The following is a 70,099-nucleotide window of genomic DNA, read 5'->3' on the forward strand; positions in this document are numbered from 1 at the left end:
GGAGGCCAGATTCCAAGTAAGCTCGCCTCTCTGCTCATCCGAATCGTAGTCCATAATTGACCGTGATTCCTGAGACCGAATTTTCCTTTCAGTGTGTCTGCGCCTGCGGGTCGGGAACCTCGTGCGGGGGCAACGGCGCTGAGCCCATGAAGCCTGGCTTGGACTCCGAAGAGCAAAGATGGAACCACTACAACGAGTTCGTGTTCGTGAGAAATTGAGCCCGGCTTCAAGGATTGTGGATTCCGATGTCTGCCTCGACGTCTCAGCATCGGGAAAATCATCAGGAGCGGAGAGAGGGAGATAGACATCGAAACCTTGTAGAAAACTAAGGCAATGGATTATTATGATCTGGTAATGAGTCCCCAGGTGTTCTGTTGGCTTCGGGATGAGTTCTGTTGGCTCTGAAACTTTTCGCGCAACACATATCCAGCCGGTGTCTTCGTTCCCTTCTGCTCCGAAGAACTACATCGGATTTACTAATGCGGCTGAACTTCCTGTGGTGCTAAGTTGCGTTCCTACTCCACCCATAAGTTCGAAGGCGGGTATTCAGAAAATATCAATGAGAACGGGGTCTTCGTTTTCCAAATAGTTAGCTCTTTATGAAATGAGGACGAGAGAGGAATACGAAACGATGAAACCAGATAGACAGGACCTCGGAAGATTTCATCAACTTACCTGAATTATACCAGCTATACCTGAATAGCAGAGAATACTAACAATAATAGATAATACGCTCTTATTGGAATTCTACGGGAGACCAAGATCACGAGTTTCGAGTGCTATGAGTCCTGAGCTATAGCTCGACGGACGCGAACTTCCACTACGACAAAGGAGCTTAGGCGTTCATCCCTTTGAGGTACGGAGAAAAGTGTGTCACGTCAGCGCCAAACTCTCCATTGTAAGAGTTCTTCCACCGATCATGAATCATGATTGACAACCAATAGCAAATTGGGCCCTCGGTTTCGGGCATCTATGGCGCAGTACCGTCCGAGAGAGGTTTAGCGTCAAGTTCTCGCCGTGAAAGGACCGACTCGAGGACAGCCAAACGGACACACTCGACTGCGGATGTGCGATTCGCGCTCCGATGTGGACGACAGGGTGGATTCGATACTTTTCGGACGTCGCTAATCAAAAAAGTTTTGCGGACCATCGAGGTCAGAGAAAATCCCAATGCTTTTATCTAGGTCGTATCCACTCGATCATTCTATCTGCGTAGTATTCTTCTGACACTCATTTGCGCATTCGAGCCAGGAATTCGAGTAGACTGACGAGCACATATTTCAAGACCACATATGTAAATGATGCTCGATGTCTGTGGGAAGTCGGAATCGATGATTTCAAGCGAGCCATTATCCCGTCGTGTCGGCTCGAGCAACGCGTCCCGCCATCCTGACAGGGTGTCTTCCGATTATTACGCAAGTTCGTTGATGAGCCTCGACGTGAGAGTACCCACAGTCCCTTGGATTTCTGCTAGGCGGAGTCGGGATCGCAAATGATCCCACGTATCGGGAAGACAGAAGAAATTAGAAAGAATGAAATATTTAGTTCTGATCTCGAGCCTGTACTTGGCTCCTCGCGAATACAGATGTCTATCCATTGACCCACATGAACAGCTCTGGAACATCGTTGCGGCTATCGCTGATCTCTAGACTAATCGACTTTCACTAGACGACGTATTGGAATTCGATCGGTCGGTCCACTCGGAGAAACTATCGTTCTGAAATATTCCCTCGTTGGACTCGAACTCAGATTCTGCCGGCTACCGAGGTCCTGCACATATGAGATCGCCGCCCGGATCGTTCATTCACACTGAAGAATCGACAAGCCAAAGACGCTCACGTCACTATCCAGAGCAGGCTCGTCCGATGTGGTGTATTTCCCCGAGTCTAAGCTTATGAATTAGGTACCTACTGATACAATGTCGTACAGATGTTCGAGATCAATCCTTCGATTATCACGACGAACTCGGTGGGATCGTAGGTAATTGGGCGTTAAGCATATACCTTCTAAGTAATCTAATACTGCTAACTCAATACTGAGCGATTACTAGTGGTGCGGATCTCGATAACATCAGAATGCGATGCCAGAGAGAAGGCGGAGTCCGGCCCTTGCGTAGCCGGCAGTGCAGAATCATCTGGACCAGGAATGAGCATGGTAGGGGCAGTTTCCGCGTCGACACCGAACATCTGTGTCGTCCCGGGACATCCGTGTTTATTCCTGGCCTGGGTCCGGATTGGCAGTTTTTTTTGATTTTTCGCTCGATAATGTCTGAGTGGACGGGACCTTTCCGGGACGAAGAGACCGTCCGTCAATTAATGGAGTACCCCTAAGGAAATCACTCTTATTTTCTCCGCAATAAACGTGTGACTAAGGCAACAAGACGGTTGAATTCGCTTTTGGCATGCACGTTGCATCGCAGAAGTTTGCAAAAAAAAATTCCTATCTGGCTGACCTCGCTGCGTCATAGCAGCGATCAATTCCACCTAACCTACTCAGAAAGCTCGATTTCCTGGACTTTGCTCTCTCTTTATCCAGCTACCTAACGTTTCTGAATAAACGCGGTGGACACCCGTTGAGACCGATTTTTCCCGCGATTCCCGCGGTGGTGTTCGGTATTGCCTCGCGCGCAGGTTCTAGCGACTTTTCAGACTTTTCAACCGTTCCGAACGGACGACAAGCTGGCAGTGAAAACTCCCTTGTGATGACCGGACAACGCGAACTCCCCTTCGGGTTTTCCGCGTAAGATTCTACCGGAGTTCGCCGATCCCGTACTCTCCAAAATCCAATATGGAACGCGGATAGCGGTGCTCCATCTCGCTCGCGGCACGGCGATTTCAGCTCAACAGGATTCCATGGTTTACGGAGCAGCGAGCCTTGGGAGCATAAGCTTCGGTCGAAACGTCATCCTCCTACAAACCCACAATATGGATATTTTTGAAACCTTGAAGTCTCTTCGAGGTTCGCAACGGAGGGCCAGTCCCCTTTCCCACGTTGTTTCCCGCTCCTGACTATTCATGACCCTCTCGATATTTGCGGAGTCCTCGATGCATTCTTTCGAAGTTCTAGGTTCTAGCGGACCTCCCGGGCCGAACCCGTGATGTCCTTGAACGCGGTCGCGGATCCCGGAGGGATTGCGTTTCAGCTCCGGAGTGGATCGGCTTTTGAAATGGAATGCTCGCTAGATTCGATTCGGAAGAAGACCCACGATTTCGGAACCGGGATCGGCGTGAAGCTAATTGGAACGGAACGACAGCTTCACGGCGCGATGAAAGTTCGGATTCCGGACGCTCACGGCGCCGCGCCGCATTCATTGGGTGCTCGGTATACCCATTGGTAGGGAGCAAGGAGGGGAACTCGAATTGAAGCTTCTCACTGAGCTACCGAAAGTTGACCGCGCCATGAGCCGGAAACCATTCGGAACTTTTTGATGGAGCCCACGGCCGAGCGGAAGATCCATCTCTCGGGGTCCAGTATCGGCTCCGATGTTCCCGAGATGGAGCTCTCGCCGCTCTCCGCCGCGCGGACGTGTTTAATCGAAACCTCAACCTCTTCATTCGTACGCCGGAGTCGTCTGCACGGCTTTGCGACCATAATCATATCCTTGATCTGAGGAGCCCTGTGGCCCTGATCATGGAGAACTCGGGATAAATAGGCCTCACAACTGCCATTGGGCCGCGTAACCGTCTTTCGACCCACGCAATGATGACGGGTATGATAGCCATCAATTTGATCACCTCGTAGCTGACGCTGCATGTCGTCCGCAAAACTTCGGATGTATCAAGGTCGCTTCATAGAGTAAGTCCACCCACGCCTTTACTCCATCTCGCATTGCTCCTTCCGACGTCCATTTGTCCTCAGCCCGTGTGGTATCCGGAGCCGCGCGTTCGCAGCCTTGCACCGCCCCACGAGCCGACGGGACTCGTGTCGACTCATGTTCGAACTCTGTCGTGGTACGAGCCGAGCGTTCAAGTCTGAGGACCTCAGCTTCACTTCGTGTATGCGGAAGGAGAATCATCGAATTCGATAGAGGCTCGTCCCTCTTCCCCATCGGAAAGGGTTGGAGTCAAGCGAGGCAGATGGCTCGAATGTGGCGCAGGATCGCGGATTCCATACCGACAGGAAGAGAAATTCAGCTTGTCGAGTCCTCTTACGATTAGCATGACAGAGGCGCCGATAATCGCAAAACTTTGACGATGACCAGGTTAGAGCGAAGAGCTCAAGATGACAGACAGCCCCTTCTATGACTTCCAGCATTCTGATCAGATGGATGCTCAGAAATGCTCTGCAGCGCTTCCTTGAGGAGGAAACCACCTAATGCGGACAACCAGGGATATCCATTAAGGTGCTCCCCGCTCAATCGCATTAGCAAACCCTGGGCTCAGTGAGTTCAACGAGAAACTGCAGCCGGTTCGCCCTGAGTGGGTCGGATGTCCCTTCTCGGATCTGCGTTGATATCTTCCGGGAGCATGTGCCGAGCTCCCTGCCACGGCGTGCGATGTGGGGCGTCGCAGTGTATCGCTTGTTTGTTGAAGCGAGACGATCGTGTCAGAGACAGGAGGGGCTCCGTTCTTCGATGTTCTGTCGTTCTTCCTCTCACGCAGTCCCCCGTTTCTCGTGGAAATCGAAGCAGAAGCCTTGTCTCAGCGCTGGGATCAGGTTACGTCCGAGTGCCCCCGTCAATACCTTGGACCATTGGATGATTAGCTCCGAGCGAATCATACTGCGCTCAGGAAACATCACCTTCAGAATGGAGGAGGACGGTCCATAGCATTGTTCCGCCCGAGCGAAGTTCAATAGAGTCGAGCGCCCCTCGCGAGTCCGCTTGTTCAAAAGGAGGGGAAATCCCTAGCTACCGTATGAACTCGCGAGGGAGCTTCTGCTCTCGGACGAAGACTTTCATTACTCGTGCAGGTAGCCGACGATGGAAAAGCTCCACGGCCCCAGACCACATATGAGAACACTTGCGAGAGCTTTCCGGAATCGGGCAACGTGCACGATCCGAATCAGCGACTGGACTCCCCCAGCAGCCCGTCTCCAGCACCGGGCCCCCATCGAAGTCGGAGGATCCCCCCAAAATTAACTCCGAGGAGAAGTTACTGACATATGAGTAGCTCGCACATTGCATCTGGCCGGTGGTCTCATCTCAACAAAGGGCCCGGGAGCCGCGAATCGCCGGGAGAGCTTCCTAGGAAATTCCGACGAGACAGAGGACGTGGAGGCGACTCGAACAGGCTTGACAACTAGATGAGCTCCACTCCCGTGTCAGGTGCGAATCCAGATTCAGAAAAAATATTTCATCCGATTTGGGAGAAATTACACCTTGACGAGCTTGAGACTGCACGCACTTTTGTCACACCAGCATCGATTTTTTTCGGATAAGGATCATTGCGCTCCGATCTAGAACTCGAAAAACCCAAACTATTCTCTACCTCGATTTCGGCCGTTGCTCTCGCCTTCGGGAGAAGGAACTGGTCATTCAAGTATGGGAGTCTTGGAAGTCTTGGCTCCGCGAGAATATGGCTTGCAATAAGCCACAGAAAGTGCGCCTGGCACAGCTCGGGGAGAGTTCTGCTACCCGAGGAGAGCTGCTGACTTTCTCGAAAGCGATGTCGTCGGATTTCAGCATCCACACAAGGCAAACGCAGAAGGCTTTCTGCGCGGCTTTTGTCCAGCCGTCCATGAATTCCGAAGTAAAGCCGGATCCGCGAACGGATTGTAGCATCCGCTTGTTTGGATGCGATACGTTATTCCCATGACGTCATCTGTGTAAGTGGATGAATCGCGAGGACGATCGTAAGCCGATAGAGTGAAAAGGTTTCCAGGCAGTTTCCAAACCGAAAGATATCCTCAGCCGGAGGACGCCACTTGTGGCTTCTTGAATCGATCGCGTTTCTGAAATCTTCGCCGAACGTCTCCAGCGACGGTCGCTGTTCCCGGGGACGACGATGACTTCTCTCGAGAGGAGAAAAACTTGAAGCATGAGCGAAGGATCTGGGTGCGCTCAGAGAAATTGGAAGCAGGGAGTCCAAAACATTCTACGTTGAAGCGATAAAAGGACTTCACCCGAACTACCACTGAGGAAAAGATCACGCAATGAGAGTTCGAACACGGAAGCCGACCGCAGCTCTCCTCTGGAGCCAGATCTTGAATGGAACAAGACCTAGCTGAGTCGCCGCGCACTCTCTGAACCCTTCCCACGATGCAGCCCGGAGGTAAGGGCTTGCATACTTGTTGAAAATCACCGCCGCAAGCGCTCTGGACTCGAACAATCAGTGCCGTTGTGACGTCTCAGGTTTCTGTTTTCTCCCTAACCGATTCTCGGAGCCTCGCAGGGAGCACGAATGCATTGAGCAATTCAACACTTCCTGCGGCGGCAGAAAATCGCTCCTTTCCTCCTCTTGCCCTCACGCAGAGCGAGTTGAGAATAGGAATTGGACCGCAGGGGGGAACTTCCCCAAAAGTCAGGATTACGCACCGAGCAAGGAGAGCGAGATCCCGAAACGGAGAACTCGAACTCGATGGAATTCGCGACAGGATTGCCTCGGATCGTAATGGTTTGGATCGCCAGGTTCCGGTCGCTCGGTCGGTGAGACCGGTGCGACGTTCGATCGATGGTTCAGACTTTAGACCGTCTGTTTGCGAGCGGCAGTCGCTCCAGGCGTTTCGTTCATGCCGAGCCCACATAATAAATCACATTGTGTCAACCCTAGTCCTCCCATCGACAACAAAGGACAAAAAGGAGCGAGAATCTCCCGTCCTAGAGATTTTCCCGGACTACCGCAGACCCGGTCAGATTCAGACAGCTAACAAGAGAGTTTTCGAGATTACTGAGTCGTGATGAGATGTCGTGGACAATCAGAGTCGGACGCAGCCAGGCGAGGGATCTGGAATTAGCTCTCTCAGAAGCTCTAGAGTCGGAGGAAAATAATTCAACCTACTTTCGAATTTGATAACGAACCGCGCCGGGAGCTGATGCAGCGTAGATAACTATTGCGGGAAATCAGCGTACCTGTTAATATGTCATTGAATGAGTTCATTCCGTTAGGAGCCATGGAAAGGTCTTGAAACGTATCGCGGAATATCGATTTCAGGACCTTGCTGCAGGAACTCCCCCTTGGATGAAAGCTTCGTTTCAGATAGAGATTAGGTAGATCCAATTCATCTTCCCCAGACGTAGAATAGGCACGATTCTATCGACTGGGAAGCTTGATCTCACCGATTGATTGCGTGGATTTCTGAAACGCACGACTGCTCGGCGAAATCCCTTTCGAGTTATTGTTCCGTGCTCAACCAGCTCGAGAGCGGCAGCTCTTCGGACCATCACTGACAAGTTTCCCTCGAGAACAGCGCATCTCGGAGAGAATTCCGGGGCGCAATCGGACGATGTGGGCTACCCATCGGTCTATAAGGACGGGCAACCGCTCCGAATCCTCTAGCGGCGGTATCTACCTACCGGAGCTTCGCTAGCACGGGATGCCCATCTGCGGATCTTCTCAGCGACAGCTTCATAGGCGACGTCTGGTCAGAATATTTGCGGATTCGAGCTATCAACTTACCTCATCCTCAAGTGTGCCGTCAAGCTTCATCTCTCGGTGTAAACGCAAAAGCCGACGCGAGTCGCTCATTGAATACAAACCACATGAAGGTGTTCTGATTCTCGAATCTCTCAGTCCTAAAAGAGAACTGAATCCCCGGTAGATTATCATAAGTCAATTATCAGTGATGGCGCAAGGCCGTTCGTGACGCAGCGGAATCTCGCTGTCCAGGTGTTCCGGGGCGCGATACAGATTAATTTGAAAGTTGCTGGAGCGAAGTGAATCTTCCTGAGAAGGAAAGCCAGACGGGATCTCGGGAGAAGTTCATGGAGTCGAGGATAGCTCAGGTCGGTGCTTATTAGAAACGAAAACTCTCCCTCCTGTCGGCTTTGCGAGTTTTCGCTCGGAGTCTCTCTGTCCATTTGAATTCAAATTTCAGCCCCTCCCGCAAGCTGCAAGGGGACTTCCGTGTGGGACCATTCGTGCTCGACACGACGCTCTCCGAGCCATCATAGCATACGGTTGCTTGAGCTTGCCCTACCGGCGGAAGGAAAAATCACCAAACCACAAAATATTCCAGCATCCACCTCGCATGATGGGCTCACCACGTCAATTCAAGAGGGAAGCATTGGGAGACTGTAAAGTTTCTCGTCGTTTCCAGAAGCCCTCGCTCTTTCTCTATTTCGGGGAGGGGGACGAGAACGAGGCCCCTCAATCGGCGCTCAGCACTGATGGCGATGAATCCATCTTTGACCATCGAAGTTTCAAATGGTCAGACCGACTCTGGCGGCCAAGTCTGTTCTGGCCTGTGTCAAACAGTGTCACTGCCTCAAAGCGACCGCAGCAGCTTACCCGCGTCGGTATTTCGATTCCCGAGGTCTCCGGGCGGAGCGCGGACGCTATGGGGACCTGCATTCGGAAATGGGTCGAATTTCGAAGCTCTTCCCCCAGAGTCCTGACTCCGACTCATTGAAACCAATCTTGGAAGATCCGGCAGACATATCAATTTGTGCACAGGATCATAACGAACTCGCGACGCGAGCCCAGACCCGTAGAACCTCCCCTGTAAGCCGTTCCCGGAGGTGGGGGACCCTCGGATATGACTGACCGTCCTCGCGGACCCCTGCCATTCGCAACATTATGGATCTGTTGTTGCATATGCTGCAAATCGAAGCATATCTCCCAGAAAGTTCACAGGAGAAGTCCATCTAACACAGCTCTCACCATACGTGAAGAGATACGGGAACCTAGACACGTGCGTCTTGCCGCGATGAAAGCTCATTGCGGAGCTCATGGGGTCCAGCCTATAGCCGAGGGTCCTTTTATCCGCGTCGCAAGCGTGGCCCCATCAGTGTCGACCAGGGTGAGCCTCGGACTCCCCGGGGAAATCAGTTTCTGGGAATTTCCCGACTGGTCGAATATCTTCAGTCCGACTCCTCGGAGTCGTCGAATCTCGAACGAATCCTCTTCCATCCGGACTGGCCGCTGACACGTCCCAGGCTAGTCAGAAATGTTGTAGAGCATCTACACCGATGGTTCCGACGCAGGCAAGAATTCTCTGAACATCTCTAGGTATCGGCAACAAGGTTAATACTGAGGCTACTTTCTCTCGTAGGTGACCATATTTGTACGCGAAGAAGCCCAAAGGAACGCCAGACGGCCCTCCAGATTGACCAGACACTATGCCTTCGACAGTCTTCCTCGTTGACGATTTCGTCCCACGTCCGTCGAGGGGAGCATGCCTCAATCGAGGATGTGAGATACCCGAAAGACTCTCGAGCGGAATCCCATCGGATGACCTTCGTGGAATATCTCAATCAGGCATGGCACTTGATTTTTTTTTCACGTTGAGATCTGATCCTGTTTGCCGTCGCGTCATCTTGCTCCGTATCCATGCCCCGCGTGATAGCTTCCTCAGCGATGATCACATGGGTCGCTCCTCGCTCTTTGCTCTGGTGGTCCATTCCAGTTCCCGGAGCATTATTCCGCCGGGGAGCACGCTCAACGTCGTCGCAATCAATTCTCTGTCGGAGGCTCGTCTCGGCTGAGCTCGGACAGCGACCGCATCTCCTCGGAACAGCTGTGCGTTGAGAGTTAATCGTTGTCCTCTCGGGTGTAAGATCGCAGATATCGATCCGAAAAGTTCCTTGTCGGGAAAACGACGTCGCGTTGCGTGTATTCTTTCTTCGCGCCAGCGACAGAGAATGTTCCATCGGGGAGGAGGCTGATGCTACTGAAGCTCTCTCACAGACATGATCAGGTCCTTTATTCCACTCCTCAATTCCCATGACCCGCGAGATAACGATGGGCGTCGCGCGTCGCCGCCGACTACGGTCTCGAGCGCCAGATCTCATCGGATAAGCTCGAAGCCTGAGTCGATGACCGCTCACCGAATTCGCGACCATGTACGCCTCGAATTTATCAGAGCCAAACATGTGACGGTATATGTTCCCAGATAAGGTTGTCCGGAAGGTGGATACGTATTGTGGGGAGTCCACCTTGCGCGGCACCACGGAAAATCTTCGTAGAATGTCACATGCCGGAGTGTCGATTCGACGTTCATCGACGCGGTTATGTGAATGCTCCCATTCGAAGCGACAGTGAGAGCCTTCTCCGCCGCTCAAGATTCTTCGCTCGAGACAATAGAACCATTCTTTCACGGAGAAGTCAGCCGCAAGTTATCAGCTGAGTTGAGCGAACGAATCATTATGGCCTATTTGGGTACTTAGGCTTCGGCGCCCATTTTTGAGCGAAGATAACAAAAAGAGCCCTGCATTCAGGAGTCGAGCCGATGGAGGAGAAATGAATTACCTACCTGGGGATCCAGGAGATCCCATTCGATTTCCTAGCGACTCGACCGTGGATGCAGGCGAGGAAATCGATTTCGAGCAAAATGATACGCAAAGAATTGAAAAATATGCCCCGGTGCTAAATCGTTCGAGGGGAAAACAAACATCATTATTTGAGATGATACTCACGGCAGGCGATCTGAAGACAGCATGGCGTATAGCCGTATGCATATCGGAATTCCCGCTCGGGTTATTTGAGGTTCTTTTTCGGGTAAGACGAGACGCAACTCGCCAATATTCCTATGAGAAGCCGTACAAGCTCTCGAATACGAAATGATAATACGTCGAAGAAGAGCTGGGAAAACGTGAAGAAGAGCAGCATTATTCCGGAATAACTGTCCCCGACTCTCGGGAGCTCGATTCTAATATTTTCGAAGAGGAACGGTTGCACCGATATGAGGTAGGAAAAAGAGAACGGAACATTCCACCCAAGTGGTTGATACTAGCCTGACATCGATGAAAATATTGCCAAGACAGGCTGTTGCTGAATTCTTCCAACGGAAGACGTGCCTCTGAAACAACCGCGACGGCACAGACAAAGGATTTTCTAGCATGCATGGCTCCGTTCGACATCTTCGAAAACAAGGAGGATCCCTAGGGATGGATGAACAAAATGTAAAGTCTCCAGAGAACCCGGTATGCATGGAGCTCTCCGAGTCCGACCTTTCAGCCTTGCAGGATTCCGTATGGAGCTCCAGAGAGATTCTTTCGCTGCCTCTGCTCGGGAGCGCTGCGGAACTCCTTTCTAGATCACCGCCCCGTCGAAATTCCGGATGTTGCGCGAGAGGTCGCCGCTTATATCCACGGTATTCCAGAATCGAGTTAGAGTAACGGAGACCGAAGGGCACTCGGTGCTGTCATCGAATCCTGAAAACTTCCGGGCGCACGTCACTGACTCAATGGCGTCAATCCGTGGAGATTGCGCGAATGACGGCACTTAAGAGGAATCAATTTATTGGGCCGAACCTCGAAAGACCACTAAATCTTGGCCGACGGATGATCTGCGCATGAGCAGAAAAGTGGAGCGGAAGTTCAGTGCTTCAGCGAAATTCGAATGCTATTCTATTCCACCTCCGCATCCTCCTTCTGACCGCTCGGTGAGCTGATCCACTGCGTCCAGATCGATCCGGAGTCACAGGAATTTCATTAACTACGCGAGGCTTTACAGATCGCTCGAGATCACGAGCACAGGAGTCGCGCTCGTCGATCAGAGAGCGCGAACATCAGGTTTTCACTCAGGAATCCGTCCGAATTGAAGCACTACTTCGCCGACAGTATTCTGAGCGCAGGGTGGAATCTCATGATCGATGATTATGTTCATCGTTCTGGTGTCATAACTAACCTCGAAACTCGAAAACATGAGCATCATTGCGGCGGGAAAAGTTATAAATTTTTTTTTGAATTAATTTTAGTTTTTAGAATTATTAATAACTAGCGCGACCCGCGCGCTGTGCCGCGCCCCTGTGCACCACTTGATAAAAATTCACCAAGAAGGAACAATTTATAAGAACAGACTACATAAGTCAAAGAATCCCGTACAAATGACAACGATCAGAAAAAAGCGACGGAACAGGGACCTAGTCTTCATATGACGTATTCTAAACGATTAAATACGTAGAGCTTTTTTACGTATGACTACAGCGCTCAAACGTTGTTTTACTTCTCTGACTGAGAAAGAATTCGGTCCTCGAACGTTGACCAACAACAGGCGAAGAAAGAAACATTCTTGATTATTCGGATGTACAGTATAAAGACGACCTAAAGCATCGCATGAAAACAAATCCAAATACCCCTCGACCGGTTTACCCTGCTTACGTCGTTTGAAACTCTTCGTCACCGTATTCCATGTGTAGTATCTCGGGACTTCCACATATAACAGAGAACTCGCGAATTCATCATTCGCACATAGCGCGAAGAAGGCAGTCAGGGTTGCTCGCGGCAGAGATAAAACTTTGGAATGAATGTTAGTTGCTGTGAAATACACGCGCTGTCCATTCTCCAGATGCACTGCCAAGTGAACCACGGTTGGATATCTCTCATGAATGGGAAAAGAAAAAATGCGCCATATGGCTTCATTGCTGCTTATGTATCGTCCAATTTGGTAATGTTTGATCTCGTCAATCGGAGCTGAAGGATCTTTCATACCAAAAGCTGCCATATCGCTTCCTTTGTTGATATACTTGCAAATATATTTCATCGATTTCACGGAGTTGCAATATTCGACATTTATATGAGCTTTGAATATTTTTGAAAGTATAGGGGAATGCGGTACGATCCATCTGTTGTCGACTTCGATATCGCTGCTACGCACCTTCAATGTGAAAGTTTTCCCGCCGTCCTCCGCTGAGCGTCGACGATACAAGGGATAGCCATCATTTCCAGTCATAGTCTCTGCGAGTAGTTCCCTCGGATACCGTTTGGTGCAGAACCCATCCTCCATGCAAGGAGACTTGGTGTTGAAAACACCGCAAGGACCATGAACCATATTTTTGATGACTACTTCGAATAATTCAGGGTCTGTGTGTTTATCGGGAATCTCAGCTGAAATAACTTGATCAATTTTATCAGGTGTTATTTTGCTGATCAACCATATCAATATATGCGCGTGTGGCAATCCTCTTTTCTGCCATTCGATTGAATACATCCAACAGCGAGTTTCCCCGAAAACCCGCATCTTTACAATCAAATCCATGAAAGCTCTCAGTTTTTGTTTGAAGACTCGCGCGATCAAATCGTGCCGATCTGAGGCTGATTGTCCAGATGAGAGATGAACTTTGATTTCCTCCCAAGCTGGATTGCATGTTATCGTGATGAATAAATCGGGGCGACCGTAATTGCGAACATACGTCATTGCGTCCTGCGAATACTCATGCATATGGCGAGGACTCCCCATGAAAGTTGCCGGCAGTATCACCACCTTCCCAAGATGATTGGGATCAACATCAGAGGCAATCGGATCTCGTAAATGAACATATCCCTCTGACCGTAACTTGGTTTGATTCAATCGAATGAACAGGAGTCTTTCGGTTTCGATTTTCGCATACATATCAACAATATACTGATGAAATAATTGTCGGCAAAACAGGATATGATTCTCTGCGTTATCGCGTATCATTATCCGGTATGAGTAGTAATTCATGGCACTGACCTTCTTACTGGTCTCTTCATCCGTTCCTGGATTTCTCATTCTCAGATTGAAATGATAACCATCTTCGCCTTGCCAGAATAAAAGCGGATACTGCAAAGCATCAAAGGAGCGATGGGTTTCCGAAACTCTCTTAAGACAGCCGTCTCTGCGACGAAGGACTATGTTTCGTGTGTTGAATTCTTCACCAACAATTACGATAGCCACTTCATCCGATGTTGGCGCATTGAATCGCCCGTCGTGTTCTCCGACTGGCGTCTTATCAGCTTTGATAACAACCACATAGTCATCTGTCGGCATGAGCTCAAGAGAAGATCTGAACACTCGTACTAATTCGTTGTGCCGATGCAGCATGTCCTGTAAATCTGCAACAATCTCACGGATTGTTCCACTAAGGAAACGACGCCTCTGATCGATTTGCTCGTTTGTGTCGCCCATGAAATAAATCTGGAGGAATTGGTGATCAGCCCCCGGTAGCGGCAAAAGAGACCCAGCGCGATGATATACCTGACCTTGTACTTTGAAGGTGGGCATATAACTGTCTCGGATGATTTCCGTCGCTCCGAATGATGTCATTTGGAAACATGAGTTATACTTTCCAATGTTTTTCAAAAAATGTCTGGACTGATCCGTGCTCCCAGATATCAATGTCGCTAAGTGCTCAGGCGTCGGACACACTTCGGGCAACTTGACTTTTCCTCCCGCACAGCACATGCCTGGGGTCTCTTTAGCAAAGAGTGCTCGGCAGGAATTACATACCTGATCCATTCTTCCTATATTCACACCACGGTGCTTGCTGTAATCTATACCAGGGTCATACTAAAAAGCCGCAAGGTTCAAATCATTATGTATGCTACGCCTGACCTGAACATGCCGGGCTCCATCAGCCAACAATCTTTCCACCCGTTCGTCCTCCGTTTCCTCGGAATGCATTTGGAGAGTATGAGATTGGACCCCATCCAAGCGCGGAAGTCTTCGCTCATTCGTTTCATTAACTCGTGTCCTCGAATGCCGCAAACGGTCTACTTCCAGTCTCGCATTTCGACGATCCTCATCCTCTGTCAAACGCGCTCGCGAGTGCCATATTCTGTCAAGCTGCAACCTCGTTGCTCGTTGAGAATCAGTGTCAAGAGCTATCGAGGCCTTCCTTTTAGTCGCACGGCGCGAATATCGACCCAGCCAGCTCCGTCTGCGCTTAGGCGGCATATGTAATGTCTTCGCAAAGGAGCGAGATCAGAGATTATTCCGAAGTCCGATTCCGATCGAATTCATGGAATGTCATCAAAAAATAACGATGTTAAACGAAAGAGCGCGAAACGAAAAAAAGAAACGAAAAATAACGAAGCTCCCCCAAGAGGCAATTTGGAACACGAAATGACTGAATGACGGAAAAGGGGTCCGTTCTTCTCGGATCTGATAGGCTTAAAACCTTCCCAGGTACTACGTGCCTCGTCACGACAAGTTCCAAGACTAAGTTACCTTTAGTTTCCAAGAATAGGCGACCATGACAGACAAGTGGACATTCAATTTTATATATATAGATGGATTATTTTTATTTTTTAAGTGATCGCAAAGTCTCTAATGTCAATATGAGGAGCTCAAATCCAGGGAACCATTGAACGAATGTCCACATTCGCGCCCGGCCGCCCCCATCCCGCGTGATTTCAGATTCGGACAATTCAAGTTTACCGCGAGAGCTTTCCCGCCGAAACTGAACTATTACGACTTGGGAGCATCGATTGGTGCAAGAGAAGGGGGAGTGATTCTCCGACCCGGAGCTGTCAACTGTCAACCAATATTTCTTCCAGACGCGTACGTGTACCATAAGATGTCGACGTTGATCATCAGCGGTAGACACTTGGGGTAATAATTCCACGGATAAGTATGGTGCGCAGCAATTGGGGCGACTGTCCGCGCTCCTTCTGGGTCCGATTCTCGAGATATTTCTGGCCGTATTCCCTGTCAGATGCTTTCCGCTGAGCTCGTCAATTATGAATTGGCATTGCGAACACCTCGCACATCGCACGACGTGCTCTTAGAGACTCTCCGTGGGGAATGAGAATAAATTCTCGGAAACCTTCGTCGGGCACACCTCCCCGTGAGCTCCGCTCGCACAGACGAAATCTGTCTCGGGAGCAAAATCGCTTGAAAGCCTCTATGTTTGTTCTCTTTCGGCACTCTTGCAGGCGCCTCTCCGAGCCACCTTTGCTCCCTGCCTATGGTAAGCGCCGCAGCGATTCCAGATGCTTCGCAGGAGAACTGTACAATGCTTTCTTCGCAAGCCATTCCGCTGTGAAGGAATTCCATGTCCTCGGATCTCCGTCCCGAGGGATCACTTTGAATACCGCTAGAGTTGGCCTCCTTTGTTGGCCGCTTGCTTGCCTGCTTCCTCGCGGGTAATATGAGGTCGACAAACAAAGCGGAATGTCAAGCGAAACCAAGGACAGCGCGTCTCAACTCGGGGGTCGGCTGAGATCACGATGCATGACCCGCTGTGATTGTGCGCTGGAGCAGCGATATCAGCCGGACCGTTTCGACACGAGATAAGACTCTCAATCCGAGGAGCGCAGTTGATTCGACCACGCATAGTATTGCAGGTATTCGTTCCGCTGATTCTTCTCCCTGCTTCAAACATTTATATTCGGACCAATAAATGTCAGTAAATGACCAATAAATGACCAATGAACCTCTGCGTAGTATCTGCTAAGTATGTATCATGAGTCGAGCCTTCTCTCTATCCGACAAGACCGGCTGAGTCTAATGACACTACTATACATAAGACCGTCCCAGCTCACTCGAGTTATTCTCATTGGGTTCGGGGAGATGGCTTGTCGGGGTCTCGACTCCAGATGCACTGAGGGAAGACCGTCACGGACATGGTATCCTTCATGACTCGATTCAATGAGAATCTTCAGGTGAGAAATCATCCCCATCATGCTGGACTCGCTCTCTCGATGGTGGAATGCCATAGATTATTCGCGCTTCTAACAAGTTGCACTCTCTCTAATAGTTCGTGGGGCTGGTTCCCGGAAAAGTCTTCCGTGAGTGTCGCTTCCCTGTATGACGCATATCGAAGTGAAGGTTCTCTATATGCTACAAGAAAGAGAAACCGAAACTCGTCGTGGAAGGTGAGCCCGCCGATGTGCGGGGGCAGCGGCGAAGGAACTTAGTTGAGAACCGACCGTCCATCTAGACGCATTGAGTCGACCACGACGGCTCCGGTGGAAAAACCGAAATTCAGTTCCGTCATTCCGAGATCCAACACGCCAGCGCCCCGAGGACAAGGGAAGGCTGCATGCATTTTCCATGGTATCGATTAGTGCCTCATAATGTGATTTTCAAGCTAGGCCTGCCGTGTTCGCGCTCTGATTCAATATCATCCGACCCGACGAGACCGAACATGTCACATGCTCGACGGGAAGAGTAGTCTGATGGTGCTCCCAGAGTATCTTATCTGAGTTATCTGAGGAGATTCACCATACGCATGTCCGCGGAGAGTGATCCCGATCGAGCAAGGCCGTGCGCATGTGTATAAATGAATTGATCGCGAGCGGAGAGACCTCGGAGCTTCACGACTATCACGGAAGACTCTTAATTAAGCGAGGGTCGATCGCCCGACTTCCCTTGGCTTCGAGCCTTTCTGTCGCCGCAGAGCGGATGCGCCAAGCAGTTGAGTTTCTGACGAATCCCAGCTGGGCGATCCCCAACGACAGAACCGTGCAACGAAGTAAGATCCGGGTCATGGCCAAGCCCATCCTCATACATTCAAGCGAAAAATCCATAGGGATTTCGGGAGGAGGCAGAGGGACAACGAGAGGGAAGCCTCCGATTCGAGGACGCTCGTGCAAAGAGGAGTGGCTTTGCGGTTATCCTTCTCTCATCGTGGTTTTTCAACCTCAGTTGTTTTTGAAATGAAGATTCTTCCCCTAAAGAATAGCCCACAAGGCCGCGCCGGCTCGCGGCGTCGGAGCATTCCGTGCGCGTAGAGTCCGTCCTCTGACGGAATATTCGATGCGGACACTGGAATCGGAATACTGAGGTCAGAAGGGAGGCATTGCAGGCACCAGGGCTGGTCAAGACATCGATCTTTCGAGCAATAACAATAAAACCCTGCAAGGTCGCATCCCGCGTTCTGAACTCCATTCATTGTGCTACTGCAGAGTTGCGCATCACTCCAGCGCCTCGAGGCTGAATGTCGAGGCAGACATTGATCGAGCGCCCTTTTGTAAAGCCACAAACCTCGTGGAGATGCTCCTTAAAAGACCGCCGGATACTTAGGACAGCACACCCTCCCGGAAAGATGAGAGCTTTCATACCTCTTTTCCTCGTTCTCGGTGCTGCCTCTGCCAGCGATGTTCTCCACGCCAAGTGGAGTAGCTTCAAGGCGAGTCACGGCAAGGAATACGCCAGTCCGGCTGCCGAGGCTGCGCGCCTCGAGGCTTTCAACTCGAAGCTCCAACAAATCGAAGCTCACAACGCCAGGTTCGAGAGAGGAGAGGTCAGCTATTTCCTCGGTCTGAATGCTCTGTCAGATCTGACCGATGCCGAGATACGCGCTACGAAGCTCGGAGCTGTGGTCGACGAGGAAATCAGAGCCGGTCTCAACGCTTCCATCTCCGAGGTTACGATGCCCAACGCCCCGGAATCCGTAGACTGGAGGGGTACGGCCGTGACGTCGGTCAAGAACCAGGCCAGCTGTGGATCATGCTACACTTTCTCCGCCGCAGGAGCCATCGAATCCACCCTCTTGAAGAACTCTAGGAAGAATTATGATCTCTCCGAGCAGCAGCTCGTTGATTGCACTCTGAACCGCTATATCCACAACATGAACTTCGGATGCGGAGGTGGAGATCCCGCGACCACCATCCAGCACGCCCTCCGCCATGGAATCTCCCAAGAGCACGAATATCCGTACAGATCGGGCAACACTCAAACTCATGGTAGATGCTCCTCGACCAGCGGCTCCGTCAGTCTTAATAATCTCCGTCTGATGCAAGTCAAAGCTGGAGATGAGAACGCTTTGGCCAATGCGGTCGCGACCCACGGCCCGATCGCCGTCACTCTCAATGGAGAGAACTCTGATTTCTACAGCTACTCCGGAGGCATCTACAACAATCGCTCTTGCCCCACTCAGATCAACCACGCTGTTCTGCTCGTCGGCTACGGTTCCAGCAACGGCCAACCCTACTGGATTATCAAGAACTCTTGGGGAAGCACCTGGGGCGAGAATGGCTTCATGAAGCTCGCGAGAGGATCCAACCGTTGCGGAATAGTTTCTGCTGCCTCGTACTACGTCGCCTGAGAGAATCCGATTCGATTCAGCGCGGAATAAATCTCGATTTTTCCTTCGTTGGCAAGGACAAGTGCGACCGCTTTTCCGTTCCAGGGAGACTAGCGATATGGCGATCTGCCGCAGAGCGCTCATACTAAATCTATGCGGGGAATGAGAGAAAATGCAATGATACTCTGAGCGAACCAAACCCGGTTCCGATCGGCTCCGATATTCTTCGTCTCATCTTGAACAGGCTCAGAGCGAAGCCTGATTGTTTTACCTCATAATTATACCGTTATTGGGTAGAGTGGGGGTTTTCCTAATCCGTCTCTTTTGTTTCTCGAGTCTATCGTAGCTCCAGCCTCTTCCGAATTGAGTTGAGATCTTTCGGGCCCCATTCCTCCGCGGGACCTGTTCGAGCTCTCCTCATGAGTCATGACTAGTGCTGTGCGCCGTATACAGGACGAGGCGCACGGCGCCATGGCGCGCCGCGGCGCTTAAGCATTGAGTATAGGACTTGCAATGCTCGGCGCGGCGCACAGCTCTGGTCATGACTCATGACCATCACCTCCCTGGTCGCCGGAACTCAAGTCGCCGAGGAATTCCGCAAAAAACGACCGCGGTGACTCATCTCTTCTTCCGAGTAACGGTCGGGTTATCCTACTGCGATGGAGGTCTGCTTGTACCAAGGTTTGAACCTTTCCAAGGTTTGGGCATATTACGTCAGAGTGTGCGGTCGCGTAGAGGGGCACTCCCGAGGATTGAAGCATTTCTTGCCCACCATCGTCATCTTTGATCGTTTGCGATTCGCCAGAGTCTAGAGCTGCAGAGTGCAGAGCCGCAACGACGCCGCTCGCGCGGGAGGCGGTGTGGGTTCGATCCCTGCTGCCGGAAAAATATGCAGGTACTCGGCCTTGATCCTCCTGGGTACATTTGCTCTATGGATCCGTCCTCGGAAGCAATGTGAATAACAGTACCCGGGACGTTAAACCTTGGCTGTGTGGATCAGCCCGAAAAAGTTTAGAGTCTAGAGCTCACCCCACTATAGTAATTGTTCTTAGGACTTCCCAGCCATTAAAGTATGTATAATACAATTGTGGATCCCCGTCACAGCTACTATTCTCTCCGGGAGTTTCTGCAAACGATGACTCGTCCCTAATTTACGCGAGAAACGGACCCGCGAATCCGAAGATTCATCCTGCTTATCTAAAAAAGTCTGCTCCCACCCGGTATATCTTGGAACCATCTGGGGCTCGAGATTCGCAACGATCAGATTATCTTGACTCCGGCTGCCCGTGTTAGTATAGTCTGGATCTTCCCCGAATTAGTTTCTGGGTGTCGAGTATCTTCGCCACATGGGACGCCGACGGCTTCGCCCGCTGGGCTTCCTGCCGGGTGGGACCTTTGAAGCGAGTTCGTTTCTGTGAACAACATACTGGGACTTCGCGGGAGGTCGGGTCGGCAGCATCAGAATTTCTTTCCAGCGGCTCAGGATCCTTCTGAGACTTCTGGGATTTTTTTGGGGGGAAAATAGAACATTTTATTCTCAATGGACCGCTTCCCTACGAGTAATTCTGATCGATCGACTCCGAGAAACTCGGAATCTCGCTGACCTGGGGTATGGCGCATCGTCAAGTCTCTTGACACCAATCTCAATGATCAGAAAAATCGTTCTGATGACGTCAGACAGATGCGCCATTGCAGCAAGACGTCGCTGAATTCCAGCGTCTGCGACGGATTGTGCTCCGGTTCGGACGGATTTACTGGAGGCAAGGGAGGAGCCTGAGAAAGAAAAACTGTTTTTCCACGAAGAATTCCGCGTCATGCTACGCATGTTCGAATGCTTCCAGCGGCGCATCTCCGAAACGAGTCGATGGTGTGTTTTCTAATCGGGAATGAGACAACAAGGAGGGATTTTCCAATCACTTATGGCACGAACGAGCTCTTTCGGAAAATTTTCCCTGTCCCAGGGCGCTCCAGTGTTCCCTTTGCCGGAGGCTGTCTGATCCCTGATTCCCCATATACACTCAACGCATCTCCTACCAACTGGGGCTCAGTAAGGAGGAAACCGAGCTTGGATGGGGTCGTGTAGATAGATATCGACTTGAGCCGGGGTTCGTCGATGGTGGAAACCGATTATTCCGAAGAATCTACAAAATCACGCGAACGGAGCGGGCCCTGAGCCGAGGTCGATGCAGGGGCGAGATCTGACGTACCGTATACAGAAAGGAAAATTGCTTTTTTGACAGTGAAAGTCGAAAACGAAATAATCACCGTGTCCCTGGTATTGTGTCGCAACGCGATTCTCCCGGCCCCAGAAAGAAAACGAAGACACGATTTTTCTTGAAAAGCATACAAGTCTTTTGATTGTTTCGGTCCTAGAGTTGTCAACATCTCAAGCTCAAACATGATATTTACAAAACATTAACTTCCCCTCCCCACTCAGTCTATTTAATTAAAAACTTCCCCCATCGTCGATACGAATGCATTGAGTTGGGCTGGCGTCAATTGAGCGAATTCGTGTCGGTGGTTCGACCACGGAATGGATGATGTGCGAGTCCGAAATGCCTGTAAAGACAAAATATGCAGATTACCAATCACGTGCGCATGAGGAAACTTATCCGAGAGTTTTGAATCGCTTGTCTCCCACGGCGAATCTCCGAGCCGCTCTTTATTGAGACGCTCCACGGTGGTGGAAGAATCTATAGATGATGATTCAAATAATTATTTCGTTCTTTTGTTAAAAAGAAAACAGCAGCTCTATGCAGTCCGGTATGTGAAGTCGGAGCTCTGCGACTTGTACATGACACTATATTGGGTCATTCTTTCGTTCGGTTGGGAGACCCTATGCTACGCTTATCAGTCTGAGTTAGAGAATCCTCGGACACCGATGGCCGGCGGTAGCTCCACGCCGCTCGACAGGGCGTCTACCAAGGTTGACTGCTGAGAAGCGGAGGAGGAAAGACGCAGACTAGCATCGGCATTGACCCAATGCTGAGCAGCAGATCCGAATCTCCGTTGCGTAAGGCTGCGCCCATCGGCGGAGCTCTGCGGCGGCGCCCAGACACGCGATGCTTACGCGTTTTCTGTATCCAAGCCGCTCCAATTGCTTTTCCGCGGAGAACAAGAATCATCTGCGTCAGACAACAGATGGAAACATCTGTGTCATGAGAGCGATTATATCTCTCGCGTCCCATCTTCGCAGCAGGAACGAGTTCCCTGGCTTCACCGGAGCATCTTCAATCGGTTCACGGTCGGGTCCACGTCATTCGATGAGCGAAATGGAACTTTCCGTCCTTACATATCGATGGAGCTTAGCTGACGCATCTCGGATCGGTGTCAACTGAATTCCTGCTTGAAGCGCAGAGCCAGAGTATTGGCCGCTCCGGCCCGTCATTGACCATCCTCCGGAATGGTCCGAATTTCCATGCGCGCTGGGAAATGTCGTCGAGAATCTCGAAGTATTGAACATGTTTGGTCGATATTTGGCAGGGCTCCCGTGAGATGGCCATGCATTGTATCGCGGAAACCTCGCCTGAGAAGCCGTACAGGATCACGTAACCCGACTTATGCAATCTGTCATTGAGCTGTACCGACAAGTCGAAATGACCTTCTCGGCTGAGATGTATTCCGATCGACTCCTCAAGCAGTCATCGGTGTCAACGCGAATATTCTTTCATCGAAAACTCTTGACAATCCCGTCCGCAAGCCACAGTCCGCGTCGCCGGGAAGCTGGAGCTCACTCGGGCCTCGGGCTCAGAGTTCCCTCTCTTTCGACGCGATTGCAGAAATTCCTTCGACTGCGATGAGATATTCTAGCCGAATATCGCGTCGGGCTTCGTGTGGCTGCTTCGAGTCATAAGAGATGCTAGCAGCAATCGACGGCGTCTTGGCCCAGCCTGGGGAATCCGCCCTCGATTTGGGAATTTGTCTGGGAGCTGCCAATGGCGAATCCAAGACTCGTGCGCAAGGAATAGTATTGCGACCTTCGCTACGGAGTCAGCACAGCAGAGGCTCTCGTGTTCGAGGAAAAATAGAGACTTCTCGTAGAAAAATAAGGAGGTAGCTCCGGAGGTACCCTGCTCCGCCGGGAGACGTTTGTCTCGCCTTTGAGAAAAAGCACGAATATACCCGAAGAATAAGGCGAATGCTCGCGCTTGACCTATCAGAGCGCGCAACATAAGACTGGAGTCCGTGTAAAAACTCCGTGAACGCGATAGCTTCGCGCAGAAAAACTTTACTAGTGAAGATACGGACGGGGAGAATTCTGACAGCCGCGTGGGTTTTCGACAGCTCACACGAGCTCCTCTTCACAGGAGAGATATGGCGTCGGAAGGTTGCCGTCAGATGATTGCTACGCATTTTTCATCAGCCGATCGGGCGGTTCGGACTAAGGCGCAGACTTTCATCGACAACGTTTCAGTCTCGAGCAACTCATGTACCAGATGAGTCTTCTCTTACATGAAAGCTTCCTTCCGTAAGAACCTCCTAGCACGCAGGGGCTTCCTCTCAGAATTCGGACGGACTTTGTAGGGCAGTCACCTTTGATTCCGTTGATAAATGAACGAAAATCACTTCCTGCCGGACATCATTATACGAGCGAGTAAAACCTCTACAGTCGGGTCGACAGAACCCAGGAGAGTGTGGCGTCCCTCCAGAGATAATCACGCGGATTTTGTTCTCGAGATTTCGTGAACTTCAATAGACATTTTGGATGAGATTCGGGAATCATTAGACGGCCTAAATCAAGCTTCACATCGTTAAGTAGAACTGACAGGGAGCACACTCTGCGGATTGACGATGGTCTGGTGGAGACAGCACTCATTCCGTTTGCTTAGCGCCACAATTTCCACACGACAGCGACCTACGGCCAATGCTGACCAGCTATTGGAAATAGCTGAGAGCTCTCTGTCATCGCTATCCTCCCCACGACGGTCTTTTTTTCTGTGCGGACGATATTTCAATTGTGTGAACTTATACATACACAATTAGGCCGATATAATGCGAGGTTGAGGCTCTGGCTCAAGATCAGGGGAGCTGAACATTGAATTGAACATTAAAATCCAGATTCTGCGCCTCGAGAGATAAGTCTTGTCTAAGGGAGACTGTCACGGAAATTGGAGTGCGCCTGCATTCGCAAACATGAGTGCTCGGATATATGGATTTTCGAAAAGCGCGCTATGGCTCTACTCGGCTTCTAGCTTCACCATGCTCCCACCATGGCTTGCTGAATAAAAGGAGACGGAGAAATGACAGAAACAAGTAGCGACATTGACCTATTGGTTCACCACGGATCCGCATCTCCATTGCGTAACGCGCCGCCAATCGGCTGAGCCCCGCGGCAGCAAGACACGCGATTGTCATTCTTTTTCTGAAAACATGTCGGTCGATTTGCTTGGACCTACCGCGAGTCTCCCAGTCGGAAAACGCTTAGTGGGGAAAATCATGCCATGACATTGATGGAGCCGAATCAAGCGCTCTATTTCACGCGCATCATACTCATAGCACATCACCGGGAATCGATTAGCCATGATTTCGCTCGTCTTGGACGGGAATCGATTCGGGAGAATTCCCCGGAGCCGGGTGCCAATGTGGAATCTCTCTCCCTGTCTTCCATAAGGTGCAAACGATGGGAGGAATCTCATTCGGGTCCGATTCCGCATGAATCTAGAGCAGAATTCCATACGGCTCCTGGTAGGGTACAGCTGGGACGAGATACAGAATTGTGTATATTCGGACGAAATTCGTACGTAAGGATTTGAAAAATCCTCGCATCCGCGAGGATCGCATGAGAGCGGTGCGGCGGTCGCAATCTGCCATCGTCGATGATCTCTGCTGCTTTGGTTCAGAATCCGCACGACTGTTGCGTCGGAGTCGCTTTCTCTTCGACTGGTTGCACTGATAGTTTTCCGGCGTCGTAAGCAGAGCTGTGGACTGGACTGGGATGCTCTTGCAACTAGAGCCAACGTGCCCGGGAATAAGTAGCTCCCACTTAGAGAGTATTTGACTGTATAATACGAGAGCATCACTCCACCCTCGTCAGATATGCGCCTCCTGTCGGGAAAAGTGGGAAGCCCGCATATCACTCGGAGCTGTCCTCGAGATGGGATAGGCTTTTTGCTTGTCAATTCGTTTTAATTTCGCTTCACTCGAGGGGCCGTAGCCCGTAGCTCCTGTACTTCGTGGCCCTCCAAGACTTGGCCGTTCTCAACATATTAGTAGAACATCATTGACATGATCAGCTCATGCCGTAAAATGGTATTCCCTCATTTCCAAGCGTCGAACATGTGGCGAATCGTAAGGCAGGGAGGAGCCGAAGCGATGTTACGGTAGTACCCGAGGAGCCTCTCCGCAGGATGGTCACCTGAGTCCGAAAACTTTGACTCGTCGGAAGACCAGTTCTTGGCGCGTTGGAGGCGGTTGTACAGGAGCCAAGGCTTGCCAGAGAAAAGACGAGCGAGTGGCTTGTGACGCATCTACAGCGCACACAGAAGCGGATGCAGTACTGTGATAAGGCCTAATGCCTCGACGTCAGAATTTTCACGCTCTCCGAATGACGCATGAAGTGAAGCCGCTGGAATCACTCGAAATCTGACTCGACAAGCTGATCTGGTGCATCCTTCTTAATCGCACACAGATCGAACCCTAATCTCAACGGAGAGAATTCAGTAAGGATCTCGAACATCTTCCTCTAGAGTCACATCGATGGCGTATTCCCAAAGATCCACCATTCTGGTCGCTCCCGCCAGGCCAGCGATATACCCGCGAGGTCAATCATTCGATTTCTGGCGGATTGCAGCAGAATTTCGTAAACTACAGAAATTATTGATACGAAACAATGAGAGCCACAGGTCTTCTCTTTGAGAATCATTGCCCGGGCGGTCGTTAGGCGGTTAGCGAAGCGCTTCATTGCATCAAGAAATGCCTTCAAGGAATCGCGGACCTGGGCAGCGACGGCCCCCGTGCAAGTTCCTAGGTTTCAGTAGCCCAGCCGAAGAGTTCAGCGGCATCTTGCAACGTTTGTGGATATCTGATAGCCCGTCAATTGAGTGGACTTCACCCTATAAACAAGTTCAACAACCTGAACCTGACCGCCAGATCTTGCGCAATGGTGTTTACATCGAGGTATGCTGACGGGATACCCTCTCAACAATTCCACCGGGCAGAGTAACAAAAATTATATGTCAGTTTCGGATGTTGGCTTCGATGGTTCCCGAAGGAGCTCATTCTGGTGCTACCTCTCGCCAGATCGTTTTCTGGGACTTCCCGAACCTGGATCACGACCAGAACATGTTGAATTGACGCTACCAGAAAATGCGACAGTTCGACAGTGCTTCGGAGATGATGAACTCATTCAGAGGGAGGATGGAATCTGCTAGCCGGCTAGGAACCGACTTCCCATCGCAAAGAAGTCAGTTCAAATAATCGCAGAGATAACCAGCATCGCGATGTTCAGGACCGGGGGAGCGAGTCAAGAGCAGCCGTCGATTCCGAGCTCCCGAAAATCTCAAGTCCTGAACGGATCGGCTCCGGACACTGAAGATGCGTCGAGCTTCCAAACGGTCCGAACACTGAATGATGATTGGCAGCTAGCACTCAAGTCCCATTATCCGTCCCCGTATCCGTTATCGAGCCGACGATACCAAATTATTGCATAAACAGCCGGAGGAGCTAGACGGAGCTTCCGTCCCATGTGGAAAACGCTCTCACACGATGTTCGCGCCGTCATTGAAGAGGCAGAATATAACTTGTGAGGCAACTTCTCTCCGCAAGTCCTTGTTGCTGCCGCTAGTTCCGTCGCTGCCTCTATCGGGGCCAGTCATGGCACGGCATTGCTGACGTTTCTTCATCGGCAAGCAACAAAGACGAGAGGGAGAAGTTAGACTTAGCCTATTTTCGGAACTTCTTTCTCTTTCGATTACAGATGCTTCTACATCGTCTTTAGCGGAACTTTGAGCGGCGGCGCGCGGCGTCGGAATTCAAATGCTGTTCCCCCTGACTCGTCGGAAAACTCGTGTTCGGGCATCCGATCGCGTTTTGATTTTGACTTGTATCGATGACGGACATTGAGGGAATCTGAAGAACGAGAGAGCTTCAGCACTGATGAGCCGAAAGACGCTACGAAGTGCGCTCCGATGCCTCTCGGGGAACGTAATGGGTTTTTCAGTGATCGTGGTTTCCACCTCTTCGGCAAAAGGAGCCAAGCGATTAGCGTCCGCGATTAGCATGCCGAGATCCGTGATTACTAGACGGCGAAATTTTTCATCTTCATTCATGGAAGTCGCAGGAGTAGCCCGTCCGGGAGAGCTATGCGGAACTTCCCAGAACTACGAGGAAAGAGTCGAGCGCATGAGCGGCCCATGATCAGAGTATCCTTGTAAGCACCGTCGCCGATCAAATTATGCTAGGAGCCACTCGTTGACATTATCCTTCTGACTCGCTATGTGGCTTCTCTTCAAGGAAATCATGGTCGGGATGAGCTCACCAGAAACAAGCGAATTATCCCTGGCGGTATACCCGCTCCGCAGACGTATTTTTTTCCTCGGTCTGGCAAGTTGAGCGATGAAGCCCACACGTAGCGAGGACGATTCCCCCCGACCCGAGAGTTGAGGTCAGGGAGATTGAACCATGGATCGAAGCTCCAGCGCTCTATCGGAACAAACCCTTTCGATAATGATTCAGCTGGCCGTACCCTGTCCCAAAGAGCTCGAAAATAGCAGGAAAGGACATTCTATCATTCAGAGCTCAGAAAAATTGGGCACTCGCTCAGCGACAGACAGGCTTGAGCCAGCTGCCGATTTAACTGAAAACGTCGGCGTTTCCAAGCTGGGAGGGAATCGGGCACCTAGAGCGTAGGGAACGCATGTTCTACATATGTTACGAAATGACGCGCCGTGATCCCCCCGAGAGACGATTGCGGAAGCGTAATGGATCGCGAGATCGGGACTTGAGCGGCGTAACTTACGGGGAATATCTCGGATTTTCTGGACGATCGTCGTGGAATTTAAAACTCCATCGCGCTCTATAAGCAGTGATACCGAATAGCAAACATTACAAAAACTGTCTGAGCTCAAGGATCACTTCGAAGTGCGTCGAGATGGTCGCGGGGCGAGTTATTTCTGCTGACGAGACTCATTACGATTCCGCCGCGGCACAGTCTCAGAAAATGAGACTCGATATCCCTTCATCGCCGACCGATGGTATGCGCTGCACAATCATTTTTCCGTCGCTATTTTTCGACACTAAATTTCGCCGGTATCAAATCAAAAAGAGTCTAAATAAATTTTCAAGTTCAACTTACATGAGTGGTCGTTTGGAGTTGCTGCCGATTAGGGTGGTGCGCATCGCTCCGATACACCACACTGTTCAGTTGAAGAAATTCATGATATGGACGTACGACATGCTGATGAAGGGCTCCAGTGTTGAGTACATCGAGGTTTGGCTGCAGTCTGTGGCCATCAAAACGTGCCGCCGGTAGGCTAGGCCGTGGCAGCCCCAGTAGTGGGCGAGATTTCCAAAAACGACACAGATGTGCATGATTTGATGACTATGTCCAGCGTAGTCGAACTTTCCCGGCCAGTACTTTTCCGGAATACGAATAGAGTAGAAGAGCGCCCCAACCACATATGAGATTACCATGCACGCGAACCGCAGAAGATGGTGCTCGTTGTAGAGAGTTTCCACTCCGTAGATCATCGAGAAATGAACAACGGGTAGAACGCCGCAAATCATTGCGTACGATATGTACACGGCCGACCTAACGCCTCGATACTCGGCATGAGCGAAGCTATCGTTCAGATTCATTTTTATCGTCGCTAACGCGCTGACAGTCCCTAGAAGGCCGTAGAGACACCGCAACGCCGGCTGGTCGTAGAACGTATAGTACAACCACGGGTAGAACGATCCGAAGATCAGAATTGTGATCCCGGTGAAGTCCAGCTTACACGTTATGGAGCACACTCGGTTGGAGTGGCACGCTAGCGTGTGATAAATAGCCGACATACCCATGCAGCCGATGGCGGAAAGAAAAAAAACACCAAATGCCAAACGATCGTAAATATTCATGTGAGGGATCACGTCCGCCGAAAAGAAATAGATTGCGTACATCGCGAAACCGAGAGCTCCCAGTCCGTGACTCCAAATGTTACCCGTTTCGCTATGTAAGTGAATCACAGATCGGAGGCAGGCTTTGTAACTATAGGCTGGCGGTCGGTGTCCACCGACGATGAACTCATTGTTCTTGAGCCACATCGGGAGCTGCGAGTGCAGATAGAGTCCCGACTGGCTTCGGGGTCGGAACGCGCGACTCTTGACGTTCGGCATGCACGGCGCGTACTCCGAACCATCCGAGTAGAATCCGCTGCTCTCGTCGTCGTCGTCGACGTCATTGTCTTCTTGGTCGGCGAGAAAGCCATCCGCAACGGTCCTCGACGATACCGAAGCCAGTTTTCTGCGACTCAACACTGTTAGCGTATCGAGAGTTCGATGTTGATGTCTTCTCATTGAGGACAGGGTATCCACAATTCCTTCGTCGTCCGAGCTCATCACAGATGTGTTGTCGTCTCCCGTCGGAGCTTTGCGCTGCTTATCGGTGGTAGTCCTCCCGTCGAGCGTCGCCACCGTCACTTTTTCTGCTTCGTCTCTCGACATAACGCTCTTCCCCATGGAATACATGAATTCCGCAATATTTCCGAGTTCCGACATAAAGTTGGTCGTAGGAACGAGCTCGTCGATGCTGCTGAGACTGGGGACGTAGATGCATTTCCTGATCGACTTCAGGCGCCGTCGAATCTCGAATTCCACGAATTTTTTCGGAAGAATCTCATCCCATGGGGTCAGCCCTGGTCTTTTGGCGATTTTCGTCGGAGCCATTGGCAACAGTCGAGCACCCAGGTTCGAATGACTGTCGAGCGACCAAGCGACTGACTGACGGGCCGACTACTGATTGGCGGACCGTGGCTCCCGATCGAAACTGAATTACCGTCGGAACAGAAACCCCGCGGTCTTATAATTTCGTCGTCAACCGACTACTCAGAGATGAGATTCCACCGATGGCTGCAGCTGTTCGAATTCCTCTCCGCAGCTGACCGCTCAAATGTTAACGAATGTCTGGTCGCTTAGCGGGAACGGTCGACACGGTAAAGGGCTCCACTAAAGAATGTCTCTCTTAGGAACACGATGTGAACTTTCAAACGCTGGAAAGCTCCAGGTGTTCGAGTTGAAACTCCGAGCTAGAATCTTCTCTGCGGTTCTTCTGCGCGCCCTCCTTCACTCCGAGAATTCGACCACTATCAACATCACAGTCGAGCAGTGCAGTAGCAGACGTTCTACCTCACTCACTGACTTGACGGATGGACGGACGGAAGGACGGGCGAGCGGCGGACGACCACCACTCGAGCGACCCAGTGAGAGCCACCGAACGAGGTAGCTGCCGATTTCCGCCGTCGATCGCCGACTTCCCTCACTCGGCTCGATAAGAGCTGCTGCTCGTTGAAAACGTAGGACCGAGAAACATGCAGGCGATCACCGGAGCCACACCAACACTAGAATCACTGGAACAACGACACCAATATACGAACGGCAGCACGATCAATGTCGGCTGGTCGTCGTCGTCGGCGCAGCTGGCAGCAGCAACAACGATGCTGTTCTTCCTTCTCTCCCAACGGCGGCAGCGACAGAAACGGCTGCAAATGCAATGCTTCTGAACCTAGAAGACAGGAAGCGAAGAAACCACCGGCGACTGCTGCTGAGTAAAGACTACGCACAGACAGAATCGGTGCTCGAGATTGAGCGAGTGAGTAAATGAGCGAGTGAGTTGGTGGCTGGGTGAGCGAGTGAAATCAGAGCCGCGGGATCCTCCCGGCTTGAACAACAGTTGCGGGAACATGAGACCAATCTTGCAAATGCTATCGAGGAGCTTATCTCAAGAGAGCACGTCCTCACCTCAGTACTTGATTATGTTTAATTAATCTACCGATTGCTCATTCGTTGCTTGTATTTGTCTCAGGATACCAATTCCTGGAACTCCGTGCAACTCATTTGACGGCCCCGAGTCTTCCGATTGTTTATGATCTCGAATTATTGTGAACAGACGGTCGCCCAGCCGAGTCCGACCCGTTCACTGTATCGAGTGGTCCAAAACTTCTGTATTCAGGCGGGCCGTGGCGACGACTTCAATGCTACAGTCTTGAGCGCGGCTCCATTCTGGCTCGGCTACATTCTATCGACGTGACCTTCTACTCGCGATCGGGATCTGAAAATTGGCTTGAACTGGCTCAATCATCCGCCTGGGCTTATTTGCCAAGATTCTAATCACGCATCAGTCGCTGTGATGATAACCAGTGATCAGTATCTGGTGGCCGCCGCTGATAAAACCATTATCTCTTCTCCGTTTCCATCCGGAAATACGGAGTGGATGCGACGCTCCGATGACTCGGATCGGCGCGGAGTTCCGTCGATGACGTTTTAGCGTGGAAAACATGTGCATCAGCCGCAAGATTCTTCCGAATATCAGCTGATGGGACCTGATCGCTAGGCCTCTGAACTTGAGAATTTTCTCCTTTTTTCACGCCCATGAGAGAATCCTGAACGTAATGGCGAGTTTGTTCGAGCCACGTCGAGTTCCCCTTCATCGAATTTGCTACGGGAGTGGAAAACCCTTCGCAGAGAATGGATCGGTGCGAGGAGAACAAAAGTTGGTCAGAGATACCAGGCGACTTCCCTCGACGATTTTCACGAGCGTAGATAATATTCGGCGCTGATCCGCTCGGATAATCGCAGAGCCTCGGATGATTTCGTACTCTAATTTTGTTGAGAACAATTCCGTGAGCATCAATACCGTCAGCAATCATTAATTCAAGATCCGAATAGGCAGCATCGACGAAAAATCCGACGCAGAAACCGAATTTTCCGTGATAGAATTACATTATTGGGCTTGCAACTGGAAAAAACAAAAACCTCGGGGCTCACAATTATGAAAAAAACTGGACCGGGATAAACATTCTCGAGAGCCCGCCCATCTGTACGGAGACCACCACCCTCAGGATCAGAAGCCCCCCCCTACCGGAATTCGATCGTTTCGTCAATGAAGACTTTGATTTTCTCACCTTATTCTCCTCCGCATAATCTCCAGTAGAAAAAAATGTGCGGGGTTCCCGCATGCAGGAGGATAGTCGGGTGCTCGATCTGTGACCCACTTATGTATTTACAAGACATTATATACCATCCATTCTCAGATCGGAATCGGGAGCTCTCCCATAGAGAACTTGCCACCGTTTCAACCGACATCTTCACGGAGAAATTGGGTCCACGGGAAAGTCATTGTGGTTGATCCAGACCCTGCTCCGGAGACGATGGGAAGCACTACGTAATCATGCGGACTCTGGAGGCGATCGGGCGTCACTGCGGCCTTCCCCGCTCTGATGCGATGGGAACATATCGGCTAGAAAGAGCATGGTATACCGTCGGATTGGCTTTGAGATAGGATATACATGGTGAGACTAATCTGATCCCATCATCACCGAATCTCCGCAAAGGGGGCATTCCACATAAGATTCTCTCTGCCTCTCTGTGTTTTTTTTTCGAGAGTCTTGAATGGGTGAGGTGAGCGAAATAGATTTCGGTGCGATTCTTGGCCGGGCGGCCAGCCACTCTTTCGACCTTGGGAAAACCCTGTGACGTCGGAAGAGCGACTCTCAATGCGCCGTAGCGTCACAACGTAAGAACTGCGTCGCATCTTACCAAGTGCGTCAGAAGAGTTATTGTCAGATCGGCAGATTGGATCGCACGAGCAGAGCTCCTCATTTGGGAATAATTAAGTGAAGTCAGCGTGCACGAGGCTTGCTCTAATTATTGCTGTCTCAAGCATCCTCCGCTGCCCTCATTTTTCATCTCATTCCAGAAGCTTATCGGACTCGGCACGCTCCGCTCTCTTGACCAGTTCCGGCAATCCGGAATACGTGCTTGCTTCTCAGCTGGGGGACGGCCGCCTCTAGCAATCGGGGAAGCTCTTTCTGTCTACTGGACGACGAGAAACTCTCCCGCGGCCCACAATCATCATCAACCCACACTGCAATGTGTACGAAAGAGGAGCACGATCTCTTTTCGGGAATCGTTCTCTTGCTCCGAAGGCGGGATCTGGCGGACCCAAGTGGAATGATCGATATTCATCCGATTCCTTCCGTCGACGGAAATCAGCCTCATCAGAAAGTCGGGCGGAAATTATTTCTCCACGATATTCGTAGATACCGAGATCCTGGACCGAGATTTCTACCAAATCGCAGCGGAGCTGCGGGCATCGATAACGCCCATCACAGATAAGTCCAAGTTCTGTTCGGGTGATCTGTGTAGAAATGCTTCTTTCGCTCATCAGGCGGTGAAGCTTTGGCGAATCGCCGAGAAATGAGGTGCGTAGCCCAGGTCGCGGAGACAACAAACGATGGAGGTTTCGGCGCGGATTCAGGTCGATAGTTCCCAAAACCCCGAAGGGGTTGATCACAAATCTCTGCTCAGCACACCGGTGAATGCTACACGGGAATCAAGCTCGAAAATCTCGAGCTCTTGAGCGCCGAGTGCTCGGAGAGTCGCGGTGCGGTTCATTTTATTTCGCACAGTGCGGTCCAGACTCCGGCCTCGAGCGAAAGAGCCTTCTACAGTGCACGCGTCTGTCTCCGTTCACAACTCACTACTATGTCGAGCTTCGTGTTTGAGTCTTCAGAGCGGTAGCCATGAACGTAGGCACAAGCAGGGCGAGAATATTCGAGGAACAATCGATACTCCCCCGTCATTGATAATTTGAGCTGATTCTATTGATTCTCGCTAATTTTTATCCACGTTCGCCGAAACCCAATTATGCTTCGGCACTGAGGCAAACGAGGAGTTCGCCTGCTCAGCCCCCGGAATACATATGATTTTTTTCCACGGATTCATCGCAGATCTCGCTCTTCTGAATTATTGACATGAAGCCGAGGGCTCTTCGCTCCGACCAGAAAAACGAACTCCGCCCCTGTTCCACTTCTCGATTTTGGCGAGGATTGTTCATCAGATTAGACGAACATCACCCACTATCGAGCGCAAGAGGATCTGATACGACAGAGAATTCGGCAGCTCGTTCTTGTTGCATTGTAGGTCTGATATCTGCGGGAAAAACCTGATTGATTACTCAGTCAGTGTAAGGGCTACTCATTTCGTGTACTCTCCGCGATACGACCGGCTTCCCAATCTGATTTCTGAGGCCCGGTCTTTCGTTGCCCATCTCGAAGGGGAACAGCACACGTGCGCGGACCGAATCAAGATATTCCTGTCGAAGAGGTGCGAACTTGCTAGCTTCGAAGAAAATGAAGAGCGCCAAGTCAAGTCCTGAAGTTGCTTCAAAACTGTCCGCTGAAGAGGCACGAACTCCGAAGACCCCATCCCCATCCTTGGCTATAGATGAAACGGATGGAAGAAACGAGCATGTCCATGGTGCGGTATGATTCTCAAAAGCCTACCCCGATAACATGGGTCTATTGCATTGAATTCAGAACCAGGATAGACCCGAGAGCCCAGGCATGTCTTCCCAACTATGGACGCATGTGATGGGGGTTGCGGAGAAGACAAACTCGGTCTTGATAAACCATGATGTAATGGCTGACAAATATTTATTCATGATTCATATTATGTATGTATATATAAGTGACGCATGTTCATCTTCTGGGCAACCGTTGAGTTTCATGTGGATCATCATCGATTCTCCGTCGACGTATTTGATTAAACTTTCTTCTCCAACAGAAAGCGACCGAATGGCGTGGCGGCACAAGGCATAGGCACAATGTTACTGATGCTCGTGCAGCTGGTAGAGCAATATATCGATAGACTATGTAGCAACACGAATCACTCCAGTCGCGCTTGCGCGTTTTCAGGTTTTGATTTCGCTGAGAAGCCGATACCTAGTCGATTTCGACACCGATTTTTCGCTCTCCCAATAGGATACTTGCGCATGGCGATCTGGCGTACAACTCCTATGCTTATTATCTCATCTCGTACAGCCCAGCGGTGACGATTTGGGAATCAAAGGCTTCATCGAATGAGCGATCAGCTTGGCGCATTCTTCACGAGCGAGCACATTAACATTTAGGCGAGGAGCAGAGCATCCTCCATTGCACCGACTGGTCACGATCCAGCTTCAAGCTCGGGCTCGGGTACCTAGTGAGGTTCCGGCATCAGAATATTTCGGACCGCCGCACCGTGATGTTTATTATTACCGGGCTGCTATATTCTAATCGACTCCTGTCTATCTTCAGTATCCATACTCATCAAGATCTCCTTATCAGACAATATTGTCTCCCTCTCGAGTACTCATCTAATGGGGCTGGTCTGTATTTCCTCGAAATAAACGTCGACAGTGTGTTCGTGTGTTTTTTTAATATAATGTGTGTTTATGATCGATCGGCGACAATAGTAACAAAATACTCTACCACCTTGGCTGATTGCAGATGACCGGGATACAAGCGACGAGAGGAAACCGTTGACGCTAAATTGACGAGTGGATGAGGTCTCTGCGTAGATATATGATGTTGAGCCAGACTCATTCTGTTTTTTGTTCACTCTATCACAGGGTTCTCTCAAGACTCAGTAACCACAACCAAAAGCTTTCAACATCCGCCCCAAACGCTCAGCCACCGACACACTCCGTAGCCGGAGCTTCTCGATTCACAATTTCGATCCGTACCTCACCATTCGCCGACACAATCCACCTCTGTTTCCTTCGATGAGAACAAAATATATTCTTGATCGATACTCCGCCAACGGTTCCTCCTGCATCAGCGCATAGTCGTATAGACGACAATGAAGACGGTCGGCATCCGGTCATCCGTTCGGTTTGGTTGTCAATTCATTCCGAGATAAATGAAGTCCTTATGCAGTTCAGCTCAATTGAGGAGAACAAATCATCTGTCGTAGTCGTTCTGTATGGCACATGAACAAAGGTACAAATGGGATAGTCATCGAGAAGTCGATTCTCTTCGTAATAGCTAAAACGCTTTGAGACGTGAACGAGCTACAACTTTTTGGGCAAAATTATCAATCGGAGAGGAACTAGACGAGAGTCTCCGTCTTCTCAATAACAGAATATACCAGAGTGGTCATCCGATCTCATGGAGCGACGAGGTTGACATCGACCGCTACGATCATCATATATCAGCGTAACAATGGCCAATGCATCCCGACGAACTCGAACCTATTAGAACGAGCATAATTCGCGCGTTCACTCTATTCTCCGTTCGTCTGTTTGATCAGCTCGACTCTCCCTTTTCGTGTGAGCTAAATGTCCTGCTCGTAGACTACCATTCAAGATATATTCACCCCCGGGGAGAGCGAGGGGGTGTTGTAAGGTTATGACTTAACATCGATCGAAAATGGGAAACGAATCACTCCACTCTCTTCTCTAAAATTCTCACTCCTCTCCAACTCACCCAATCGAGGGCGTCGTGTAAGGGAAAATATATCATAAAATATAACGAATGTATCAGTGAATATGTATAACTTAAATCAATCCAACTGATCCGATAAAACTGCACTTTGAATATGATCCATTATCTCTGAGGATCGTGTTTGGCGGCATGAAATCGCCTCAAATCGCCGCTGAAGCCTGCTCCGCGCCTGAGGCCGTTGATTTATGAAACTAGGAACATTGCACTTCGAATATTCTACCGGACTGCTATACCTTTAGACTCCGAATGAAAGGCCTCCGTCCAACGAGAGAGGGTTCCGATCATAGAGTCATGAGTCATGACGATCAAGAAATGCCATTGGGCGCTCAAGCCCAATCCTAGGGAGAATCGCGAGGAATCCAGCGGAGATATGTGACGCGATTTGGTGTTGCAATGCAAGCGGATCTTACTGGAAACGGATACCTCCGACGACCCTGAGACTGAACTCGGATTCACGGCGCCGATCGATCAACGAAAATCATCGGATCCAGCCTAATCAGGTGCTGCTGATCATGATTATGATTTCGGAGATAGTAATGGTCATGCGCTAATTTCCGTGCGGGGCTCGCAGCTTAGTGGGTCCTCCGAACACAATAGCTTCGAGGTGATTGCCGCTGTTGTCCGATAGAGCAATATTTTCTACAAGGTTTTGATCGATGAGGACGCGGGCGAACCAAAATCTAGAGCACGCGCTTCGATGGACCAACTGATATTTAAGGAGATTGCTGATGTTCGCCGGATGTGGAGATCATGAATAGGGCGAGAAAACCAGTGACCAGGACAAAACACGACGGATTTGAAACGGACGTACACGAACTTCTCCCGCGAATTCCCAGGACAGCAGCGGCAAACATAAGCGCGATAGCTGCATATGTCGAGGCTAGTCCTGGCAGAGCCGACAAGCAGCCCCCGACTTGAAGTCATCGATCATGTGCATGCATGTGTATATAATATGGAACAGACTCTTCCCGCGATGAGAGCTCTAGGCTTCTCCCGGTTTGGTTTTCTTGTTCATCAGCTTGCCTCTCTCTGCTCATGTAACTCACGTAAATACCGTCTCGGACTGACAAGAGTCTCTCTTAGACTGTATGCTTATGCGGATGGATAAATGTGTGTTTGGCGTCGAGGAAACGAATCCGCACACCAAAGACTTGCGGTATTCTCAGAACTCGGATGCAGGGGTCACCTTCGATTTCGATACTACATAGTATACACCGTGCGATCGGTTTGGGTTCGTCCGCGCGCGAGTAGATCCCTTAACAGTACCCTTTTTGATACTCAATGCTATCGCTTCTATGATACAGATGTTATGACTCCACGCGGAGTACCCATCTGAGTGAGTACACGATCTAACCATTGCAGCGGTCCCGAAAGGTGGATTTCGATCCAGCATGGTGTCGACGTCACATCCTGGCGGTGATATTCGGCGCCCCATCCCTGCAGGCAGAAATGTAGAAGTTAGGTACGGACGCACTCAATGATGTGGAGCGAGTATTGAGCTCAAAACTGTTGGGTGTCGGAGTAATGACGTATCCGAGTGAAGGCGAAGGAGTCGAGCATTCCCATTGCGAGAGAATTTTCCTACTGTTCGAAAATTGGAGAGAATCATCTTCGATCCCGCTGGGGGCGGTTCATTCCCACGTAGCACCACGCCGGTGCTCCGCTCCGAACGGAGAAAATAAGTCCATCGTTGAGGGAAGCGAGGAGGAAGCTCGCGAATGAGCGTGATACCAGAAAGCTGCCAAACTCACCTTGACGAATGACATCCGAATGGTGCACATCTTCGTCAGCTCGTAGACCGCTTCGAATCCGTGGTTTACGGCCTGAGTCAGAAGTTGGGCGAATTCATGATTGTTGAATATTTTCAGAGAGCAATTCGGCGGAATTTTGCAGACGGTCGTCGGATGGAAGTCGTGAGCATGATTGCAATTTCTCGATTGCACAAAAATCGCTGAATCTGAGAGACATTCAGCGTACACTTCGCCTCCCACATAGTAGAGACGCACACCCTTGCCAATGTGCCGGCGAGTGTTCTCAACCGTTGAGTTCCGATTGACATTTGACAGCAGACCCAAACAGAAACGAGGCGAATTTTCCGAAGGATCAGTGAAGCCGTCGATGACTATATTGTGGTTTTGGGCTCTGAAAACTTCACCCACCCTCGAGTTCAACTCGTAGTAGGCTATCGTACACCAGTATTGAGGCTCCTGGTAGTCGACGGCATGCATCTCTGCTGGAGCAGGCTGGCTCGGTACGGAAATGTCCATCTGCTGCGGACTGTTCGAGTTGTGGTCTTGACTGTTGTTGTTGCTGCTGCTGCTGCTGTTATTGTTGGTGTTGAGATTGAGACTACTGCTGTTGCTGCTATTATTGTTGTTGTTCGAATTATTGTTATTTTGATGGTCGGTTTCCGAAAAAGGGGCTCTCGGAGAATATGCCGGCGGGGGCGTCTCAGCGATCCCCATCGAATGCGGTGAAGATGGAGGCAGCGACGAGGGAGACAGGGTATTAGGCGAGGGTATGGTCTGGTTATGAGGCGATTGTTGGATGAATCCTTGAGGTGTGAATGCTACATTGTGTGGCATTGTGGGTTCTGGCACGGGCCGGAAGGGAACCGGGGGCGGCACGGGCGGCATTCCAACCGGTCCGTTGTGGCCAGGTGGGTATTCGGAGTACCGGGGGACCAGAACCGGTGGTAGCACTGGTGATTCAACCCGTCTGAAACGATGCGCGTCACACGATAAGTGTTGGAAATCCCCTTGCCGGCTCCTCGTGGGGAGCGACCAGATGCCGAAGGGAGAGCTTTGAGCCAGCAATTTATTCTCAGAATCCGATACCAACCTATAGTGATAAGGGTTGATGCAGACATCCTTCTGCTTGGCACTGAACGGGAATTGACAGAGCTCGATCGGTTTGAGCTCATGGTGAGACTGTAAATCAGGCCACCTCCAAACCCGACAATAGATTACATGAGGCAAGCCCTTGCGATGCGAAACTTGCAAACGTCCATCCAAAGACCTCGGTATGGTGACGCATTTTGAAGGCTGACCCGGACAAGACAAGGCTTTTTCCAAGTCTTCGATTGCACCTTTCCGTTTTTTGAGCTTCTTGACCAACGAGTCCACAGCCTTTTCAGCCCTGCAGGAAAAAATCACCCTTTCATTCCGATTCTCGACGAGCGAGTCGAAGATTGGGAGGGAATTCAGGATGGTCGCGATTTTGACGAAAACGAGAGCATGCGAAGCAATGCTTCGGCCGTATCCTTGATCTACGGTCGCTTATCTCGATGACGACAGATTGTAGTTCTATATTAGGTATACGATCCCGTCGAGCATAATAAGCTCTGGACTCGATTGCCCTGAGCGCAAGACAGGTTCTTCTGATTCGGAATCGTATCGAGTATGCGATCGATTCGAATGCTTACCATTTCTCCTCCTCGTCTCCCTGCTTCCATCCTAGCAGCTTCTTGACAGCGGGTGACGTAAAACTGAAGAGGGAATTTATGGCAGAGCTCATCGAACTCCCCGAATTCGTATCGCAGTCCAGCTTCTCGAAGTATGGGGACGGGGACCGTCCATACTGAAAGGGAAACGTACTCAAATTATAGCAGCTGATTGATCGAATCTAGAGAATGATTGCGCCCGATGAATTATACGGTCTTGAACGTCATCCGATGACCGTCTTCATGGCTGGCCGCGTGACTTCTGCGGAAGCCTCCATCATTCCTGATCTCGAGACCCCAGACGACGATGATCGAAATCGAGAACCCATGGACGCCGCCGATAAGTCGTTGGAAGTTCCGATTACCGACTTCCGTGGTCAGATGAGCCAGACAATCGCCTGAATACGAGCTGGAAACCCTCCCGGAAGAGTCTCCCGTCCGCCTCTCGTTGTCTCCAACAGCGGATACGGAGGGATTGGCGTTCGCTATTCACGTGTTGAACAACTCCCCCGGTCGCTCTCCCGGAGCTCATTGGAAAAATTAGCCTATAATCATGAGCGTCGTCGTCGACGATGCCACCGCCGTCGTATCGACTATTATTATCAACGCAAAAACACGGAACGACACATGCTAAGAGAGTCGAGTGGCGGCCTTTCTTCAGGCTTGCAGTACGAACAAGCTCAAATGGCCACCGAAAACTCGCGGTAAATTATTTCCATCGGGCGGAATACACCATTATACGGACTGCTAATCGTCGCCAGAATCAACACCTCGGGCACTTGGCCATCAAGGATTTCACTGCGGATCGACAAACGATCCCTCTCGTGTTGGTCCAGCAGAAGCATTCGAGAATGCCCTCCGGCAGCGAAAAACGATCGCCCTCGTCGTGTATCCGAGACAATTCACGTCATTCACTGGTGCCGGCTACGAATCCATTCTACGCAACCGACCGACAATGAATGATAGTCGTGATCGTCGTAACGATGACAACCACTATCTAGCTCGTGTTCCGCTGATTTCGCGTTTCTAGTAGAAACCTTGGGAGAGCAGGAAAATTCCAAGCGGCCCGGCAGACGAACGGAAAGATGAGCGAGCGAGCTTCGACCGACCGGAGGTTGGCAGTCTATGGAGCGAATGCTATTCCCTCGCCGAGTAGCTCATGATGGAGTTCCTACCTGGGAGTCGATATGAGTTGCTCCGTTGACCGAGGACTCTTTCGGCGCTGCTGCGTCAGAAGGACTCCACATGTTTACCAGGCGGCAGCCGCGACGAGGTGCACTTATTAACTCGGAGCGATGAAAACGCGCGCCTCTATCGGCGCTCGTCGATTACCACTGAGAGGTTTTGGGTATGGACGATTCCTTCTGAGTCATGCGTCGGCACAAGCAGCGGCGACAATAGCAGCAGTAGCGGCGGCGGCACGATTTTCCACTACAGTTCCACCGAGCACAGTGAGAGCACTCGTCGCTCGGAAGTGGTAGAACTAGTCGACGACGTCGTCGGGTTGTTGTTGCTGTCGTTGTCGGATCGGCTCTTGTTTATGTGTCGTTCCCGGTTCCGCTGCCGCCACGATCCGCCAATCGTCGAGAGCTCCCTCAGGGTAGAGTGCAGGCTCGCTCGCTCGCTCTGGTGACGGTAACGGCTTCTGCTATCTGACGTGATTCGTTCAATTTTCGCTCTCAGCCCACTACGACGACAACGACGGCGGCGGCGGCAGCAGCAGCAGCAAAAACAGAAACAGCAATAACGGGACTAGAAGCAGCGACGGCGCAGAGAGGGGCCACTCGGATTGAGAATTCCGTGGCCGCGGTTCACTCTTCGTCGAGACGTCACCAGCTTACCGAAATTTCGGCGATCGAGTTCAAACTGACAGCAGTCTACAGGCACCGCTCAACAGACGGACGAAGCGACAGACGGAGCGAGCTCCGCTCAATCAAACGCAGGGGAATATTGTCCTTCGCTCCGCGCGGATGAGCTCCCGCTCGCGGTGAGCGTCGCCGTAACCGATTTAGAGTTCCGTCGCGGCTGATCGTCGTTTACAGTTGCTAATTGTGCAACTGTCGGAGAATGGAGGGAGTAGCGACGTCAACAACGACGACAGTGGCGGCGATCGTAGCAGCAACAGCAGCGGCAGCAGCAGCGGTGTACAATGAACCAGCGCAAAAACCGAAACCACTGGCTCTAACCCCTTATGCCTGCCTCACAGCCGCCCTCATTCTCCTCCTTTTGCGTTGGTTGCTTACTTGCGCCACACGGACCGATGCTTTTACTCGGACTCAGTCAATCCCGAGACCCGTCAGGCAGCTCGCTGGCTGGCCGTGCGGCCGAATATCCGCCCACCCTTGGCTGGCTACCCTCTCCTTCTTTTCCCCATCGGGAGCCTCCTCGGTTGCCTGCCTCCCTGTATCCTGCTTCCCTCCCTCCCGCGCTCGCTCCTTCCCTCGATAGGGATCTCTACGGACCTCGTCGATGCCTCTGCCCTCACCCTATCCGTCGGAGGTCCTACGCGTCAGGATCAATCTGGCTCTCCTCGAGTCCTCTTCTGCCGCCGCGCTGCCATTACGAGAAACTACGGACGAGGACCCCAAGCAGACCTTTTCGTATCGAGCCATTATTGATTTTTGGGAGCGCAGCATTTGATGCCGATCCCTCTACCTACGTCATCCCGCGCCCCGCCCCCAGAGATTATATCGTTGAAACGAGATCTTACCGGGCTATTAGTTGAGGAGTCCAGCGTTCCGGTTACGAGTTGCCGCGTTCCTCTGAAGGCTCTCGCTCGCGACTGCTCGCAACTCCTGTTGCGGCAGCTGCTGACGACGTTTACTGTCGCCCGGGTCGGGGGCGGTGGTGCTCGTGCTGGTGCGGTGAGGTCGTCCCGCGCCGCGCGAGTGTAGTTCGAGGTGTCCGAAGTGCAACAACTGAACCACGATCTAAACCAGCGCGATTGGCAATCGCGTCTTATTGTACTGTTCAAGTGACGGTGGTGACGATGGCTGTTCACGGGCTCGCCAATTTCGTGAACACGACACTTTGAGCTCGACGCTCGGGCCGTTGTTGTAGATTATCCGGTTTATTTTCTGGAATCCGCGGGAAGACTTTCCTGATCGACGAAGATCACTGATTCCGAAACCCGGTCCGTAGGTTCGCGCACTCGAATGGAGAAACTCGTTGCCGTGATGATCTCACACGTATCTCTCAAGAGTTTTTTTCAAGATCGGTATCGGTGGTGCAGTGATTCAGTCAAAGAATGGCGGCGGCCGCTGCTGTGAATCGTGAATCACTGGGAGCTTCGAGACTTGTGTTCATTTGAGCGATTCTTCGAACTCGCTCGCCTCACTCAACCCGAGCTCACAAAACGCTTCAGAGCACCGATCTCCGTCGTCCTAGAGCGCGCATCGAATATTGATGTTGCTGATCGTTGTGATCGCGAGGTTGTTTCCGGTGTCGACGATATTCTGTTCGCTCCTCCGAACGCTGTCCCGGAGTCGCACAATTTTACAAATCACACCGTATATTCGTTCTGCATTCCCGAACTCTCATTTTCGAGCACAAAACCACTGTGCAGATATTCTTCGAAGATAAGTCCGTGGCAAGAATGACCCCGACGACGAAACATCAAACGATCATTCTCCTCTACTATCTGCAATGATAGCGACTGTTCCCAACAGTATCTGTAGCAGGCAGGACCGACTCGGGGCTCCTGATTCACGACGATAGTACTTCAAAAGATTAATGTCGCAAGCTTCGTTCAAAACGCGAAAAACTCGAACTCACGACGACAAAAACGGAACAAGAAAACGAACAAAAACAGCACTTTTCAGCCGAGCAGCGGCAGCGGCAACGAATAATTTAACAGTCGGAAAACATATACAACAGTAGACATGAAATATTCGGTTTGTACGCCTGCACGCTTTGTACGGCGAACTTTTGTACGCTTGTACGTATGCTGAGGATAGCGTACAATTGTACGTATGTTGAGTCTATGGGAGGTGCGTACAAGAAAAACGCGGCGTAAAATTCCACAAAAAGGGAAGCTCACCATGGGGGAGGGTACACGATGGGACTAATGATCTTTGCTGAATATTTGACAGTGATCGGGCGGTCCCTCCCACAATTTTTCGTGTCGGATCACACGGGATTACGCGGTATCACGAAATCACGAAGCATCCCCTGGTGTAATGGAGAAGGGAGGCATAGTGCCACTAAGTTCCACATAGCATCACACCGAGATCAGACGGGATAACGATGAGATCGCCCAGGATAACGGAGAGAAAGACGAATCACGACGAATTCGAACGGGATAACGATGAGATCGCCCGGGATAACGGGGAGAAACACGGAATCACGATGAATTCCCACGGGATAACGATGAGATATCCCGGGATAAGGGGGAGAAACACGGAATCACGATGAATTCGAACGGGATAAGGATGAGATCGCCCGGGCTAACGGGGAGAAACACGGAATCGCGCCAGTCAGAAAGCGATTCTCAATGAAGGAGCCGCGAGGAACAGCAAGGGCAATGGATTCCCCATGGGCTTGCTAGAATCGGAGAGGCCTACAGTTATCATCAGACCACAAGTGAATCCATTCTCGACTGTGCCGGATGATCCGGATGATGATCCAAGACACGAGTTTTCCCCCCGCCTCCTGTGTCGGCCCTGGAGATTGGGTTGACTCTGCGTAGAGGTTGCGACAAAGTTATTTCGATTTGAAGTTGTGTAACAAGGGAGCAACATCCGAGTGGAAAAATGTTTCGGCGCCCTTGATGGGCCGCTCAGCCTTCGATAAGGGGAGTGAAATCTTCGTCGAGCCGGTCCAGCTCAATGTGAGCTATGAATAATCACTTTTGGATGCCGGAGGGCGCCGTCGATGCATGAGGTCGCAGCGAGCGGATTGGAGGCTGTCTTGAACTCATCGACGATCGTCGACCTCTGTGATCTTTTCCGCTGTTGACTATACGAATAGTCCAAAGTAATTTTGTTCTCCGATCATCGAAATCGACTATTCTTGTAATCGATTTCCTTCTCATCGAAATCGCTGCTTCTATAATACTTGGGGAGTCCTACGAAAAATTTGAATGAGACAATAGTGGTACCGTGGGGTCCTACCCGCCTGGGATCCGCGTATCTGCATCGTTAGGGTAGAGAAGTATGTGTGATAGAAACCCGCATAGGTCTGGCGGAACTCCGAAAGCAAGCCTCGCTCAAAGGGATTTCTATCGGCACTTCCCTCCCATTTCTGGACTCATGCACGTCGGGAACGCGGCTTCTGATTCCAATAAAGATTGAGGAGCGCACGTAGAGCGCGGATTTCCCTGGCAGCCGGAGCAGTGTGGTGATGCTGGCGTGCGCAAATATCTCAAAGCTCCGGCACGCCCGCAGGCTGGATTCCGGGGCATACGGTGAAGATTCCGAACATTGGCAGAAGTGCTCCCGTTTCGGTGTGGACTCAAAGATAGCGATACAACCGAATCCCCCCATTGAACCTTTTCGTGAAAGAGATCTTGATAAGGCACGCTCAGCTTCCGAACAGCCATTAAGCACGCTTGGAAGATCAGGTGGATGCTTGTGCTTGACCTCTCCGTACACGCGAGGTGGAATCGCCATTGAGATGTCCAGGACACGAAGTTCTGACTGAGGTAGCCGGTGATGCTCTCAAGGCTCTGCGATCCCGCTCATTCAGGACTCAAACGTGTCGACAGCGCGCAATGCTTCTGCGCAGCACGCGGTTGATGCTGCGACGGTAGGGAAGATGCCATGCGGAGCCGAAGGTGCATAGGCACCGCCCAATAGATGCCAAACTATTAGGGTTCAATACTTCAGGAGTTCCCTCGAATTAGCGCTCCCAGCGATCTTTTTGTGTCAAAGTTTCGGTCGTACTGGATATGCGGAGTCGACCGACGGGTGGTCGAGTGCTTAGCGCGTTTGTCACTACTCGTGCAAACGTGCGTTTCACTTCGTGAAATGCCGCAACGACGCCGCTCGCGCGGGAGGCGGTGTGCGTTCGATCCCTGCTGCCGGATAAATATTCCTTACGGAAACGCAGGTACCCGGCCTTGATCCCCCTGGGTACATTTGCTCTATGGATCCGTCCTCGGAAGCAATGTGAATAACAGTACCCGGGAAGTTAAACCTTGGCTGTGTGGTTCAGCCCGAAAAAGTAGGGTCGGACGGTTACTCATATCTATCATATCACCTGAAGACTGAGTTCTTGATGCCGATCGTTTGGCTCAGGAGGATCCCTCATTCGAATATCGGTATTCACAATGGGTTGGAGACAGCGTCTTCGATCTATTGTACTTCAAGACAAATGAGAGGGGCATTTTCGAGTTTCCGACTCACTCGAGAGCAATTCTGATGCTACAATGGATTCGTTCCTCTATCACAGGTGCAGATGATCAGGCAGCGCACATTCAGGCGGTGGAGAAGAATATCGCGAAGAATAACGATCGAGATCCTTCAGTAGAAAGGCGTGTCGCCGAGATCGCGGACCGCGCCCAACTGCCAATACCCCAGGCATCACTTGAACTGAGAGATCCATCCGCGGACGGCGGGAATGCTTTCGAAATTCGATCGCGCGCTCCCGCATCCAACAGGGAGGAACAGGCTGTGCGACGCGGTGGGGTCAACGACAGCAAGGTCCATGAGTCGAAGATCGCGTCGCAGAACGAAGGAGAGCCCGAGACGAAGGAGAAACGCCCGGATCTCCAAGAAAAAAACTCTAACAGACTTCAAGAAACGCATCGTGGGTCGGGAGCCATCCGAGATTACGCAAGGAGAACCGGTTGAAACGCCCTGTCGTATCCCCGTCGAAGCTGAGGCTCCTGTCCGAGTGTCTGGGATAGGGAACGCTATCGCAACAACTGATGAGGAGCTTGCTAATGAGGACGATGTGAATTCCGAGGTCGGAGAGGATGGTGACACTTTTGAGGGCTGGGACAACGGTGTCGAAGAGGTGGAGCTTCCGGACACCACCGAGACGGATGCGGACGAGAGCGAATTCTTCGTTCCTCCTGCCCGAGTAATTATTCAGATAACGCAGGAAGAATCGCAATCGCCCCTCGAGCACATCCTTGCCGGCAACTTCGACATGGCGATGAAAAAGCTCAACCAGGAGGTTGGAATGGTGAACTTCTCCCCGCTCCTGAGGCAGCTTGCGACCAAGTTTCCTGGCGCTCACACAGAGCTCGGAAGCTCCCATTCGACAAGCTTTACCTTCAGTCAGCCATCGTACAAAGAGAACAAATCTCTGCCAGCTATTGGCTGCACATTGGCGGACCTAAGAGGAATGATGCGTCAGGCATACGAGCTCACAACTGCCGGTGACTTCCACGGAGCAATCGACGCTTTTCGCTCTATTTTATTAAGCCTTCCGCTGATGGTTCTCGAGAACGGAAACGATCATGCCGCAGCCGGACATATGCGCCTTGAATGTGTGGAGAACATCATCTGCTTATCGATGGAAGTGGAGCGTAGGAAGATTCTCAAGGAAGCCCCTGACAACCTGAGGAGAGTGTGCGAGCTGGCTCCCTACACCACTCACTGCGGAGTGCTACCGATACGCACGTTATTGTCCCTGAAAATCGCTGTTTTCCTGTTTTTCAAATGCAAGAATTTCAAAACGGCCGCAATATTCGGCCGGCTCTATCTTGAACTCGAACCAGACCCTCAGTCTGCGAGCAAGGTCCGCGAGATGCTCATGGTATGCAAGGAAACTCCGAGGGACGCTTTTCCTATAACTTATGCCGCGCACTGACCCTTCCAAATCTGCGCATCTACCTATACAGTGGTACACAGGTAGGTATGTGATCATCAGCAACTCGTACAGACGGCAGTTTGTCATGGTCTACTCGAATTTATAAGGCCCACGCTTTCTTTCGAATTCCAGGTACCAACCTATAGCGAGGTGCCCCCTTTGTCGAGCGGTCTATCAGCCTCGATTCAAAGGCACCGTTTGTTCGGTGTGTTGTGTGGCTGAGATCGGTAAGGAGACTTCGATGAGACGACTGTCGCTGTTGTTTCAGTAAGCCTGATAATCCAGTCGAATCGTTCACTGCTCGAAGGTGAATGACAGAATTTAGTCGAAGAAATTGGAATTGTCGCCGAGAGAGGATCGGGCGGCCAATGGGGAACTCGGCCTGACGCGTCGCACATGTCCTCATCGGATCCCGCCCGGATCTCATCGGATCCTGCATCGGGCCTGCATGGTCAACGCCGGTGACCGAGAACGCCGTTGCCGTATCAATCCGAAAGTCCGGAAATGGAGGCCCCGGCTCCATAGCTGCCTTGACTCGGAATTCCATGCAAATCTTGCAGTCCCTGAGGACGCTTCTCACCGCTCTACGCGCCGAGAGGATGTAGTATTCTTTCCTCAAAAACTTGAGCGTAGTTGAGATTCCGCCGTCGTGGAATGACTTTTTCTCGTGGGCGAATCGTATCAGAAGCCTCACTGCATTACTCTCTCTCGGTAGAGGCACTGGATACTTTTCGCCGTAAGAGAGCTCCTTCTCGTTCTCGAGACTTTCGGATTGATACGGCACCGGCGTTCTCGGTCACCGGCGCTGACCATGCAGGCCCGATCGCTTTTGAGGGCAAGCCTTCACAGCTCTTAGTTCAAGGAATTGGAGAAATTGGATAAAATGAGAAATTTAATGACACAGACTCTCGGTTTCGGAATAAACTCGTCGACAACGGTTTCGGTTTTCATTCTGAAGCGATATGTGTAAGAGCTCAGCGGCATACACTGTTAATATTCTGCGATGGCAGACCCAGAAGATCACGGGGTCTCCCCGAAAGCCCAGATTCAGAGAATGGTGGGATGCGAACATGATACATTCTTCGCCAAAGCTCACTTTTTGAACGACTCTGGAAAAAGTGCCAGTGGCCGTGGCGCGACCTGGGTCGATGATCTCACAGTCTGTTGGCTTTGCGTCGAAGACCGATTTCAGCGAAGCAGCTCCCGACCTCTAAGGCACGAGCTTCTCTCCGGGGCCCGACAGATCGAGAAATATCTATGTACGATCGAGGTTCGCTTGGGTTGAAAATAAATTGCATTCTTGAAGCATCAGGCTCCGCAAACGTGACGGATACGCCATGGGAACGTGAGAATTGCGTGACTAGGGTACAACGTACAACTTATAGAAGACCCCCCCAACAGGGAGGGGGAGTCTCAGTGTCTGAGCTGGAGGGGGCTCGAGCGTCACAATCATGACATGAGTTAGTGCTTTCGGGGAAGCGGGCAACGATAAATTTATTCAAAGTGCCAATGTGCGTCAAGGAGCATCGATCGGAATCGACGGTTCCTTCGTTGAACGTAATTCCTCCTTGTGTAATAATGCGTGTAATGTTATACATATTTATTTTCCATGTACATATGTTCACTTTTGAGAGTTGAAAGATGACTGATTCTCACGTACTTGGGATCTGGCTCGAGTCCGACAACTTCGTTAACAGTTTTTGAAAGAGTCAGTGTGAAAGAAAAACATCTCAAAACTAATTCAGTCCATTCTACATATATGCACTCGCTGCTTCAGCGGCCGCGGCAGCAGCTGCGGATTCAAGTGCTTGCCCAATTACCGGTTGATAATAAACAATCAGGTGTTTCTGACCACGGCTGAATCTGAGCTTGCGAAAGTAGCTGACGACAGCGGTTTCGCGATGAAAATGCCCGCGTTATCCCCAGGAAAATGTGGATGTCTTGTTGTCGCTACTATAGCTGTTGATACTCCTCCTCGGGTATGATTGAAGCAGTAGCGTTGTAAGGCGGTGGCGGGGGGCGGACCGCCCCGGGCGGCACTCCCTACGGAGCGTTTAGGAGCGGCATTTCGAGGTTTTGCATCCAAAAAAACGGAGTGTTTTCGCGGGAAAAATATCTGGCGGGGGGCGGCATTATCGTCGAGCACGGTGAAAAAACGGAAAATTTCGAATCACCGCCCCGGGCGGCACTCCGGCTCGCTACGCCACTGGATTGAAGCGACGGCTCCCTGTGGCGAAACCTGTACCTCTTCGACGACGATGTCTGAATGGACCGGTAGGAAGTCCTGATCGATTATTAGCATAGGAATCAGTGACGGCTCCCGGCTCAACAGCGAGCTGCCGCGGCCGCATCTATGACGTTTCTTACAATACAACGATGCTGGAGAGTATGGGAGGACGAAATTGGAACGCCTGAGCAGCCTAGAATCGCGAATTAGGACGATCCATGATTTGGAGGCGGGGGTGGGGTACTCCCGGCGAAGGCTAGAAGAAAGGACCTTGTATTAGATCAGCATTGCGTCCGTTATGCTTGGATGGACTCAAAAACTCATTAGTGACAGATCGGCATGAGCCTGACTTACCGCGATGGAGGAGGGGGACCAACGCGATGGACCCTATCACGGCCAGCACGCAGACCGTGCATTCAATCATACAGATCTGGAATGGAGGAAAAAAGAATAATACGGTGACCCCTTCCGGAAAGATTCAAGGGCATCCTATCGCTGCCGCAAAAACTTCTTTCGGAGTGATTCTGTAGATGTTGCTAATAGATATGTACACGTGAGTTCTATTTTCCTGCCAGCTATTTCTCACCGCTCTATATGTCCGTCATTTCTGGACCATACTCCCGACCGCTACACTTGACCGGCGCATCTCATGGCAACTCGATATACATGCCGTGTTTCCCCGAATATGAGCCAGGGCTTATATTCGTCAACTTTAGGGTTTATCTCAACCTATGAAATAAATCGGAATGACAACAAAAATCCGAATTCGACAAATTACCACGATGATCGTCAATCGTATACGACAATCTCATCCTCTTCTGTCACGTCTTGTTCTTAATCTAAGTTTGGAGCCTGAAGAACCCCCCCAAGGCTCTGACTTTCGATCGCAGAGCGAACCCTTGGGCCGAGACGCTCGTGTTTCCCGATGTTACTGTCCTCAAAGGCATGACTCTTATCGAAATAGCCTGCGCGGAGAGCATTCGCGATACACTCATTCGAAATCTTTCCCCAAGATTTCCTGACCCATGAGACAAATTCACTCAGAGGGGGTTTCACGAAATTTCCCCGCATGTTCCTCTGCAGACGGTTCTCGATGAAATCGTTGACGTTCGAGCGCAGATAATCTTTGAATGGTTTATTTATGGCCAAGTCCAGCGTCTGAAGATACCATACCATACCACCAGATAGCCCGTCATGCCAGCGGGAATCATGATCTGATCAACGCCTCTACTCGCGAGAAATTTCTTCATGTCTCGGGAAAATTATATGGTACTTATCGCTATTCCTGAGGTGGAATACCTACAATTTGGACTCGCAGACCGAAGGGCTCACTTTCGGGGTGGGGCTGGCTCACTTTTGGGGTAGGGCTTATTCCAGCGATGGGCCCGAAAATTCGTGTGGGGCTTATTTTCGGGGCAGGACTTATATTCGGGGAAACACGGCAGACTCATTGGCTAGGCCCGCTTGGAGGTCAACGCCTCCTTCTGATTTCGACGCCTAAACTCGAATAACCGCCGCTCTGGAAACGAAAGAACCCTATTATTCCTTCAGAGGACCGTGCGAGGCTTGCGGGAGCGTAAGTGAACTCTCGGAAGGGGTCCGTCTCGTCCGGTCGTGGAAACATTGAGAACTCACCGGCGAGCTATACTTCTTCAAGCGGCGTCCCACGGTTTCCCGTCGCTCCACCGGACCTACCCAAACGAAAAATTCAATCACACAGTTTGAGAATTAATTAGTCGCGAATATTTTGACATTATACCCGGCTTTATACAGTCATGTATTCAATGGCCGGCGCCGTGAATCGGAACTCACGTTCGCTCACAAAGTTTTTGGCGTAGTACACGCGGTCCCCCCATCCGGCCGGAGGCGGCCTGAAGCTTCCGTCTATGAAATCGATCACGACCTCTTCCTTCGGAGCTTCTCGTTGGTCATCGAGGTACACGAGGCCCGTCGCTCCAGGGAAGGCTTGAATAATTCTATGCTCCGGCAATGACTCGTCGTCATTTGCGGGGACCTTGCGCACAATCGAGGTTTCATTCCACGCTACTCGGACGAAATTTTGCGCCCTGGCAGATCTGTGTTCCAGTTCCATTTCCGACGAGAAGATGTGAAATCTTCCGAAATACTGATGATTCGCAACGCTTTTTCGGCGCTTGCGGAGCCAACAAAGTCGGACGTTCTCCGCTGTGCCTCCGTGAGTATATCTTCACACGCTGTTGGTCATCGTCTGCTAAAGCAGACGATGTCATGAGACATGAGAGGCATGGAGCCTCCGCCGCTTCAGCTGCTGCGGGAGGCGCGATATTTCTAATGCCGGCGCAGGTGAGATAAGCCTTTGTCGACCATATTCCAGAAGCCCTTGGAGAGCTGTCCGCGAAGACTGCAGCGGATGAGGCTCACGTTGCAGAGGTACGACCTAGTGGTCGAGTACATCGCGGGTACGAGAAACATCGTCGCGGACGCCCTGAGCCGGGCTCCGAGAGCTACAATGTCGGACCCGACCGACCGGGAGACAGTCATGCGGCTCGAGTACGAGAGCACAAGAACCGCGGACGCAAGCCGGGTTTCAGACGCGCTACTTCGACGTATTGCCGCGTCCGACGATTCGGATCCTGGGAGCCGGATGTTGCGAGACGCAATTGTCAACAGGGAATGGCACAGGCATCCGACTCTCGACCCGTTCAGATCGATTCGAGACAATCTCTTTGTCGAGGATGGTCTCATTTTCTACGAGCAGGCCTGCTTTATACCGCCACCCTTAAGACGGGAGATGCTTCGCCGGTGCCATCGAGCGCACCTCGCTGGGGATGCGATGCTCCGACGGGCGAGAGGGACCATATTCTGGCCCGGCCTCAGTGAGGATATCCGGGTCCTGGTGGATGCCTGTCAGGCCTGCCAAGTCTACAGACCGAAGCAAAGACACGAGCCCTGGATCACGGGCGAGATTCCCCGACACCCGTTCGAGATCGTGCATCGAGATCTCATGGAGTGGAACGGACAGTGGTACTTGGTTACCGTCGACGGTTATAGCGATTTTTTCGACATTTCGCGGCTCGGCCAATCGACCACAACAACAAAAGTCGTGGAAATCTGCAAACGAAACTTCGCACTCTTCGGCCGGCCGGCTCAGTTAAGAACGAACAGCGACCCCCGGTATCTGAGTTCAGAGTTCCAGAAGTTCTGCCGAGAATGCGAAATCCAGCACGCAACTAGCGCACCCCATCACCACGCATCTAACGGGAAGGCTGAATCGGCCGTGGAGGTCGCCAAGCGGCTACTCAAGAAGTGCGAGGCGACGGGCGAAGACCTACAACTGGCTCCTCTCGAGTGGCGAAAGACGCCGGACAGAGCCGGCCAGACGCCCGCAGAAAAACTTATGTCAAGAAGAGCTCACACCATGCTGCCGTCGAGAGGCAGGGACCTGAAGCCGAAACTCGTTGGCGGCGTCGGAGCAAACATAGCCAAGAAGAGATCGCTACAAAAACGACAGCACGACAAAGGGAGTCAACCACTCGCCACGTTGGCAGCCGGGGACTCCGTGAGGTTGGAACCTGTGGGTCACCAGAAGGCGTGGCTCAAGGGTGCTGTCGTGAAAAAAAGCGGTCGCCGCCGTTTTCTGGTCGAAACGGAAAATGGAGGGGTTGTCGAACGCAACCGACGATTCCTCAAACTCGTACCATCGACGGTGGTGGCTAAAGGAAAAAATTCAGAGACACCCCGGACCCTATCGAGAGGGAGCAAGCTGGACCAGTGTGGGACGGTCCCCGGGGTCCTCTGCTTAGTTCCATGACGAGCATCGAGAGCCGCGAATCAACCGAGACGAGGACAGCGACGAATGTCCTCAATCTTCGGAACAGAACAATACTTCGACCCGCAAAGCTATCGCCACATTGAGAACACTGAAACTCTCCTCTCCCTTCAGAAGGAGAATCAACGATTCCAAGGAGCACCAACAGCGATTCCAGTACCTTGTCCACTGGGAGCGGCCGACGAACATCTCTCTATCTGGTACGAGAATGACGGCGGCAGTTGGTTCCGCGGAGTCCCCGATACCTGCGTTCAGCTCGGCAGTAAGATAACCAGGAACCTGTATAGAGGCGTTCCCAATAATCATATCATTGTATATTTAAATGACCATCATCATAGATGACGTCTCATGTGATCCGCGTCCAAATAAGCTCGATAGAAAAACGGAGCTCTCAAAGAAAAGAAAAGAAAAGAGGGCATGTTGGGAGCCCGCGCGTTACTTTGAATAATCGCGTCTGCGCGGTACGATAATAAACATGACACCGTCAGGCGCCAGTCTGCGGCCAGTCATCTTCCTAACAGTCACGCTGTCCTCAATATCTTGGCATACAACAATCCCAGCCCCGCCTCCAAATCATGGATCGTCCTAATCGGGCGGTTCTAACGGGAAAAGCACAAATGAATATTTTTTTTGTTTGAAAAAAAAGTATCCAACTCGAAATCCGATTTTCTTTCTATCATGCCCGGAATCTCTCCTCATTCTCGAATTTCCGACGCGCTGATGTAGCCCATATTTCCTATTAGAGCAGGAACGAAAACGGGTTCGCAGAACTGATTCCGCGTGTAGCCTAGGGTGGGGAGTGAATGCGCATCTTTGAGCCTGGAGTCCGGAGTTCGGCATCTTTGAGAAGCAGTGCATGTCTCTGCCCCTGTTTGGGAGGATTTCCTTCCGTAGACGACAGGGATTGAACCACTCTGCGTCCCGCTAGGGCCGCGTCGTTACATGGAGCGAGTGCGAACTTTCACGTTGTGGCTTCTCGGGTTGAACTTCAATCCATTGAGAATCCCTCCCCTCGAGAAGAGACCGATTCCGCTACCCGACGGTACTTCATGAGAGCCAAAAATTTGAAAAGCATTCCGCTACCGAGTTTCATGAAACGTTATCATGTTAATTCTCCCTGGTAATCGGCCATTGGTCTTCGGGTACGCAGGGAGGATATCCACACACGAGCGCGCTGGTGATAGGCGTGCGCTTGCGAATAGGGAGTGTGAAGTGTACTCATACGGATGTGTCGTGGAAAACGAAGCGAATCCGTTGGCCGATTTCGGGAAGCTCCGTACATCTTCTCCACAGTTCGCTCGGTTTTTCGCGATTATGCGTGCACTTCCGACCGTCTGGCCGAGTATGCCCTCAACTTCTCGTGAAAGGCGACCGGATCCACTGCACTGGGTGAGATCCTGTACTACATTCAAGAGCTGAGGATCGCTCGTGGTTGATAGAATCGAGGGATCGAAGGGAGCACGGAATGGGCGATTCAAAATCCCCATTCCTGCTTGCTTCGCCGTCGATATGAATCGTGCTTGACAACTACAGTCTCCGCTCGCTGTGTCTCGTAAACAACGAGGTATTTTTGTCAATTAGAGCATCCTCCTTCCGATTGATAGCAACAATGGCATCAATCCAGAAGATCTTGTCGCTATTGATCAACCATTCCTCCCAGAGGGCTGGAATTCCGCGCAAAAATTCATGGCCTCATTGACTGCGATCGATGCAAGTCGAGCAGAGCTCAAAACTTAGCGCAGGGTAGTCACGTTGCTGGACGAGCATTCTGATAGTTCGGAGGATGAGCTCGATTCCGAGACACAGGCTCCGACTGTTGACGATTCCGATGACGATGATTACGTCAATGAAGAACCTGGCGAGAGATCTTCCGAGCAAACCTCGAGGTGGTCAAAAGAGCGAACCGAGGTCTCTTTCCAGAAAGCACGAGATGCGGCCGCCTTCTATAGATCGACGAAGAAGGGAACGCGCTCTCTGTCCTGCATGATGAAGAATTTCCGCTTCATCGAAAGCCTCACCGACCTCAAGAAAGTTCTCGCCTTGAATGATCGCCTTGAAAACAATACATTGAAACGAATCGATCTCATGGGTATCTTGCGAAAGAGATTGCTCGAGCAGATAATGGGGGAAATGGATTCTGGCATCACGATGCATGATCGGGACGTCCAGCGAATGGGTCAAGAATTAGCACGGGAGCTACAGATTCCCAATTTCCGAGTGTGCCTACGGTGGGTCAAACAATTCCGTGAGACTAATGGCATTGTGTCCAGGAAAATCATAAAATTGACTTCGACTCGATCACTGACGAACTTTGATCGGACATCAGAGGAGGCGCATGAATTCGTCTCAAAGATACGAGACCTGATTTCATCACGAGGATTGGACGCACACTGTATCATTAATGCTGACCAATCCGAGTTCTTGAAACAGCTATCTTCCGCTCGTTCTTTGGCTCCCATTGGGGTACGCAATGTCGAACCGCTTGTCCAGACTGTGAGGTCAACGACGCACTCGTATACAGTCTTGCCTCTCCCATTTGCTGACGGTCGTCTGGCCCCAAAGTTTTTCGTCGTGCTCTCGGAGCCTAACGGTCGGTTTCCGAAGAGTTTTCAAAACACGGCCTCGAGTTTGATTGTGAAATACGACCGCTCTCATATTATGACCAAACAGCTCCTTCAGGACTCGCTGCGAGAGTGTGTCTTCACATCAGAAATGCCGGAGAAGCTCCTTCTCATCCTAGACTCGTGGACTAGCTTCAAGGATCACAGGACTATTCAATCTCTCGTGCCCCATGGTAAGGAAGTACTCATCGAAAACATTCCGCCTGGAGCGACATCTCTCGTCCAGCCTCTGGATGTGTTTTTTTCGCGTGATGAAAGGATACGTTCGACCTATCCATGAACACGGTACATGACAAGTCGATGCCGACCAGCCCGATGCCGGACAACTCGATGCCGACAGCTCGATGCCGAGACAACTCGATCCCAGGACGGCTCGATGCCCGAATTATTCGATGCCGACCGACTCGATGCCCGAATTAATCGATGCCAGACGATTCGATGCCGGCCAACTCGATGTGTGGGTCGACCGTTCATGCGATCATGCCACAAGTCTAGACTTGGATGATTGAAACGCACGCGAAAAAACATGGCTCTGATGCTGAACTAACAACACGGTGATCAGGGCTTGGAGGAAGAATCGAAAGAGAACGAGAAAAGACGTCCCATGATATTCCGATGTCATTTTAATTTAGCTCGACCGTGAGCCTGGCGGATATAGGCACTTTTAAGATCACAATGAGGGTCAGATCTCCATAAGAAAATTGTTGGCAACGCCTCGTAGGAATTCCACGGGTGTACGAGCGCCGAATGTGTTCACAAGTTCGCGAAGTCTTTCATCGATTTTGAGATACCGTAAAATCTATATATATAAAAACGTATGTCTGTCTGTCTGTCTGTCTGTTTGTATGTCCGGGGTACCCTATAGACTCGAAAACGGCTGAACCGATCGTCGTGAAAATTTAGGAGCGTGTTCTGGGCGATCTAGCGGTGGTTATAGGGGGGTCAGTTCCCCGATGCGATGAGTCCTTCTACCTTTAAAAAATTATTTGAGTGCTCCACCCACGAAAATTCGAAAACTCGAAAAAAAAGTGAAAAATCCGAAATTCGCAAAATTCACAAACGCCTGAACCGATCGCCGCAAAAATTCAGGGGTGGGTTCCTGGGAGCTTCAGGAAGGTCATCTGAGGGTCGTCGTTCTCATGTTATGGGTCCTCCCCCCATAAAAAAATGATTTGAGTGGTCCTCTCACCGAGAATCAAAGATTTCATCAAGGGAAAGACGGGAACTCGATTTTCGGAGGACATATCTAATAAAAGCGGGGGCACGGGGAGGCGGGGAAACGGGGAAGTGGGGAACAGGGAAAGCGGGGAACCGGGAAAGCGGGGAACCGGGAAAGCAGGGCAACGGGAAAGCAGGGAAACCCGAAGCCAGCGCACTCGGAGCCAGCGCACTTGGAGCCAGCGCACTTGGAGCCAGCGCACTCGGAGCCAGCGCACTCGGAGCTAGCGCATGTGTAGTGAGTCTAGCGATACCGAGTCGCCGCGAAGCGGCGACCGGGAGCGCTAGTACCCAATAAAAGCCCACTACCTATTAGTAGCCCCTCTCCAATACAAGCCCCACCCCTCCGACGGTTCAGAAATATAGAAGCCCCTTTCCAATACAAGCCCTCTTCCCAATACAAGCCCCCCGAAATCAGAGTATGCGAAACGCAGACGATACTGAGAGCGATTTGTCGATCGCATTGAACGATGAAACAATAACATTCCGAATAAAGCGGATGCGTTTCGCGCTCAAGGAATCTGCGCGTCGATTCCGCTGTTGTGCCCGGAGGTTGCACTGAATTCGTTCAAGCCCCGGACGTCAATCGGAACAAACCTTTCGAACAGAGAATCGAAGAACAGTACGAAGAATGGTTGCTCTATGGAGAAAAATCGTACACTCCCAAAGGTAATATGCGAGCTCCGCCGATGGACGTGTGCCTAAAATGGATCGTCGACTCCTGGTCGCGACTGACTCCAGAGATCATCGAGAAATCCTTCAAGGCTTGCGGGATATCGAACGCTATCGACGGTACCGAGGACCACCCCATACACGTATTCAAGCCTGATGCAGCCTGTCCAAATGGTCTGGCCGAGCTGATCGAATGCACGAGGAATTTGAAAGTCCGCGAAGAGTCCGATTCCAGCCTCGGAAGAGAAGAGGAAGGAGAGCCTATTCTCCTGACAGACGACTTACTTCTCCCCGAACCCGAAGAAACATACGAGAGCGAAAGTGATAAATCGATTTGTCAGATATGACGTACCTTTGTGATGTTGTAAATACCTGAGAGTTTTTAGACCATAATCTATGGGATAAAATAAATGTCTTCGTATGGGAAAATGCAGTTAAGCAGTTCTCCCACCTTTTGTTTTGATCATCGGCGTTCCTCAGTCGAAAACTAGGGTATTAGAAGCCCCTCTCCAATAGAAGCCCCCCTCCAATATAAGCCCTCCCCAAGAGGCTCTCGAAAAAATAGACGCCCGGGCTTGTATTGGGTATTTTACGGTATGTCTTGCGCTTTGCTCTCGGTTGAAGGCCGCTGATGTATCGGGCGAGAAGAATATCCCGATGGTGCTGTATCTTTTTCAACCCATCGATTAACCTCCACAGCGACGGGTGGTCTACACCAAACTCGGTCTGGAGCCTCTTATGCGCAGCCTCGGCATAGTTGTTCGTCCGGGAGTCGTTGTTGATCGTGCGTTCGTAAACCGACCACATGCGGACGGGGAACAATGGCTCTTGACGTACAACGCTCCCGTCCGGACGTATATGCCGTAACGAACCAACATAGGTGTCTTCAAAATATTTTAGGACTGGCATTAACTCCTCGGGTAGAAAGACTGCCAACTCGGCAATCACGTTGTCCATGGAACTCGGGGGAACGAAGGCAAGACCGGCGATCATGCGCGAAGAGAGCGAAAAGTTTCCGTCGGTGCGATAGCGGCTCATCAGATGGAGTTCCGTGAGCTTTTTCTTCAAATTCTTTACAAGGTGGAACAAGCAGCCGTGAATCGCAGCGGCTGGGAAAGCTTCGCTGAAGGCGTTGATTAGGCCTTTCTCAAAATCCATTGAAATCGCTTCTGGGTTCATGCAGGGCCAGGCGTTGCGTATTATTCGAATCATGCGGCGGTAGGTATCTTCACTCTTATTCGGCAGCAGAGCGTAGCATGCCGGCAGTACGAACCCTTCCCTCTCGGCAAGAACGACAACAATCTTATAGAACAAATCCGGAGACAGGCTAAACGTGCCATCGACGTAAATTTTTCGCACTAGTCCGATCCATTGAGAAACAGACTCTCGACCAAATACATACCAGTATGCGTTGCTCGTCTCCTTCACCTGTCGAGAGCAAATACGCAGGGTTCAAAAGATGAAGATTTATGGGTGAATTCCGAATGACGAGCCGAGTATAGATAAATGATCAATCGGTATCAGCATCACTGCTCTCGAAACTCACCCGAGTCGCCGATCAGGAAAGATTCAGAAAGGCCTGGCTCACTCTGGTAGACAGTGTATTCGAAAGGAATGGTAATAGTCGCCCGACTAGTAGGGATCGCCGGTGGTCTTCTCTCGGCTTTTCGGGCTCGATTCACAGTCCAAGCCAAGGATTCAGGATTCGGGGCGACTAACTTGGCGGCTAGAGAAGATCCTTCGTAAGCATCTTCAATGAGCTGCAGTGGTGTACTCTGGCTTTCTACCGCACGACGCTTCAAGGAACATCTCCGGCTAGCCATCTCGATTGCTCCTGGGTTAGGCTCATCGCTGTGGGTCCCGATAACTTTGAGGACTTCATTACTGTCGATACAGCTGTGCAAACGAGCTTTGCAAGCACCCACTTGTTGACACCTCCAGAACCGAGTGGACCCGTCTTTGCTCGTCATCTCCCTGACGTATACATAACCGTCGTGGACTAGTTTGGGCCTACCCCGCTGCGAAACAATTTCGTTTGAGGTCGACGCCATACTGGTTTGATGGGATATCCGGAAAATGTGGACACATCGGGACTGATAAGACGATCGCCTTGATTCAGGAACGATATCGCGTAGCGGAAATGAAGAAATACGTTGCGCGACATTTACGACAATGCATCGAATGTTCGTACAACGAGCAAACTTCTGCACGTGAGGGAGGACTGTGTCATCCACTCCACTCAAAGGCTCCATTTGACGTCAAATCGAGCCACTTCGCTCTCACCGATGCAAAAGCGCAGCAAGCGCCGCATGAGTCTGGGTCTTGGATAGGGGAGCTCAGGTTACGGTAATCGGCGGAAGAGGGCGGCGCGTCACTTGTCACACATCGCTGGACATCATCGGTCGCTGTTGGAGAGGGAAGGTTACTCCTCAGAGTCCAACGCAGCCGGGGTCGGTTTCGAGGACGTTCGACGGATGAGCGCTCCCGACGAATGACAGCGCCCATGGCCCAGAACTCAGAACCTGGGAAGCGGCAGCTGAGACGGGGGAAACATTGGAAAAGGAGTTTGGGGTTGGGAAATATTGTAACGGGGCTTCCTTTACGTGGGCTAGGCCCGACGGATAGGGCTAAGAGCAAGGACGGCAGGTCTGGGAAACTGTGGGGCGGATGTCTCACCCGCAAGTTGCTGAGGTCGCGGGTCGTAGGTCGAAGGGACAGACGGGGCGTGATGGACTTGGGACGGGAGTTTTGGGCGAGGTTCCGGGAACCGTGGATTTCCGGGATGGCGAAACGAAGGGCCAGGGGACACAAGGATAACACGAGTTGTCTGGGCAAAACCTCGCACACAAGTTGTTGGGTCTCGCGTTGCGATTTCTTTTTATTCGGGTCTCCCTCTCTTAATTCTATTGCAATTCTATTGGCCCCCGACGCGCTCGACGGCCACGCCGCCGTTCGAGCTCGGCACCATCCTCTGATATCGTATCTCACGCGCACACGTCGTTTTGTTACCCTTCCGCCTTCGTCCCGGGTTACCCTGCGCCGCCCGCGCTGCGGCACCAGGCTTCGACATTGAATTCCCAGCGCACATATCGTTTCCTTACAATCTCTCTCTTCCGCCTCGGTTTCGCTCCGGGATCGGCAGGGCGCACTACAACTATGCGCTCACTAGATCTGCCGACCTCGGTTCCTGCCGGGGCATCTGTTCCTGATTCCCAAATTCGACTAGCACTCTAGGTCTTCTCTCAGGGTTCTCCTTCCTCGACCAAATCTCCGTCACAATATCCCTCTCGGTCCTGTGACCTCCTTGCTGAGAGGAATGCCTCCGCCCAACGCCGATTACGATCAGGATCGCTGCCAAAAACTTGGAGGCTGGGAGTATATCTTTTTGGCTATGTAGTGAGGATCCCGCCAGAGACTTGACATCACCCCTGAAGAGAGCTCCGACCCCGAGGGAATCCCCGTCGGGAATATTCGTCCTCATCGTTCCGGAAATTACTTATCGGGAACATGGGGGAAGGACCTCCGCCTTGGCCGATCCCGGAGGCAATCGCCGCCCTTTCGGGTGTGTACCGCCTGTATCTTCGGAGCCCGATCATGGTCCGTTTTCGGTCCTGTGGGCGGAATGCTACGCCCGTATGCCCCTACAAGTGGCCTCCACTCCAGGTCATCTTAGAGATCTCCGATTTTTCACGCAATTTCAAGAAGTCAGTTCCAAGGCTCTGGAAGTCATGCCGAGTTCTCCCTGATACCGCTTGAAGCCCCATTGTGGTACTGCGCAGAGCTGTACGGGGAGCTTTCCACGGGATTTATTCCCAGTCTATCATCAGTCATCGGAGATACGTCTCTGATGAGAAAAAGACTCGGCACCTCGATCGAACTCCCCACAACATCCTAGGCCTTGCCTCTGACATTCTCGTGCTTTTCGCCCTCGAAACTGACAATGAGGTCTGGAGACTCGCGATGCGGATGGCTTCTTCATTCTATCGGCTCATAGCTATCGCCCGCGTTGAGCAGAGATCAACATCATCAAGGTCCGGAATCGTTTCGTCTGCTGCCGCGCGCTTCCAAGAACAGTTGTAATGAGATCAAAAACGTATTTTCTGGTTTGTTTGTAGCCATATTTCGGAATCTTGCAGTACGTCTACGTCATTGGACCGCCGAACACAATGGCTGATCGCTCATTTGCTTGCAAGGCAGGCCTGCTAGCTGCTAGATTAGATACGGTGTTTGTTTGTTCTCTGGCCGCTGTTTGGTCAGTTCATCCGTCGGCCTGTCGGTCGTTCGCTCGCGCGGAAGGTCGGTTGTCCTGTCCTCGCCGTCAGTAATATGATGATCGGCGGCTGCTTGCTCTGCACTGGCGATGAGCAGTCGGAATCCTACGGCCTTCCGTTACCCAGTCCCTTGAGCGGCCGGTCGACAGAGCGCTCGTCACCCGGTCAGCCAGTCTGTCGATCTGCCCACCCACCAGCATCTGAGCGATTAAGTGAGCGGGTGAATGCTAACCCACTGCTAGTGCGAGCGACAATCATAATCGGCGCGAACAAGGACGGCAATTCATCCGCCGAACGCTGCTCGAGTAGCTCACTTCGCGAGGGCCCGCAAGCGGCGGTCCCGCCCGCAAAGCACGGCTGAATCCTCACCGTCAGCAGCGTAGACGTGCTCATAATGACTGACGACTGTGTCCGGGATCGCTCTCGCAGGCCAAATCTAGAGAAGAAGATCAGAAGATAGGGGCGAATGCTCTCGAAAAAAAAATCCGAGAAACTCAGCAGCTTGGTATTGTATCCATGCAGGCTCATCGGCACGACACCCCTGACTATCTGAAGCACACGCACGACGGAGATACGGTAAAATAGAAAGTCCGGAGCTAGGAGTTGTGGTCAGAGCTCGACAGGCGCGGCAGCGTCGGTGGGATTCGTAGGGCAGCGCCTCGAGCCTCATTCGATGTCGATTATCTTCGGCAAGGGAGCCGAGTCAGCTCGACCGCTCAGAGTACCTGTGGTGCTCCCTAAGACAACTTCCCGCAAGCCGCTTCCGATAAAGGACGAAGATTGCGGTCTCTCTTCGGTCTTTTCCTTCGGGGAGCTGCTCTATCAGGGTGCCTACCTCCGCTATTCGGGCGCCCTCCTATCAGCGTCAACAATACTACCAATAACTCGGAATACGACAGCGGGCCTCACCCAGGGGCACCATGCTTGTTTGTTCAAGGCGACATGCTTTTCGATTGCGCGTGTTCACTATGAAGTCCCTTCCACGGCTCTCCGCGGCCCGCTCAGTACAGATAGTCGTGACATCATCCACTCACAAGGAGAAGGTCAATATCGGTAAAACTAGGACTGGTTTTCCGTTGAGCGGTGACCATACTATTCAAATTCTCCGAATCCACCACGGGAAACTGACGGAATCCTCGAAGCTGCGCCTGAATATATTAGAGAGCCGTTCTGGGCTCGATCAGGGTAGAATCAGAGCGCAGGAACATGTCGCGTGGGGAAGAACTCACGGCGAAACACCCCCCCCCCGTCAGAGCACCGTAAGAAACTTCTAGCTTGGATCATCGATGCCGTGCAGAACTTTCTCAGCTCCCAACGGAGACACGTCGGCCCAAGTCGGTTCGAAATCGACTGAGAGCTGTAGCTTCCCCCCAGAACGTGCCCAATCCCGGCGTACCCAACCTCGAAATTACTCCCGAAGATCCCGCGTACGGCTCCGCTAATTCTCTCGTTGAGGGTCGCTCCTCGTTTCGTCGAAAGCCACCCTCCACTTTTCGGATGTCTGATGAATTACTTTGCATCAGAGGAATCGCGTCAATCAGGGGCTTTCTGTTCATCATCTCGGAAATCCTAAATCGACTCGCGAATCCACCAATTGACTTATTGACCTGGGTTCTCTTCATGCAGCCGTTCCCCGATCGTCCTGTCTCCTCACGCCCTCTGCAGTGACGAGTCGATCGAGTTGGGAACCGCATCAACTCTTTTGCCTTGTCCTGGCGTACCCGGGGGGAATCGCCACCGAAAGCGAGCGCGGTGTTCCAACTCATTTCGTCTGTCGAACCCACCAACGACATTCAAACAACCCCTGATCTCGGTGCTGGTTCGGCTCTCTCCGAGCGAACCCCACTCTGAATTCTCTCCTCCCTCCGAGAAAAGAGACCGCGCTCTCACGTGTGGGTACAAGCGAACGACTTTTCAGTGTGTTAGAACAAGGGAAAGATTCTCTCTGAGACGAGTTCCCCGCTGAACTGAATCTTCTACCCAATCGAAACTCTGGATCTCCTCCGACATCGTGGTATAAAGTCTCCCCATCGAGTCCGGACAAGGGTTCGGACCGCGGGAGGCTCTGGACTCGTTTGACTTGTAAGCTCCGTAAATTGGGAGCTCATAGCACGCTCGACTCAGAATACATTTTGCTCCAAATTCGCAGGCATGACAAGCGCGGCGAATTCACCTAAGTGAGGTGGTCTCTCTCAGGAGAATCCTTCGCTCAGGCATTAGTGTTGTTCTTCGCTCTGCCACGAGCTCCTCTGCGCGAGGTTTCGTAACATGAAAAAATCGAGAGCGTCGAAGAGAAACGTCCGCGAAGGCTCTCTCCTGGAGAGACGAGGAGAATCGGAATTGCGCTTCCATCCGATCTGTTCATCACGGATTTCTAGGTTTTCATCCAGCAGATGCGAAAGTGTGAATTCAACGAGCACCGTACGGTGATGACCCCACTGAATGCGTTCACCAAAAAAAGCATTCCTCCGAGTGTACACTTGGCTGAACACTCGCTCAGTCTATTGGCTGGATAGCTGATGATGTACACACAGCTTCTCCCTTGAACACCTTCGGATCGTCGTCGGCCACATCTTTTAGGGCTCCGGATCGAGACTCAGCGGCGCCAGCGAGTCGATCCGGCATGCAGGCCGGCCAGCAACACCTGAGCGAGCCTCTCAAGTAGTTCTTCTTTTTTCCGCTTTTGCTCCGTGCGGCGTCGTTGGCTTCTGCTGCGATTGGTGACGGTGGAGGCGGGTAGAACTCTGTATGCCTACGCTTTTCGTGAATAGGACACCTCGCTGCTTCTCAAAGCGTTGGACCAGAGAGCAATATCACGTGTTTCTCGAGTTCTATAATTTCTCGATATCTGTCTGATATGCCTTCGAAAATAATTACTGCAGTCCCGTCGAAATATTCAGCGAACGCTTTTCGTTATGGATCCGCTGAGAGAAGACACGATCCGGCGTCAGAAAAACAAGGAACCCGATATGCTCGATAGGATTTTAATGTTATTTACAGTGAGCCTAGGAATCTCCGAATGGAGTGGAAAAACGGTCGGCGAGTCGAGATCTACCGCGCAGTCGTCCGGATCGGGGTCTCTGGGGGCAATCAGGAAACTGAAGTGATCGCTCCTCTAGAGGTACCCATTTGAGTCAGGACGCGATCGAGCCACTGTAACGGTCCCGAAAGATGGATCTCGATCCAGCACGGAGTTGACGTTACGTCCTGCCTGTGATATTCGGCCCCCCATCCCTGCAGAGAGAGAGAGAGAAAAAGAGAGTCAGAAGCTGCGGTTTTCTTTACAAGCGATCCCCATGTGCGGAATGCTACTCACTTTGACGAAGGACATTCTTATCGTGCACATCTTGATGAGCTCGTAGACGGCCTCGTATCCATGTTGCACGGCCTGTCTCAGAAGCTCAGCGAACTCGTGGTTGTTGAATATTTTCAACGAGCAGTTCGGCGGGATTTTACACACGGTTGTCGGATGGAAATCGTGAGCGTGATTGCAGTTTCGAGATTGCACGAAAATCGCCGAGTCGGACAGACACTCAGCGTACACTTCACCGTTGACGTAGTGGAGACGCACTCCTTTTCCAATGTGTCGGCGAGTGTTCTCGATGGTCGAGTTCCGATTAACGTTCGACAGCAATCCCAAGCAAAATCTCGGTGAGTTCTCAGATGGATCCGTGAATCCATCGATGCAAATGCTATTGTTCTGAATCGTTGCTCGGAATACCTCACCGACTCGAGCGTTCAATTCGTAGTACGCTATTGTACACCAATACTGAGGTTCTTGGTAATCGACGGCGTGCATCTCTGGAGCAGGCGCTGAAACATCCATCGGTTGCTGATTGTTGACGTTGGGTCCATTGCTGAAGGAATGATGACCAGTTTCGATCGATGAATAAGCCGGAGGGGGAGTGCCCGCTATGCTGGCCGAATGCGGCGAAGAGGGACACAACGATGTAGGTGACGGTGCTTGCGACGGATACTGCTGAGGTGAGTTCGCTGCGTATCGTTGGAAGCAGCCCTGGGGTGTGAACGACACATTCTGAGGCATGCCCCGATCTTGGACCGGTCGGAACGGGGCCGGAGGGAGCGGATGCGGCCCCGCGCTCGCGGTACTCATTTCCGGGGGGAATTCGGAATATCGGGGAACGAGCACCGGGGGCAGAACCGGAGACTCGACGCGCCTGCAAAGTTGCTTTTTGAGCATACAATACAATATTCTGACTTTCGTCATCCGCCGTCAATCGATGAAGGGACGGTGGCAATCGACTCCGACGTCTTTCGGTCGTACGCACTTGTAGTGATAAGGATTGATGCAAACATCTTTTTGTTTTGATCCGAAAGGGAACTGACAAGTCTCGACTGCTTTCAGTTCGTGATGAGATTGGAGGTCCGGCCATCTCCAAACGCGGCAGTATATAACGTGGGGCAGTCCCTTGCGATGAGAAACCTGTAAGCGACCGTCCAGCGAACGTGGGATGGTCACGCATTTCGATGGTTGCGTCGGGGAAGACAACGCTTTTTCCAGATCCTCGATTGCCCCCTTCCGCTTCTTCAATTTCTTCACGAGAGCGTCCACAGCTTTCTCGGCCCTGCGAATAACATTACGATTCACGAGACACTCTATGCAGATGAAGTTGTCTTTCCTCTGCGGAGCATCGAGCTTCCGAGAGAGCTCACTCACTGAGAGAACGAGGATCGAAATCGTACCGAATCCCGCGTCGGATTGTTCCAGTCCGATCGGCGAGAGGACCTCGTTCCCTGCTCGAAATCGAGAAGCCGAATCAACGCTCAGCGAGAGGGATTTTCGACACTAACCATTTCTCTTCTTCGTCGCCTTGTTTCCAGCCGAGCAATTTCTTCACCACCGGCGGTGTGAGGCTGAATAATGATTTGATCGCCGAAGACAATGAGGGATTCGAATGTGGGTCGTTCTCCATAATATCGAAGTGGGGCGACGGAGACTCCTGGTCGTACTGAAAAAATCGAGGCGTACCACTTGAGAAAAACGCGTTCCACAGCCCCGCGAAAGAAAAAAAAACATTCTGGGAGTCTCAGAGATGTGGATGCGAGCTATCGGTGCTCGAGTGTCCGCAGGTTGCTCCCGTAAGTCTCGTCTTGTACCTACTCTGTGCTTCGCCGTCGCTGAGACGGGAACCGATCCAAGAGATACTCGACTCTTCGGAGAAGAGCCTAGCTACCATGCCTCAAGCTCTAGTACCATTCGACTCAATTCAATAATTACTGAACGCACTCCATAGATCTCGAACGAACCGCGGTGTTCTAAACGCCGGAAGTCTAGCTGTTTCCGCACGATATCGAAAATGCCGCCATCATGTGCTATCTAAGTCTCAGGTGAACTATTGAGTTTGAAGTTCTCCCCTCAGTCGGATACGTAAATTCGCCCAATGCTCCAGCCGTCTGTCGCGGAGGAAGCCCCAAGATAATCGGGGACATCAGCGCGAATGAATTTTTCCGAGTCGAAACTTTCTGTGTTCTTACCTCATTGTCGTAGTACGGCGACATCGGTCGTCCTAAGTCCACCATCCCTGACAGAAGTTCGGTTCGAGTCTGAGGCTCAATAATAATTCACATAGATACACTGTAGAGGCACAGTTGACGTAGCCGGTAGATTCGCTCCTGAAATCCAACACGCGAGACACCCACTACTCCCAGAACAATTTGAAGCGCACAGAGCAGCGGCGGAGACTTGTGACTTGAAGAAACGGAACCCCTGGCTGTCGATGGTGCCGGTACTCGTGGTGGTGGTTTTCGGTGTGGGGCCATTCGAACTTCTCTCCTAATGCCGCCTTTCTTATTCTAGAAGAGGGAGGAGGAGGAGGAGGTGTTGCCGCTGCCGCCGCCGCCATCGTCGTCGCCACCACCACCTCTGTGGCTGCTGCTGACGCGAAAGGCTTATTGTTGGACGACGACAACATGTTCCTCTCAGCGGTCTCTTCTTCGATTTCAACTGAATCCGCTCAATTCTCCTTAAGTCTGTCTCTCTGGTCGCACCGGAAACTCGTCGGGGGCGAATCGATGAGCAGCATTGTGATCTTCCGATGTGATCGACAGAATCAGACGGATTCCTCTTGACGCTCACGCCTGACGGGGCATCGATAAAAATGCTCGATTTGCCAACAAAGCTGTGTCATTCGGGCGGTCATGCTCGTGGGAACGCATTGCGTGTCGGAACAATTTGGCGAAACCGAATCATGAGACTTTGTTTATGCTCTCGTAAGACCCCACCATTGATTCCGGTAGCTCATCAGCGCGCAGAGCCCGGTCGGTGCCTGAGAGAAACTCGATAATAGAGTCGGGTTTTCGATCCGCTCCGTGAGTTGTCCTCGAATGGGATACGCCGCGCATTGTACCGATTGACTCGGAATCCATAGGAGGCGCTTAAATTTTCGAAAGGTGTCGTCGTCGACCGAGACGGCGCTGGCCTAGGCGTGTAAGACTGGGAAGTCCAGCGAGAGAACCGACGTAAGCTCGAAAAGCGTCGGTCACCCAAGCCCGACGCTGGAGCCCGCGTCTGATGAGTCGAAGGCAGCCCGTGGAGAACGAAGACGCGAACAGACTTGGCTGCTGCTCCAATCGGATGCTCTCCCTCCGTAATATCTTCCCCGCTCGACAGGCGATCATGACACAACGAAAATATAGTAAATATAAATGAATAAAGAAATAAATAATAATCAGGGGTCGGAGTTCTCAGGTTTTATGAGGCGTTTGTCACTACTCGTGCAAACGTGCGTTTCACTTCGTGAAATGCCGCAACGACGCCTCTCGCACGGGAGGCGGTGTGGGTTCGATCCCTGCTGCCGGAAAAATATTCCTTACGGACCGCAGGTACTCGGCCTCGATCCTCCTGGGTACATTTGCTCTATGGATCCGTCCTCGGAAGCAATGTGAATAACAGTACCCGGGACGTTAAACCTTGGCTGTGTGGATCAGCCCGAAAAAGTTTTTAGGTTTTCGGAGGCACCGGAGACTCAGACCGATATCGGCCTCCATCGATTCGTGCTTTTCCGGAGGGAGAAGTTGAGCGGGAACTTCAGGTACCGATCATTAGTTGAGGGAGCTCCGCGATACGGTATCGTCGATCATACTGCTCGCGTGCGAAGCGGAGCTCGTTGTCGACTTATTTCGCTCGCTCATTAGGAAAGGGATCCGTGATTGGAAAAAGCTCAGCCGCTTGATTGTCCAAGAGCAATATGGTGTGGGATTACCGTGGGCGTCCCTGTATTCTCTCCTTGCAGCATTTCCTTGGGGGACTCTGGAGACTGATGCTTAGCTTGGAGACGGCGATTATTCACCTTGCCGCCAGAAAGGATTAGACGGATCATCTTTCCCGCTCTCTCAAAGTCAGCGGACCAAAATCGGAGAAAATCCCTTCACGATATCTCCTCCAACGCGTCCCCCGATGAGGAAGTTGATTCCGATTCCACGCTGTGTATGAGTCCCCAATCATGTAATCGGTCGCAAGAAAGGTTGCCTCGACCGAGCACAGTGCTCCACGTCGAAGAGGGAAAGTGCTGCGAAGATCGCCCTTGGAGCAGCAGCCGCTGCCCTCGGAGGATTCCTCAGCGAGCCTGCCGATTCCCTTCAAACTGTTTCCATCGTGCGTGCAATCGGAGCGACATCGGTACTTGTTGCCAGCGTCGGCCCGGATCTTATGACGTCCGGTGACTCTCGATCTTATCCTTCTCGGTAGTAGAGCTCCGGGTAGTGTGCCAAGTGACACGTGTCCACTGACTACGAGCTTACACCTGCACGCGTAGACCACTCGGAGGTTATCTTTCAAATCACCCAGAGACTT

At 51.5% G+C, this 70,099-nt stretch overlaps 6 protein-coding genes and 1 pseudogene across 6 annotated transcripts in view; 2 read left to right on the forward strand and 5 right to left on the reverse strand.

The window, feature by feature from the left end:
• Ktl (BTB/POZ domain-containing protein Ktl) overlaps window positions 1–2,363 on the forward strand; it is a 19,758-nt gene extending 17,395 nt beyond the window's left edge. The window contains exons 5-6 of the mRNA XM_018641070.1: window positions 1–16; window positions 93–2,363. The exon at window positions 1–16 is cut by the window's left edge and continues 134 nt beyond it. Coding sequence (XP_018496586.1) covers window positions 1–16; window positions 93–218 — 142 coding nt within the window. The 3' untranslated portion in view covers window positions 219–2,363. The remainder of the gene's footprint in view (window positions 17–92) is intronic.
• Window positions 2,364–11,990: 9,627 nt separating this feature from the next.
• LOC114828441 (uncharacterized) lies at window positions 11,991–14,105 on the reverse strand. Its single transcript, XM_029112626.1, has one exon. It carries the CDS (start codon window positions 14,103–14,105, stop codon window positions 11,991–11,993), a length of 2,115 nt encoding a protein of 704 aa, XP_028968459.1.
• Window positions 14,106–17,818: 3,713 nt separating this feature from the next.
• LOC100907108 (cathepsin L1 pseudogene) lies at window positions 17,819–18,894 on the forward strand (annotated as a pseudogene).
• A 2,418-nt stretch (window positions 18,895–21,312) lies between these two features.
• On the reverse strand, window positions 21,313–30,536 carry LOC100900793 (adiponectin receptor protein 1). Its single transcript, XM_003747489.2, has 2 exons — window positions 28,103–30,536; window positions 21,313–21,369 (listed from the first exon to the last, which is right to left on the reverse strand). Exon 1 carries the CDS (start codon window positions 29,671–29,673, stop codon window positions 28,168–28,170), a length of 1,506 nt encoding a protein of 501 aa, XP_003747537.1. The 5' UTR covers window positions 29,674–30,536; the 3' UTR covers window positions 21,313–21,369; window positions 28,103–28,167.
• Window positions 30,537–37,562: 7,026 nt separating this feature from the next.
• LOC100907251 (mothers against decapentaplegic homolog 9-like) lies at window positions 37,563–39,842 on the reverse strand. The gene is made up of 4 exons (XM_029112629.1): window positions 39,694–39,842; window positions 39,111–39,407; window positions 38,021–38,987; window positions 37,563–37,706 (listed from the first exon to the last, which is right to left on the reverse strand). Exons 1-4 carry the CDS (start codon window positions 39,783–39,785, stop codon window positions 37,563–37,565), a joined length of 1,500 nt encoding a protein of 499 aa, XP_028968462.1. The 5' UTR covers window positions 39,786–39,842.
• An 18,668-nt stretch (window positions 39,843–58,510) lies between these two features.
• On the reverse strand, window positions 58,511–60,066 carry LOC108864821 (uncharacterized). The gene is made up of 3 exons (XM_018641067.1): window positions 59,562–60,066; window positions 59,418–59,443; window positions 58,511–59,317 (listed from the first exon to the last, which is right to left on the reverse strand). Exons 1-3 carry the CDS (start codon window positions 60,064–60,066, stop codon window positions 58,511–58,513), a joined length of 1,338 nt encoding a protein of 445 aa, XP_018496583.1.
• A 5,310-nt stretch (window positions 60,067–65,376) lies between these two features.
• LOC100901084 (protein mothers against dpp) lies at window positions 65,377–67,252 on the reverse strand. The gene is made up of 4 exons (XM_018641072.1): window positions 67,099–67,252; window positions 66,576–66,872; window positions 65,603–66,464; window positions 65,377–65,520 (listed from the first exon to the last, which is right to left on the reverse strand). Exons 1-4 carry the CDS (start codon window positions 67,218–67,220, stop codon window positions 65,377–65,379), a joined length of 1,425 nt encoding a protein of 474 aa, XP_018496588.1. The 5' UTR covers window positions 67,221–67,252.
• Window positions 67,253–70,099: the final 2,847 nt, after the last annotated feature.

This window comes from Galendromus occidentalis, unplaced genomic scaffold, assembly GCF_000255335.2.
Source record: "Galendromus occidentalis unplaced genomic scaffold, Mocc_1.1 scf7180000077522, whole genome shotgun sequence".
Taxonomy (NCBI): Eukaryota; Metazoa; Arthropoda; class Arachnida; order Mesostigmata; family Phytoseiidae; genus Galendromus; species Galendromus occidentalis.

What these genes read in the sequence shown, in the direction of transcription:
- LOC114828441 (XM_029112626.1), bottom strand. Translation starts at nt 14,105, where the DNA reads ATGACATCATTCGGAGCGACGGAAATCATCCGAGACAGTTATATGCCC.
- LOC100900793 (XM_003747489.2), bottom strand. Translation starts at nt 29,673, where the DNA reads ATGGCTCCGACGAAAATCGCCAAAAGACCAGGGCTGACCCCATGGGAT.
- LOC100907251 (XM_029112629.1), bottom strand. Translation starts at nt 39,785, where the DNA reads ATGAGCTCTGCCATAAATTCCCTCTTCAGTTTTACGTCACCCGCTGTC. An exon ending in ATCAACCCTTATCACTATAG is followed by an intron (nt 38,988 to 39,110) that starts GTTGGTATCGGA and finishes GCATCGTTTCAG; the next exon opens with ACGGGTTGAATCACCAGTGC. An exon ending in TTCGGATGTCATTCGTCAAG is followed by an intron (nt 37,707 to 38,020) that starts GTGAGTTTGGCA and finishes TTCTGCCTGCAG; the next exon opens with GGATGGGGCGCCGAATATCA.
- LOC108864821 (XM_018641067.1), bottom strand. Translation starts at nt 60,066, where the DNA reads ATGGCGTCGACCTCAAACGAAATTGTTTCGCAGCGGGGTAGGCCCAAA. An exon ending in TTTCCTGATCGGCGACTCGG is followed by an intron (nt 59,444 to 59,561) that starts GTGAGTTTCGAG and finishes TGCTCTCGACAG; the next exon opens with GTGAAGGAGACGAGCAACGC. An exon ending in GAGACGAGCAACGCATACTG is followed by an intron (nt 59,318 to 59,417) that starts GTATGTATTTGG and finishes TTGTTCTATAAG; the next exon opens with ATTGTTGTCGTTCTTGCCGA.
- LOC100901084 (XM_018641072.1), bottom strand. Translation starts at nt 67,220, where the DNA reads ATGGAGAACGACCCACATTCGAATCCCTCATTGTCTTCGGCGATCAAA. An exon ending in ATCAATCCTTATCACTACAA is followed by an intron (nt 66,465 to 66,575) that starts GTGCGTACGACC and finishes GCAACTTTGCAG; the next exon opens with GCGCGTCGAGTCTCCGGTTC. An exon ending in TAAGAATGTCCTTCGTCAAA is followed by an intron (nt 65,521 to 65,602) that starts GTGAGTAGCATT and finishes CTCTCTCTGCAG; the next exon opens with GGATGGGGGGCCGAATATCA.